Below are 63,291 nucleotides of genomic sequence, written 5' to 3'. Positions count from 1 at the left end.
GGCTCTGTGGCTTCTGAACGAATTCCTTCAACAAAATCAATGTTATTGACGTGATAAAATTCCCGCAAGAAACCAAACTTGGCTCGTTGTTCACACTTTTGCCTTGTTCGTGAAACATCATTGATTTTGGCATGACCAGCTAGTATGATATTGTGGCTAGTCATTGCTACATTTTGCTTCACAGTTTTTGAAAGCACAAACTCGTCTAATTGTCCCTTGTTGACTAGCCTCTGTATTTTTCCTTTGAGGGATCTGCACTCTCCTATTTCATGGCCGAAATCATTGTGGAAGTGACACCAAAGATTTTTGTCACATGTAGACTTAGTGTTTTCAAGCAAGGGTAGCGGAGGAAAAAGTAAGTTGCGTCCCTTGATCTTTTCATATATCGCATCGTACTTGACATTTAATGGAGTGAGCTGTATTTCCTCACGAATTGTGTTAACCTTGTTGTATTCTGACTTCTGTTGTGGCCCTTTCGATATGTTTTGCTTCTATTTGCCTTTACCTTCGTTTGAGTCTTTACTCCGAAAGTCTTTGTCTCTTAAGACTTTTGATCTAATATCTTCCTCCACGTTAATGAACTGCTGCGTTCATGCAAACAAATCGGATTTTGATTGTGGGTGGTCCCGTACAAGGGAGTTGTAAATTCCGTTTTTATCAAAATGGACTCCTTCCTTGAATGCATGAATGATCATTACGTTAGGGACATCGGTGACCTCTGCTTGCACTTGGCGAAAACGAATTACGAACTTTGCCAATGTTTCATCCTTTTGATGTTGGTGTTGAGCAAGATGTTGACATTCTTAGGGCATGTCCAATTATGCTTAAACCAATCTGTGAACTGGTTTGCTAATTCCTGAAATGACTCGATAGATTGAGCTAGCAAGCTGGAAAGCCAACGTAGAGCTTCTCCTTTTAACGTAGACGGAAAAAGTTTGCACAGGAGGGGGTCATCTTTGCACCATAGAATTAACCTGCTTTTAAACTCCATAATATAATCGTTCGGGTCTCCTCCTGCTTCGTTGAACATAGGAAGGTCGGGTTGTTTGAATCCTTTCTGATGCTTTGCATTTTGTATCTTCAGGGAAAATCTTCCGACAACATCTTCATTCACTGCAATGTCTTTCCATCGTGCTTCAGTGACACCCACATTGGTCATTGTTTTCTTGATGATGTCTTTGATTTGTTGTTCCGTGAATGGTGCACATATGGCTTCTAGATTTACGACTTGAGGAGTAACTTCACTACGTTGCATCTCATGGTGTTGTCGCCCCCAGTTGTTGCTTGCTTCTAAATTTGGCTGGTTCCTTGGGCTGCGAGACCTATGCCGATAAAACGGGCTAGGTTGTCGAACTGGGGAGCCATTTCTTTGGTGTCGCCATATTCTGGGCTGACCGTCGTTAACATGTCTGTATCGGTTTGCTGCATTCAAGCCATGTCTAAGGTCATGTTGCAATTCATCTCTGAGGTCCTGATCTTGGCGTCCAACATTGCGTCTTATGGTGGATGTTGTCCACCTTTCTAATGCGCTATGATCAACATTCAATGATCTTGTCATGTTACGACCACTTCTACGCCTAGTGTTGTTGGTATTTCAAGATTTGGATCATCTTTTTGAATGGGATGAATGTCTTCTTGACCTTGAGTGATGATGCTCAGGGACAGGCTTCAATGGACGGGATGTACCATAATTAAATTGTAGTCGGTTGGATACACTCAGATTTTCACCGGATTTGGGAACTCTTGCTAGTGTGGAAGATGCAACATCGGCGTAATCCCTTTGTACTTGCTTTCTTTTGTCCAGTTGCTTCTGCAAGTAGTTGTTATGCTCATTCTCTCTTTTGAACCTCTGACGCAGTACTTCTAACGGCACGTCTTCATCTCCTATCTCCATATTTTTCGGATCTACTTCGTTTGTATTTGTAACATCTAGATCTTGAAGGTGAGTTATTTGAGCCTGAGATGGCGGCGTCTAGATCTAGGTTGTCGTGGCACTTGGAGTTGAAAAGGCTGATCTTGCAGATCTGTTGCAGCAGGTTGTTCTATCACCTCTTGATTGATTAGTACTTCCTGAATTTTCGTCTTGTTGTTGTTGTTGCTATGTTCTTGCATTCTTGTTCACCTGAGACCTTGTAGTTTTTGCCATTAATGGTGCTTGGAAGAAGGAACGTGGAAGAGGGCCTGTCAATAAGGACCACGGACGGCGCCAATTATGTTTGGGTAGAAACTCGCCCAAACACACCAATAGTTTCGTAAGGGAGGTTGTTGCAATGAATTGTTGAGACTAGCTATACCTTCAATGGCTGCCTACGTATCCAAATCGTTCTCTGGAATCAAGTCTCTCAAATGAACGTAGTTCTTTGTTTGAAATGATTGTTGGGTATTTATAGGAATCTTATTGCTTAAAATACTTTTTCTTATTTGATGACATATTTCCCTCTTTGTATGAAATCTTTCCAAAAGCTTCATATGGAAAAAGTCCCTTGACATATCTCCAGACCTGCTATATATAACTTGGGTGCCATATTAGTGGACAGTGTCATTGCTCCAGTAGAGGGCATGCCCGAATGCCACACTAGTAGGCAAGCGGGACTGCCACAGTAGCGGGCAAGCAAGCCCGCCTCACTAGTAGGCAAGTGATGCCACAGTAGCGGGCAAGCAAGTACGCCTCACTAGTAGGCAAGCGGGACTACCATGGTAGTGGGCAAGCAAGCACGCCTCATTAGTAGGCGGCTCTTATAGTAGTACCCAATAATGATCGTTCGTAGGGGTACAAGTACACTGGTACATACAACTTGAATCAGCAACGCCAAAGCCCAAATGTTCAGCTGGCTTTTTCCTTGTGATGAGATTATCCAGCAGCAGAACCAATTCACACCTTTTTTGGTTTTTGCTGTGAGCACTGTGATTGTATCAAAGGGTATGATAAGAATAATAAGATACAAGACATAAGACCAGAGAAAAGGTGAAAACAATAAAAATTAAAAATTAAAACATAAAACATAAAAGATAAGAAAAAAATAACCTAGAGATGATTCTGCAGTAGCTGGCCTAATTCACCGACACACACAAACTCTTGTTTCCTTAACGGATTCACAGACAACTTGAAAATAAGCTTTTACAAACAGTGAATCAGTCACACAGTATGTATCAAAGGTAAGAATATATCTCAAATACAAGGTTCTCTTCATCTTCAAATTTATGCCTCCCTGCCAAATGCTAATTTATATAGTTTTCAATAAGATTGCAATTCATTTCACTACACACACTTCCTCTCCTCCGTTCTTGAAGGCAAAAAGTAGGATGTGAGAATTGATATCGTAAGACATGTCAAGAACAATACACGGTTCATCTATGGCATAAGCAAATGACATGGATTCATTAGCCTCCCAACAGTAAATCCAGTGACAAGCCTACCTGACAAGTCATCATTAGTATTGACATTTAAATTTATTAAATCATCAAGATGGATGTCAGCATGAACGCAGAAAAAATCATGATAATTTCAGTATCTCATGTAGAGAGGTTTCGTACATGAAGCCATCAAAAGTTGATGTAAGCTACCAGCTGCATGGGTCTATTACTTGCAATGAAACTCATTTTCGAACGTGGAGATGCAGCAGAAGAAATATTATTAAGAAGCTATTTAGAGTCTTTTTAAAAAAAACATCAAAATCTAAGGGATACATACGAGCAAAAGTCATTGGGGAAAACACTTAAAAAGATAAATGCGAACAGGGACACCCACCTTTATAAAGTAATCAAAGAAGATAACATAGAGGGTGGAGGAAGAACCCGCCCTGTTTGAGGATCTACGGAACTATATGTAACCTTCACTGATAAATTAATCAAGAATTACGGCCCGTCACTATGAGGACTTTTTTATTACTAGAATCAATTTATAGAAAGAGATGACATGCAAAAGAAGTTGGGATCCTTTGATGAGGAACAACTTAATTCTCCAACAACATAAACAATTCCCCATCCAGTGTATGAACTAGTTAGATTCCCTAATAAATTAATCCAAGGAGCATCTTAATTCTCCAATAACATACAAGAATTCTTCAGTTTCAAAAACAGTACACACAAATCCAATGACTGAATGGAAATGAGAAAGTGAGTTTGATTAAGATCTTTAATATAGATTGCTACGGCTAGAAAGAACCACAACAGTTTCCGCTATATCCAGTCAGAATGTGGGGCACGGATGACTCAGTTTAAAGGATTACCTTGTAAAACACAGCAACTCAACAATATAATCATATATATGGTAGCAATTTATAATAGAGGATGGTAGTAGGAATGTAGAAAGCTATCTTCCTCGTCTTGGGGGTGGATGCAGCGCAACTACAGGGTCACCATTCAATAACAGTTACTATTGCTGCCACCAAGTGAACCCTCCTAAGCTGCATCCAGTATGTCGTCTACATTCATCCTTTAACAAATTATGCATGACTCACAAATAACAGTGTGACTTGTTTTTCCCTTTGAACCTAGTTCTTGGGATCTCCAGTCTCTAGGTATGGTTACTATCACACGTGTTTTTCAACGGGCGTAAGTCCCATACCTTTGGACTTTGGAAGTATTCCAAACTTTCTCTCTTGCCAAGGCTTTGATCAAAGGATCTGCAAGATTATCACCGGACCTCACAAACTTTCTACATGCTCTTTTCAGGAATAATATAATTGTTGGATGTGTTACTGATTAAAATCAGATGTAGGCCGGGTATGGTGTACTAGAGGATCCTTTGGGGCGGGGGACGGGAAAAAAGAAGAAGAGAATCCATGTTATATATAGCAACATCAGCATGAGAGAGAGTTATTAGCTAAGCAATGCACGCATAAAAGTAGGCAAACTTGTGGAAAATTACATCATGTTCTGGCAATTCAGAATAAGGGATATTATTAAGAACATTCGAGACATTTGTGTTTCGAAGATTGGGAAGTACGTTCCAGTCTATTAGAAAAAGAAAAGCTAAGCCTTAAACTACAAAAGCAGACCGCAATAATTTAGCAATGGGACAATTATTTTCACAATTGCAAGTAGAATGGCAATCTGTGGGTAAATAGGCAGCAGAACTTAAGATGCAAAGGTTTCCACTTATAAAAACATTCAGCAACTTTGAGGGAGATGAACAGAAAATTTCCATGTACCTGGTAAATCATCATGCTTCTTCAACTACCATCTTCCTAATAAATCCTGCCCCTGCAGCCCAAAGATCCACAGTAGCAATTCTTTTTCTTGATATTTCCATTGGAGTCATAAACTTGATCCAACTGTATTTTGTAATGGTATGTCAGCTCCTGCAAAGGAGGAATATTCTCAGCAGCAAACAACATTATGTGCGGCATTCTCTTGTCATCATTATCGTAAAGGACATTTTGTGCATATAGGTTAGGTGAACAACTGTGGTTTATGAATCTCCCCACGTTCCCATATTGTGCTGCATCAATTGTGAAGCCAGAAACATCCTCCTCATCTTCGCATGAAGAGTTGGAATTTAAATCAGAGGGCATTAGCTTTGAGAGTTCAGTGGAAACGGCATGGTCACTGTAGTTAATTCCAATATCAAACAAATACTCATCGCGGCCAATTCTCTGTTCAGCTTCACTATCTTGGAGCAACTCCCTGTATACTCGCAAATGAAGCTTCCTGAAGAGATGGAAATTAAGGATCTGACACCCCATCCCCTAGACTCAGTCTTGAAAAGCTCTAGCTGAAACTTGATACCATGTTGGCTGACTCTATTATAGCATGATGGAGGGCACTTGCATCTAGGACCACACTCATAAACAAGGGGCTTTGTTTCCACGAGCGCCCCATTATAATTGAATGGAATTTGCCCTCCATTTCTAATGGTACACAAGCATTTCGTTGAACTTAAGCATCCATCAATACAATCACATCCCCGAGGCGGAATAGGGTCATAATGCAGAGGATGTATCACGTGTCTTATGTATTTAAATTTAGGGGGCTTCTCAGCATCTATTCTGTTGACAGCACCAATGGGCATCTTCTCCTTCCCTTGAGAGATATCTTTTGCACAACCCTCACGTTCTCTTGTTCTTTTTGATTTTTTCAATTCTTTTATAGCAAGCTCGGGCTGCCCCACTATTCTTCTCAGACGAAACATAAAGACCTGGTTACCGTAACACCCTTGTCGTTTCCAGTAAGACTTCACCAAATACAGTCCATCATAGACTAAAGTTCCAGCCTTATTCATCCTTGCATCCAATGAATCATTGCCCTTAAATCCACGGATAACTCTGACAGGTGTTCCTTCGACCATACTGTTTGTTAATGCAAGATTTCCTCTAATGAGCATTTGATCAGCAGGCATCTTATCTCCAAATTCTGGAGTTCCTCCTTGACCAGAATATACCAAGACATCAGAACTGTCCATGTAATCATCATAACCTCCAGAGGACACGATACTTGTAGCCACTATCTTACCATCTCTTTGCATATATTCTATACCATTCTGATAGTGGTGATGTAGCCCAATTATAGCGAGCTCCACTCTGTAATGGAACTCATCACCAACCTCCACCCCGGGGACTCTCCCTAAGATCTTGCCTGTGTTGACACATTTGTTCTTCTCTCTTAGTAATGTTGCAGAAACAAGATCAATCCGCTGCCTTGGGCCATTTTTCACTTTGGGCTTTGCTTCGACACCATGCATGAGCTTCCTGAATACCATTTGGAACAGACGAAGAGTTTCCCCAACCTTGATACGGGCAAGATCAGCCTGGTTGCTCTTATCAGTAACACCCCAATTGAATGCGGTCGAGCTTGAAGCCATGTTTCTTGATCTTTGAATGAGAGCACTATCATCATGTTCAGAAAGATAATCAATGACCTCATTATTCCGCTTTCTAATAATAACTTTGGACGTTTTCTGAGCCTCAAATTCACACTTCTCAGCTATGCTTTTCATTGTTTCATGGGTACGAAAAATAGGAGTTTTAACGATCTCTTTTCCCTTTGGTTTATTCACAGCACACCTTTCACATACTGACTTCCCAAACACATTTCTCCTGATACTGTTCATATTGCTGAGATTTGCAGGCTTCATTCTCATTTTCTCATCATTGTTGCTGAAGTAAGAGGACTTGGCATACGACGGAGACAGTGTGTTTTCATGCAACCGCTTGAAACTGATTTTCGCAAAATCCTTTTGCTTTGGCTGACTATCAAACTGGTCTAACCTGCTTTTTCCACTAGATTTTTCACCAACACTCCTATCTTGGTAACACTCAACTAGTTCTTGATATTCATCCACGGGGTTAAGCAGAGCTCTCCTCCCACAACCTGCTGGGAAATCTCGACGCGCCGATCTGCTTTGTCGAGGATATTCTCTATGCAGGCTCTGTTCTACATTTTCAGGAGGAAATGATGCTTGAGGTCGATCTGAATCGTCAATCTGTACAAATGCGTCTGGTAAAACAGAATCCACTGGCAACTGCAACCCGAAACAGCTAGGCAGCCCTTTTCCTTCAGGATGGTCAATGTTATTGAGATAACCTTTGGACGCGTACACAGTAGAATCCCTCTTCGAACCAGGAAAATAGGTATCATTCAAGTTGTTGGACAATCCTAAATATTTAGGCTCATAGTTTCCTGAATGATTTACCATAAGTTCCACAGCTTTCTTCAACTCGGATGCTTCACGTTCTCCCATCTGATCTAAAAACTTCAGTGACATCACAGTTTCAGATGTTGAAGTGTTTGGCGATTGGAGTGACTCATCTGAAACTAGACTTCTAGCTACTTCAAGAACTTCAGACCGTATTAACCTTCCTGACTGCTGTGCAGAGTCGGGTTTAAAAACTGAACCAACGGTACCGCCTTCTCTGCTCAGTATTGCATCAACTTGTCGAGCTAACTGTCCGAAGGCTTCTGGAAATTGCTTAGCAGAATCAACTTTTAACAATGCACTATCAATCTTAACCTTCATTTCATAATCTGAGCCACCCGAACAACTTTCTTCGCTCACATTAACCTTGGGGGAATTTTGTCCAAAACCTCCTGTGAACCCATTAGCAGAGTCAACTTCTAGAATTTCACCTTCTTCGATATCAAACTGATCGACTGAACTATCACCAACACCTTTATCGCACAGCTCCGCATTTAGCTGTGGGGAATATTCTTGACCAGCTTCTGGGAATTGCTTAGCACAATCAGATTCTACAAATGCATTTTCAACCTTAACATTCATTTCATAATCTGAACCAACTGTAACGCCTTCTCCACTCAGCTTCGCAACTCGTCCGAAACCTTCTTGGAATTGCATAGCAGAATCAACTTCTACAAGTGCACTCTTTGCCTTAACCTTCATTTCATAATCTAAACGAATAACAACACTTTCTTCGCTGGCATTAACCTTCGGAGAATATTGTCCAGAACATTCGGGGAACCTATTAGCAGAGTCCACTTCCACAATTTCACCCTCTTCAATATCCTGTTTATCATCTAAACCATAGTGAACACCATCTTCCACTTCTACAATCTCACCCTCTTCAACATCCAATCTATCAACTGTACCATTCTCAACACCATCTTCACTCATCTGTGCATTAACTTGTTGACCATATTCTCGATGACCTTCCAAGAACAGATCAGCGGAATCAACTTCTACGATTTCACCTTCTTCAACATCCAACTTATCAACACCACCTTCGTTCACTATTTCATCAACCAGGACATTACGGCGAAAAATTTGTTGTGTAGTATCCCTCCTCTTCTTAAACATCATTAAAGAAACATTATCCCCACTAACATTCTCAAAATGCCGCTTCTTACTAGCCGAATTTCCCCAAAAGCCATCCATATTTTTGTTCTGAAACAGTAGCTTGCTTAATCCTCGGAAGCACAGCTGTAAACACTGCCACCAAAAAGTCAGTCAGGTTTTCCTTTTCTGGCATTTCAATTCACTCGACAAGAGTAACAAATCTATCAAAAAAAAAAGACAGTCCCAACAAACAGTATTCAGACCCAACAATTAAATAAAAGAAAAACAGCAATTAGTCCAAAAAAAACCACACACACACTCACGCGCGCGCGATCAAAATTAATCACTAAATTAAAATCTATGTCAGCAGAACACAAGTAGAAAATAGAAACTGAATGAATACCTCATTATGCCATTATATATATATATATATATAAAAAAAAACACACACACACTCTTCAACACATCAAACAAGCAATGAAATCAAACATAAGGTGAAGCATACAACACAAAATGAAAAAATGAAATAAAAATCTAGTTTTTAAACCCTAACTAAAACCTTACAGCAATGTCAAGAAGCCCACACCTTAAAACCCCAAAGAAACAAACAAAATGTTTATTAACCAACCATAAGTTGAGGAAGTTCTTGAAATGTAATATAAGAAGTTTTTTTTCTTTTCTGTATGAGAGAGAGAGAGATGAATAATGTTGAAAAAAGAGGACAAGGGAAATGAAAGTCGAAGTAGTTGGAAGGGATTAAGGACGTGAGATGCTCTGTTTTTTAGTGAACAGAGTGTAGCATGGAAAGAGAGTGGGAAAATTATTACACAGCACTGGTACTATTCTTGGAATGTAAGTTATATATTTTCGGATACGTACTGCAAAGGCGTTTACGCGCCCTTGTCTTATTACTGTTTTGAGTAAATTTATATTTTCAACCGTTACTTTTCATTTTCTTTCTTTTTCTCAAGTCGTTGACAGCTGAGGGTGCGCTCCACGAAAGAAAGAGTTTATTATGGTGCATACATTTTAAGAAGTTGATGGCTTAAGGGATAAGAAACTCACTAGGAATTTGGTGACTTCTAGGTTTAGAGTCAAATTGCTGATTAGTTACGAAACTCAAAAAAAAAAAAAAGTTTGTTGTGGGGCCTACAAAAAATTGTGATTTAAAAAAATAATAATTTATCTATCCTAACTTTTCACATCTTTATAGGCTCCATGATAAATTTATTAACTTTTATAAACAATAAAGAAATTATTAGAGCCCACACACAAGATATCACCTAAGTTATGACGTAATATGTTTGGAATCAAGTGACATCACCAATAAACCAAATGCATTGATGATGGGCCCCACTAAAAATTTATTAATTTTATGAATAATAAATAAATTATTGTGGAGCCCAACATAAAGGATCACCTAGTTATTATGATGTGAAAGATTAGAAATAAAGTAATATCACAAATAAACCAAGTGCATTTAGTGTGATCAATACTAATACCTAACCATTCACATCATATCATTAATTATAGGCTCCACTATAAATTTATTGACTTTATGAATAATAAATAAATTATTGTGGAGCCCACATAAAAGATCGCCTAATTATTATGATGTGAAAGATTAGGAATCAAGTAACATCACAAATAAACCAAGTGCATTTAGTATGATCAATACTAATACCTAATCATTCACATCATATCATTAATTATAGGCTCCACTAGAAATTTATTAACTTTATGAATAATAGATAAATTATTGTAGAGCCCACATAAAAGATCACCTAATTATTATGATGTGAAAGATTAGGAATTAAGTAACATCACAAATAAACCAAGTGCATTTAGTGTGATCAATACTAATACCTAACCATTCACATCATATCATTAATTATAGGCTCCACTAGAAATTTATTGACTTTATAAACAATAAATAAATTATTGTGGAGCCCACATAAAGAATCACTTAATTATTATGATGTGAAATATTAGGAATCAAATAACATCACAAATAAACCAAGTGCATTTATTGTGATCAATCCAAATTCCTAACCATTCACATCATTATTTGTTGGCTCCACTAGAAATTTATTGTGGAGCCCACACAAAGGACCTCCTAGTTACTATGATGTGAAAGATTAGGAATCAAGTAACATCACGAAGAAACCAAGTGCATTTATTGTGATCAATCCTACTTGTTTCCTAACCATTCACATTATTTATTGTGGACTCTACTAGAAAATTTTGTGACTTTGAGGTTAAGAAATCAATTCCTTGAATCTAGGCCAAGAAACTCACACAAAGAATCACCCCAGCCATTACTAGGTGAAAGGGTAGGATTCCATCAATAATGGCGATCAATTCTAACATTTCACTTCTTTTGGGCTCCAGAAGAAATTGATGACTTCTAAGCAGAGAGATGACCTTACCGTGGAACCAAATTTGTAGGAGATTAAATCTTCCAATCATCTACCATGCTAGTATCATCCAATTTACTGTAATTATGAAAGTTTTATCAGAAAATCACCTTAAAAATGCAAACAAGATATTTTATTGTTTATTCTCATTCCATTCCAATTGAAGAAAAAAATGGGTTAGATGTAAGTCATATATATATATATATATATATATATATATATATATATATATATATATATATTATTTATTTATTTATTTATTTATTTTTTATTTTTATTTTTTTAAATTTATTTTTTATACAAGTCTTTTATTTTATTTTTAGTGAACTTTTCATACAAGTCTTGGTACTTGAATAACAATTTAACACATGGACGACGTATTGTATTTTGGAACATTAACTCAATCAGACATAGAAACAGAAAATGAAGTCAATTTCACAATATCTTATTCTAGCTTCCACTTCTTAGCTTCACAAGAGTAAAAGCAGCTTATGAACGGATTGCAAATGGGTAAAATAAGCATTAAGAACATTTGCTCATAACTTTAATCTTCTAGGATATAGCATACTAGGTATATAGCCCGTGCCTACGACACTGTTTTTAATTAGGCCCAAAAACCCCAAATCCACCGACCGATAAAAGCCCAGCCCATGTACCAATGTTATTAACCAAGAAAAAGAGAGAAAACTTTGAGTACTTGGTTGACAGTTTACAGAGAAAGGTAACTGGATGGAAAGCCAAGTTGTTATCACATGCAGTTAGAACTACCATGGTGCAAGAAATGGGACAAGTTGTGCCCATTTATGCTATGAGAACATATATGTTACCAAACAAGATTACTGACAAGTTGGATCAATTGAATAGAAATTTTTGGTGGCATGGTGACGTAGAATCACGGTCGTATCATACCTTAAACTAGGAGAAATTATGCAAAGCCAAATGTAATGGAGGGTTAGGATTCAGGAAGTCAAAATAAATGAATATGGCGATGTTATCTAAGCATGTTTGGAGGTTGTTACATAATGAAAACACAGTCTGGTTAAATACTTTCAAAAGTATATACAAGTGGAATGGGTTAGAAGATTGTCACACCCCGAATTTCGACAGAATTCGGAAAAAACATTATTTGTCCCCGACTCTTCGATCTCCGAGGTGTGACGCACTCTCCACTTCCAAAAACCCATAAACAGTTTAAATAATGCGGATAATTAAAAACCAATAAAAATTTCAATTAAACAAATGTCCTCTTCATTACAAAAATTTACAACTAAGATTAGGTTACAAATCTCTTTTCAATAACTCCTTATTTAAAATTTCAAATGAAAGTACAATTACATTGTCTAGACTGAAAATCTATATCACCTTAAGGGAAAACAAAATACATCCTGAAATGCAATGCTAACGCAAACCACACGCAGCAGCCAACCTTCTTCAACACTAAACCTGTCAAAACTTATCAACTATGTTCATTGAATGAACACACCCGATAAGCAAACATGCAAATCGGGTCAGCATTATAAACAATGCTGGTGTGAGTAGTCCTAAAATACAACATATAATATACATATATATATATATACACAATCCATACGGCAGTTAGTTCCTCCACCGAGGCGCCTTAACTTTCAACGACTAATACAACATCCTTAAGTACAATAATCTAGGCAGGTAGTTCCTCCACTGAGGCGCCTTAACTTCCCACTAACCATACAACCAACTATACGCATCATAAATAAGGCATGTAGTTCCTCCATCGAGGCGCCTTAGGTTATAACTAAACAAATAACCAACCAAACATATTACCATAAATAGATTATTTCAGGCTTTCTTTGCGTGTCCCTAAAATCACGTCGTATTTATGTCTTACCTAGTTTCCCTGGCTACCACAATCACTACCCAACGCCGAACATGTACATCCACATGCCTCCCCTTACATAATGAACCACTCCGTGCGTAACCACCCGAAAAATGATGCCGCGACACCGTAAATCCTCACACGGAAGCAATTATGTAAGTAATGCCACTATTCGCATAAAATATCGCACATCATCGCTTATATTTTGCTTGAACGGAATAATCAATCCACTATTCGCCACGATTGCCCAACACATGGGTCAATCAACATCTCATATATATACAACGTAACATCTTATATATCAACATCTTATATATCAAGCCATTATTCGGCTATTATTGCCCAACACATGGGTCAATCAACATCTCATATATATACAACATCTTATATATCAACATCTTATATATCAAGCCACTATTCGGGCTTTCTGATTGCCCAACACATGGGTCAATCAACATCTCATATATATACAACATCTTATATATCAAATACGCCCACACAGGGCAGATCACATGAGTTGTGGTAGTCAGGTTCTAGGATTTTCGTTACGTAATTTATTCAGGTGTCATACATTTATGACTCATAAACTATATCACGTGCAGGTCAATTACCTTATTGCACTAAGCCACAATATTTAGAAATATCTCGATTATATCTAATAACCAAATCTTATTCTTTCACGTGCCAGTATATTATTGCACTACGCCACAAACCCGTGGGAAAATATCTACACATATTATACTACCTCATAGTAGCATCTCACACATAAAATAATAAAGCTTTTAACATCTATGTCTCCAAAACTATTGCATTCAATATATATATCCCAACATATTACATAGTGTCACAATATCAACGTCAAATCTTAATTAGATAATGACAAACAACGTTATATAATGTTCGACAACATTTTATTATTACAATAGCCCATAAAATCAAATATGAGAAAAACTGGAAAAAGTAAACATTCCACGGTCAACAGTCAAAGTCAAAGTCAACACATCACGGTCAAGGTCAAAGTCAACATGTCATGGTCAAAGTCAACATGCCATGGTCAAAGTCAAAGTCAAAGTCAAAGTCAAAGTCAAACTGTTGTTTCTATGTTCAACAGGTTTATAGTCATAGCCATGGTTCATGGCTAAGGTCAAAGTGCATGGCTCACAGGCTCGTGACTAAGGTAATGGTTCGGACCCAACTGGCCAAGCCCAAACCTTAGAACCCCAAAGTCTAAAACCAACTTATTAATTCTACCCGACCCAAATGGGATCTATATTAAATTATATGGACTGGCCCAAGCAATATTAGAAACTGGCCCAAAAACTTATACTGAACTGGCCCAAAACATAACTGAGTTCGGCCCGAAAATGTTAAATTGAACTGGTCCATAAATCGGAAAATTGAAATGAATCTGGTCCAACCCAAAAACTGATATGGTCCGGCCCAACCAAACTAAACCAAAGTGGTCCAATCTTAATTGAACTGGTCCATACAAAACAAAGGCTAAAAAGAATTGGTCCACACAAAACTAAAAAGAAATGCCCAACCAAAACGTGTGGTCCTACCAAACTAAAACTTAATCAAACCGATCCAAAATAGTTTAACCTAACATGGACCGCCCAAGCAAACCACATAACCTCGGGCCCAAATACACCAACCCAGCCCAAGCCCAAATCGTCAACAGGTCATCTTCTTCTTCCTTCTTCTCCTCCACCACCCACCAAGTCACGGCCACCACCACTATTCCAAACTTTATCAAATCGGTTTTACACTAAATCCAAAACCAAACAACATTTGTTAACACAAAACCCCAAATCCTACAATCCAACCCTCACCCAAAACTAGATCCGAGACAAAAAAAGCCACCATTAAAGCTTGTTTCAAGCTTCCAACCGCCACCATTTTCAGCCCCTCACACACACTACCCTAGCCATCACCCACAATCCCTTCCAAGCCGAATTAATTCCAACCCATGAAAACTGCAAAAGTTCAACTCCAAGATATCGAGAATGGCGATGAACCATTGGCCGCCGTTCAAGCTTTCTCCAAGCTCCAACAGCACCTCCGTCCAGCCCCGACATCACTCAACCAATACACCAACACCCAATCCTAAACAGTTCAACTAAAATAATAACTGGCGGTTTTCTCCAGCCGCCATTAACACCTTTACAGAGCATCAGTAAAGCTCGAACAGCCCTCAATCCCCTCTACAACCAACCTTAAATACTACACCCCCGACATCCCAGTCATGCATACACTCAGAGGAGCCGCCATTGACGCTCTCTTGAGTTCAACAGTATTACAGTTCGACAGTTTAACCAATCTATAAAAACAGAAACCTATACACTAATATACGAAAACTGTAAATCCGGTGATATAGCAAAATAGCTACTCACCTGTATGAACAGCTCCTACGAATTTCTCCGAGTCCGAGCCGTCGCGCTCCACCCTCCGAAATCCAGATTTCATCTCTGCCTCCATTTTCATTATTTTATTCTTCTCCGAACCCTATTTTCCAGAACAATGTGTTTATATACTTGGGTCCGAAACCCAAGCCCAACACCGACTCGGGCCCAAAACCAGGCCCACGTATCCCGATCCAATCCGACGAATTTTGAAAATAAATAAATAATTAATTAATTAAATAGATAAAAACGTATTTTAAAAATACGGGCGTTACAAAGATGCTTTGAAGAGAAGTTACATGCCATGTTCTTACTTTTGGAGAGGCATAAAACATACCTTAGCTGCTATCAAACATGGTTTTATATGGAAATTGGGGGATGGTTCTCAGATTCCAATATACACCCAACCTTGGTTAACTTTTTTAAACAAACCCATGTACCTAAAACACAATGTAACCCCTCTTTACAATACCAACACAAGTCTAACACATGTTAACCAACTCATAGACCATGAAACCTAGAGTTGGAGTCAAACTAGGTTAGGAAAGTTGTTTCCTACACTTGTTATCAGTTGCATTAACCAAGTGGTCATAAACCCTAATATTGTTGATAAAATCATTTGGTATGGCACTAAACTTGGCGTTTTGACAGTCAAGTCTGCTTATAAACATTTGACTAATGAATTGTGCATGAGCAAGTCTTCAAATGCAAATCATCAAGTCATGACAGATTTGTGGAAAACCAAACTTGAGGCAGGCATACAATTGTTTGTTTGGAAAGTATATTTTGGAGGGCTGCCTATAGGGGAAGTGCTTCATCGATATAAGTTTAAAGGAGACTTGCTAGAAAGAAATATAGACAAATGAACATATGTTTCTTAATTGTGAGTGGACCAAGTGTTTATGGTTTGGGTTTGACTTAGATTTGAGAATGCATGAACATGGAGGTAAGGGTTTGAAGGATTGGTTGAGAAAAGCAATTGTTTGGGACAGTACACTTGAAGATGAAAACAAAAACTTTGCCGGCACATATTTTTGTTATCATGATGTATGAAATATGGCTCAGTAGGAATAAACTAAGGGTTAAGAAGCAGCAACCAAGCATGGAGAACATCTACAGACAAGTGAGACAGAGAACAAATAACAATTTGAAAGCTTTTAAGAAGTACCAAGAGGATGCTAGCATGACTATGCATGTTGACTCAAATCCCATAGACCTTAATATAATGATGACTAGAGTAGGATTTGATTACTATACATCTTGGAATCAAATTAGTTTTGATGGTGCCTTTAACAAGATAAGAAATAGAGGTGCTGCATGTTGGAGTTATCCCTCACATGAGGAGAGAAAACAGAGCTGGAGAGAAACGGGCGAATTTGGAAATGTCGAATGTCGTCGGATGAAGCGCGACTTCACTCGAGTTCCAGATAGAATAGAGGCGACCAGCGCACATAGAGAGGCGACCCGCTCGATCTCGATCACATTATTCAGCGCTCAAAGAAGGCGCTTCGCGCTTCGAGTCTAATTTCCTTGGGCCTTTCTTCTGATTCCGCGAAATTTGGTTTTGGAGATAAAACCAAAATCAAGGTTTTGGAAAACCTAACCTAACAAGTCGGGAAGGATTGGAATCGGACTAAAACAAAGAGAGAGAAACCTTCTGAGATACAACCACAGCAAAGAGATAAAGTGATCTAGTAAGGTGAGAATTGAAAGGAGAGATTGTAATCTTCCTTCCCACTTTTATTAAGAACCGGCTCTTGTGGAAGTAGGCATCATTGGCGAACCACGGTAAATCTTTGTGTTGTGGTTTGCTTTTTGCTTTACATTATTATTTGTTGTTGATAGTTGTTTAGCGAGTTGGGCATGTTAGTATAGGTTGTAGTTGATATTTAGAATTTGTACGGAGTTGAATTGTGTTCAAATACAAGTTATCCGCAGTAGTGGGGAATCGATTGGTATTGATATAATCCCCAACAAGTGGTATCGAGCCTTGGTTAGAATAGCCTAGGGTGTTATCCGAATCTTGGTCGAGGAAAGGTGTTTGGCAAAATTCACGAGAGAATATTTGAGGTTAAATAACTTGTAGAAATGGACCATTCCGTGAACACTTCGTATGATGAGTCCGAATAGGAAGAACTACACCATCCGGAAAGCCAAGATGGAAGACTTGCTATCTTGCAAGGACTTGGCACTTCCCATTGAGAATGAGGGAGTAAAACCGAGAAAAGGCCATGAAATTTGAGTGGAAAAAGCTTGACGAAAAGCGATTGGATACATTCGACGGTGGATTGGCGAGCGGTGTCTTTCACCATGTGGCCCAAGAGACTACGACCTTGGTCTATGGAAGAAACTTCGAAGACCTTTATGAGAGGAAGTCGGTGGAAACAAAGTGCTAGTCGTTAAGAAGTTTGCGGAACCGAAGTACCAAGAAGGTTCTTCATATGCGAAAGCATCTTAATGAAGTCTGAGAATATCATCAATCGGATGCATTTGATGAAGATCAATTTGGGAGGCGAAGTTGAGGCTTTGTTTCTATTAGGCTCTACCCCCGAAAAGTTGGGAGACATTAGCGGTTTCTCTACATGGAAGCGACCAAGGATGGAATTGTTACCATGGAGATGGCTACCACGTCTTTGTTGAATGAGGAGACTAGAAGGAGTGCAAGAAGCGGCTCTTCTCACTCGAGATCCTTTTCCGCGAGAAAATGGGGAGAGGTCAAAACGAGAAAACCATCTCGTTCTAGAGGTGATGGCGAAAGTAAATCTAGGGGTGAAGCTAGAACTCCTAAAAGCGAGAGAGGCAATGTTACTATTGTGCCCAAAAGGCCACTTCAGATATGAGTCGCGAGAACAATCGAAGAGGGATGAGAAGAATAACCGTGTACATGAAGACATGGTGCGGAGGAGCGAAAACACAGTGAGATACTACGCACTAGTCGGCGACCTAGTGGGAATTGTGTCGGTTGTGGTGTGTCTTTGTCTTAGTACCTCATGTCGATCTGAGTGGGTGATAGATCTGAGGAGCATCCTATCCGTCACACGCGCGGGGGATTCTTCACTACCTACGGTTGTGGTGAATATGGTGAAGTGAAGATGGGATGGAGTAACGTGGCGTCTCGAAGATTATAGGCATTAGAGATGTTCATATAGAAACCAATGTCGGCTACACCTTGACACTCGAGGATGTAAGACATGTCCCCGACATATCTGGTTAAGCTAATTTAAATTTGGGAAATTAGATGGCGATGGCTTTGTAAACTCGTTTGGTAGCGGGGTATGGAAACCCGGCGGAGGTTCCATTGTAGCGTGAGGAGGAAAGAAAACTTGCTCTCTTTACAAAACACGCAGGCTAGTTTGTGTAAAGCGGCGAATCTGTGAAAAGAAGAAAACTTCATCCGAACTGTGGCACAAGAGGCGTCACATGGGCATAAAAGGGATGGAAGTTCTTGCTAAAGCAAAAGGCCTTGCCCGGACATTAAAGGTACACATTTAAATACATGTACTCATCTGTTTGGTAGGAAAGCAACCGCAGGTGTCTTTCCAAAGATTCCCGTCTCACGAAAGGACAACGTCGTTGAGCTAGTGCACCGCAGGACTTATGTGGTCCTATGAGAGTGAAGTCCCACCGGGAGCTTACTTCTTGACATTCATTGATGATCGTCAAGAAAGATATGGGCCTATAGTCACGAAGACCAAGGATGAAGTACTTGGCGTGTTTGAAAATTCCACAAACATGGTGGAAAGAGGACTGGGAAGTTGTTGAAATGTATTCGCTTTCGGATAATGGGGGTGAGTACATTGGGCCATTTGAAGAGTATTGCGAGTCATGGGATTCGTCATGAAGCGGACCGTTCCCAAGACACGCCAACAGAATGGAATAGCGAGGAGAGAATGAACCGTACCATTGTAGAGAGGATGAGATGCATGCTATCTCCGCTCTAAGCTACCTAAAACTCTTGGGTAGAAGCAATGCGTGCAGCCGTGCATGTGATCAACATGTCGCCGCAAAAAGCCTCGAATAGTGATTATCCGGAGAGTATGGTCGGTGAGATGTTGATTATGGATACTTGAGGGTATTTGGGTGCGGGGCGCATTTGTGCATATTCCGGGATGAGAGATCCAAGCTTGATGACAAAGCCAAAAGGTGCATTTTTCTCGGTTATGGAGATGAAAAGTTTGGTTACAAACTCTATGATCCGATTAACAAGAAGGTAATCCGAAGTCGAGATGTTGTGTTCTTAGAAGACCAAACCATAGCAGACTTTGAGGAGGGTGAGAAGCCTGAGGCTTTCACCAATGATCTTGTTGATTGAACCGAAGTTCCCTGTGGAGCGTCGAGAAGGCATTGAGAATCACGAGAGAACCATGAGTTTGAAGCTCATGATGAGAATCTATTGCTCATGATGGGATAGAACCTATTGGTATAGAAGATGCGGATGAGATGCATGAACCACCACCGAGAGCAAGCGGAAGTGCAACCTCACGAGGCACCCGGCCGGATGGGGCAAGGAGGTCTGACAGAGGGAGAATAGCTTCAACCAGGTATCCACCACATACGTACGTGCTACTATCGGATGGTGGAGAACCTATGTACTATCAAGAGGCACTTGAAGGTACAGACAAGGAAAAGTGGTTGAAGGCCATGCATGACGAGATGGATTCTTTGCATAAGAATCACACTTATGAGTTAGTTGAGAAACCCACAGGGAGAAAAGTTCTCAAGAATAAGTGGATATACAAAGTCAAGCATGAGGAGAACAATCCTCACCCAAGGCACAAAGCTTCGCCTTGTTGTGAAGGGATTCGGTCAAAGGAAAGGGATTGACTTTGATGAGATTTTCTCTCCGTGTAGTGAAGATGACTTCTATCCGGGGGTATTGGGTATGGCCGCAAGTATGAACCTAGAGGTTGAAGCAGACTAGATGTTAAGGCGACTTTTCTTCATGGAGACCTTGAAGAAGATGTCTACATGGACCCGCCGAGGGTTTGAGGTCAAAGGCAAGGAGCACCTAGTATGCAAGCTGATAAAAGAGCTTGTATGGGTTGAAAGCAAGCAGAGACATTGGTACATAAAGTTTGACTCCTTTATGGCGAAGCAAGGATACAAGAAGTCTGCTTCATCATTTGCGCGTTTGTTGAGATTTCGGATAGGGGATTTCATTGTCTTATTGCTGTATGTGGATGATATGTTGATAGTTGGCTCAAACATCAACAAGATATCAAAGCTGAAGAAAGACTTGAGTAAGTCCCTTGAGATGAAGGATTTGGGTCAAGCAAAGCAGATACTTGGGATCACGGATCACTTTCGTGACGAAAAAGAGTGGGAAGTTGTGGCTTTCTCAAGAAAGCTACATTGAGAAGGTGTTGAAGAGATTCAACATGGATCAAAGCCGAAGCCGATCGGTTAATCCGCTTGGTGGCCCGTTCAGCATGACCAAAGAGATGTGTCATAAGGGTGAGCATGAGCGAGTCGGATGGAAAAGATTCCTTATGCATCCGCGATTAAGGCGGTTTGATGTATGCCATGGTGTGTACTAGACCGGATATTGCTTTCGCCGTTGGGGTTGTAAGCAGATTTCTGTCAAATCCGGGTAAAGAACATTGGGAAGGTGTTAAGTGGATATTGAGATATCTCAAAGGCACTTCCAAATCATGTTTGTGCTTTGGTGGAAGTAAGCCCTTACTTGAAGGCTACACTCGATCGAACATGGCGGTGATGTTGACTCGATGAAGTCCACCTCCGGTTATCTGGTTACTTTTGCAGGGGGAGCAGTTTCTTGGCAATCTAAGTTGCAAAAGTGTGTTGCCCTCTCCACTACAGAAGCCGAGTATATTGCAGCCACTGAGTGTTGCAAAGAGTTGCTATGGATGAAGAGGTTCTTCGACGAACTAGGGCTAAAGCAGAAACAGTTTATAGTTCTATGTGACAGTCAGAGCGTCATCCACTTGAGCAAGAATCCGAGTTTTCATTCTAGGTCCAAGCACATACACGTGCGTTATCATTGGATTAGAGAAGTACTCGAGGACAAGCATTTGTGTATCGAGAAGATCCATACCGACAAGAACGGGTCGGATATGATGACCAAAGTCTTACCGAAAGGTAAGTTTGATGTTGTTGTGCTATTGCGGAATGGCGACACACTCCTCCTCGCTGATTTGGAAATTGTATGGAGGAAGCCCCTCACCGTTGGGAGGGAGATTGTTGGAGTTATCCCTCACATGAGGAGAGAAAACAGAGCTAGAGAGAAACGGGCGAATTCGGCGTTGGAAATGTCGAGGCCAGCCAGCTCGCCGGATGAAGCGACTTCGGCTCGAGTTCGATAGAATAGGGCGACCAGCTCATAGAGGGGCGACCAGCTTCGATCTCGATACATTGGCCTTTCAGCGCTCAAAGAAGGGCCTTCTTCGGGTCTAATTTCGTGGGCCTTTGCTTCTGATGCATTGAAATTTGGTTTTGGAGATAAAACCAAAATCAAGGTTTTGGAAAACCTAACCTAACAAGTCGGAAGGATTGGAATCGGACTAAAACAAAGAGAGAGAACCTTTACGGAGATACAACCACAGAAAGAGATAAAGTGATCTAGTAAGGAGAGACCGAAAGGAGAGATTGTAATCTTCCTTCCCACTTTATTAAGAACTGGCTCTTGTGGAAGTAGGCATCATTGGCCGAACCACGGTAAATCTTTGTGTTGTGGTTTGCTTTACTGCTTTACATTATTATTTGTTGTTGATAGTTATTTAGCGAGTTGGGCATGTTAGTATAGGTTGTAGTTGATATTTAGAATTTGTACGGAGTTGAATTGTGTTCAAATACAAATTATCTGTGTAGTGGGGGAATCGATTGGTATTGATATAATCCCCAACACTGCAGCAGCTGTTTGTCGGAATGCAAATGGTCAATTGGTGGGATTATTGTACAGGAAGTTCAACGCAAGGAGTCCAATAGAAACAGAATGCCGTGGAGCTGAGTTAGTTGGTATTTTGATGGGAAGATTAAAGCTTGAGCAAGCATTGATTTTGGGAGATTGCAAAGAGCTTATGATGATGCTGAGAAGAAATGGAGCAGGTGCTGATTGGGAGCTCTCGGATTTCATTTCTAAAGTCTCTAGTATGTTTAATCAGTTGATTATAAATAATGATTGTAATGTTTTGTTTTTCTTGTTTCAAAGAGATAACAACATAGAAGCTCATGTATTAGCTAAGTGGGCATTGAAATATGCCACTATTTGGTCTCTTGACTCTGTAAATCCTTTGTCAGTTGCTTAAGATGAATGTGATGGGTTATTATCGGGGAAAAAAAACACAGCCCATAAGGTAGCTATTGTTGACTAAATCAACAGTGATTTAGTACTCTTGTGCACAAATAATAAATTGTACATACCTCACACTGCTATTTCTTAGAGCATCTTTAATGGTGAGACCTCTTGAATACCAAACACCAAATTCTTAAAAATTTGATAAAACCCATCTTTAATGGTGAGACCTCTTGAATACCAAACCAAAAAAACACCAAACCAAACACCAAATCGGCTCCAATTTGGTGTTTGCTTTGGTATTGTATAAAATGTACGTCGCGGTGTTTCACGTGACTTTTCAAACACCGCGTGGGCAAAAATACCTTCTCATTTCTGGACAAAAACAAGCCTCTATTGTGGGTTTTTTTGTCGCAGTGTTCCGAAAGCAATGGCTATGTTGGGCTTTATTTGGCGCGGTTTTGGAAACACCGTGACGTACATTTAGTGCTCACTCTTTAATGTTTCCACTCCAATACCGCGACGTACATTTAGTGCTCACTCTTTGATGTTTCCACTGAAATTGTTTGGTGTTTATTTGGTTTGGTAAAAAAAAATTGGTGTCTCTCATCATTAAAGATGCTCTTATATAGCAATAGCAATATAACATATGTAAGTGTCGAAACCTCCCGAAATTGTGAAAACTCAACTTTTTAAATTGTGAAAACTCATATTTTTTTGTTATTGTCTCAATTAATGTTTGGGATTTAATTGGTTTTCAGAAACTGTATTTTCTACAAACTATTTAATAAAATACAAACAGAACCAAATCAGGTATGTTTTTTTTTGCTAAATACCACCAAATCAGGTCTTCCAGGCCTAAAGCTATATAGAAATTCGAATGCTATATAGAAAAATTCAAATGCTATCACTAGTTCATCACTGTTCTACCGTGCACAGTCCTAAACAGATCTCGAACAAAGAATAGTCCTTTCGGGTCTATGAAGTTATTGCCAGCAAGGACAAAAACAAAAGAAACTAGTAATAACGGTTCTTGGTCTCTGTCTCCCAAGGATCAAACTAAAACCAACTTATCTTAGTGATGGATATTCAGATGCAGGTTAAAAAATGCGAGAAAGATGGATAATACACCCGTGTTGCACATTGCACTAATACGAAGCAAGTTTAGACTTGGGAAGAATGCAAATCCTGTGATGACTTCAATTGTATCCAAGTAGGCAAGTACTACTAAATGTTCATGAGAACAGAAATCCTTTACCAAGAATTAAACAAGAAGGTGAAAATGAAATAAAAACCCCTTATATACACAGGAACGTTCATACACCCCTTATATACACAGGAACGTTCTAAAAACCTCTTCCTTTGCTATATTAAAGAGGAAACTATTCCTTCTTAGCATATTGCTTCTACTGCACAAGGATAACCGAGATTGCATCTTCTGGGACTAAGATAACATGGATTGCGGATATGATGACGGAGGCAGCTTCAGTTTGCAAGGTAAGTCAGCTGTGCATAGTTGGATGTCCAGTCGAGCATCCACTTGAACATGTCCAAGCCGAATAAAGAAGCAGATGAACTGTGCAAAAAAGTAAACTCTTCTTCTGTAATGAACTTGTTTAGATTCTAGATACCAAGAGCAGCATTTAGAACACCAAATTTACTTGGCTATATCAGCAATATTTAAGAAGTCTGACAGTCATCAAGGCTACCCTCACTGTTTATGCTTAGAGTTCACTACCAGTAAGTTAGTCGCATTTGGCAGGGCTTAATTCTTAAAGAGCCTCTTATCATGATTTCATAGTCCCGAGCTGTAAAATTCCCACGACTTGCTTAAACCATGTATATTGCAGTAAAAAAAAAAAGAAATATGAAAAGCTTCAAATTTACAGCTTCTAAGCACTTTTTAGAAAGCAATTTTGACAGGTTAGAGTACAAAACAAGGGAATGATAACTGTGTAGTAAGCTAAACATTATTATTAGAATATTTATGAAAGCCTCATTTGCTACGACAATTAGGTATTACAATAGGCAGACTGAAAATGCAGAGGTTTCCACCTACAAACACATTCAGCAATTTAAAGGGAGGAGAGCACAAATTTTCAACTTACCTGAAAAATCAAAATGCTTCTTCAAGTACCATCTTCCTAATACATCCTGCCCGTGCATCCCGAAGATCCACAGTAGCATTCCTTTTTCTTGATATTTCCATCAGAGTCATAAACTTGATCCAACTGCATATTGTAATGGTATGTCAGCTCCTGCAAAGGGGGAATATTCTCAGCAGCAAACAGCATTATGTGAGGCATTCTCTTGTCAGCATGATCGAAAAGGACATTTTGTGCATATAGATTAGGTGAACAACTGTGGTTTATGAATCTCCCCACGTTCCCATATTGTGCTGCATCAATTGTAAAGCTAGAAACATCCTCCTCATCATCGCATGAAGAGTTGGAATTTAAGTCGGCGGGTATTAGCTTTGAGAGTTCAGTGGAAATGGCATGGTCACTATAGTTAATTCCAATATCAAACAAATACTCATCGCGGCCAATTCTCTGTTCAGCTTCATTATCTTGGAGCAACTCCCCTGTATACTCACATATAAAGCTTCCTGAAGAGATGGAAGTTAAGGATCTGACACCCCAGCCTGTAGACTCCATCTTGAAAAGTTGTAGCTGAAACTTAATGCCATGTTGACTCACTCTATTATAGCATGACGGAGGGCACTTGCATGTAGGGCCACACTCGTAAACGAGGGGATTTGTTACCACAATAGCCCCATCATAATTGAACGGGATTTGCCCTCCATTCTTTATGGCACACAAGCATTTTGTTGAACTTAAGCATCCGTCAATGCAATCACATCCACGGTTGGGCATTGGGTTATAACGCAGAGGATGTATCATATGTCTTATGTATTTAAATTCAGGGGGTACCTCATCATCTATTCTGTTGACAGCACCAATGGGCATCTTCTCTTCTCCTTGAGAAATATCAATTGCATTACTTGTTCTTTCTAATTCCTTCAGCTCTTTTATTGCAAGTGCCGGCTGCCCCACGTCTCTTCTTAGTTGAAACATAAAGACCTTGTTACCATGACGCCCTCGTCTTTCCCAATACTTTTCTACAAAATAAAGCCCATCATATATTAAAGGGTTCATCCTTGCGTCCAATGAACTACTGCCCTTAAATCTACGGATAACTCTGACTGGGGTTCTTTCATCCATGCTGTTCTTTAATGCAAGATTTCCTCTAACAAGCTTTTGATCATCAGGCAATTTAACTCCGTATCTTGGAGTCTGTCCTTGACCGGAATATACCAAGACATCAGAACTCTTCATGTAATCACCATAAACTCCAGAATCCACAATACTTGTTGCCACTTCTTTATGATTATAACAGACAGAATTTATACCACTCTGATAGGAGTGATGTAACCCAATCATAGCAAGCTCCACTCTGAAATGGAACTCATCGCCAACCTCCGCCCCTGGGACCTTCCCTAAGATCTTGATATTGTTGATAAATTTGTTCTTCTTTTTCAGTAATTTTGCAGATTCTAGATCAATCCGCAAGTATTTTTGTTTGGGCTTTGCTTCAGCATCCCGCTTGAGTTTCCTATATACCATTTGGAACAGGCGGAGAGTTTTCCTAACCTTGTTACGGGCAACAGCAGCCTCAGCGCTGTTATCAGTAACACCCAAATTCAATGGTATCGAGCTTGAAGCCATTTTTCTTGGCCTTTGAACCAAAGCACTATCATCTTCTTCATCAAGTTCAGAACAATAATCCTCAACCCCATTACTTCGCTTTCTAAACGTAACTTTGGAAGAATTAAGGGCCACAAATCCTCGCTTCTTAGGTATGTTTTTCATTGTCTCCTTGGTAGGAGCAATTGGAGCTTTAGCGATTCGGGCCACAAATCCTCGCTTCTTAGGTTTGTTTTTCATTGTCTCCTTGGTAGGAGCAATTGGAGCTTTAGTGATTCGTTTTCCCTGCTTCCATGGGCATTTCGGTGCAGCCATTAGACCCAGTACAACCGCTCTTCCATTACTAGACTTTTCACTAACCCTCCTAGCTTGGCAACACTCAACTACTTTTAGATAATCATCCGAGGAATCAAGCAGAGCTCGCCTCCCACAACCTCCTGGGAAATCTCGACATGCCAATCTGTTTCTACGAAGAAATCTTTTATGCATGCTCTCTTCTACATCTTCAAGAGGAAATGATGGTTGTGGCTTATCTGAATCCATAGGGTGTACAAATTGGCCTTGTACAACAGAGTCCACTGGCAACTGCAACCCCAAACGACTAGGCAGCCCTTGTTCCTCAGGCTGGACAACATTATTGAGACAGCATTTGGAGTCCGGCACATCAGAATCCCTCATCGAGTCAAGTAATTCAGTATTATTCAAGTTCTTTGACAAATCTGAAGTTTTAGGCTCAAAGTCTCCTGAAAGCTTTACCATATGCTCCACAGCTTTCTTCAACTCGGATGCTTCAGGATCTTCCACCCGACCTAAGAATATCAATGAATTTATCGTTTCAGATATAGCATTGTTTAGGGATTGGAGTGATTCATCTGCAACCAGACTTCTAGCTACTTCAAGAACTCCAGACCATCTTGACCTTCTTTCATGTTTTGCGGTGTCAGGTTTATTAAGTTCACTCTCTGCCTTAACCTTCATATCAGTGTCAGAACCTTCATTAACAAAGTCCCTGCTCAGCTTCGCGACAACCTGTGGGGCAAACTGTCCGCAACCATCTTGGAATTGCACAGCAGAATCAACTTCTACAAGTGCACTCCCGACGTTAACCTTCATTTCATAATCTGAATCAGGGGTAACACTTTCTTCGCTAGCATTAACCTTCGGGGAATATTGTCTGGAACCTTCGGGGAACCAATTAGCAGAGTCAACTTTCATAATTTCACCCTGTTCAATGTCCGAATTATAAACTGAACCATTCTCAACACCATTGTCCACCTCTACAATTTCACCCTCTTCAATATCGGATTTATCAACTGAACCATTCTCATCATAGTAGTCCACTTCTACAATTTCACCCTCTTCAACATCCGGTTTATCGACTGAACCGTTTTCTACTTCAACCATTTCACCCTCTTCGACATCCAGTTTATCGACTGAACAATCACCAACACCATTGTCTCTCAACGGAGCATTAGCTCGTGCGGCATATTCTCGGTGATCTTCTAAACACTGATCAGCAGAGTCAACTTCTATGATTTCATCCTCTTCAACATCCGAGTTATCAAGACCACTTTCGGCCATTATTTCATCCCCCAGGGCATTTCGTCCACAACGCCATGGAAAATTTTGTATCACAGGAAGCCTCCTCATCTTACACTAATTTAATGAAACAACATCCCCATTAACATTCTCAAAATTTCGCTTCGTCAACTTCTCCCCACTATTAGAACCTTCAACATGAATCAAACTTAGCCAAGACCGATAAAACATAAATAAAAATAAAAGATCAATCAGTCCCAACAAATGAAAGACATCACACGCACACACACACACACACACAGATTATAAGCATTTCTTTTACAAAACCCTAAGCAAAAAATGGTGAAACTAAGTAAATACCTCATCATAACATTAAATGAACAGTGTACAACAACAAAAGAACGAAATCAAATTTTAATATAACATGCATATTATAATATCTAAAACAACCCTCAGTATAATTTCGACAAAACAGAAAAAAAAAAAAAAAAAAAAAGTTAAATATATTATAACTAAAATGCAAACAAATACATCAATATAAACAAAATGGAAAACGAAATGGGAAAAAAGATACCTAAACTTGAGGGAGGTTCAGAGTAGTGTGGAAGCAAAGTTGAAGAAATGTTAATATGGACAGAGAAAGAGCGTGATGAATGAGTGAGTGAGGACTGAGGAGAGTAGTTGGAAGGAATATGAAGTAGTTGTTGAACGCATGGATTATTTAAAGGCATGGAATGCAACTGAAACGACGTGAACGTTTTTGTTGTGAAACAGAGTAGTGGGAAAGAAAGCGGTTTGCGCGCAATTAGTGCTACACTACTTAAGTAACTATTATTTTGCAAGCCACTAGTTTTTCCTTTTATTGTACAAAGTTTTCTTTTCATATTTTATTTCTTGGCATTCTAACGGTGAGCGGATCGTTTGTTTTCCCCAATCCCCATTAATTTTTGAATATAATGGTGGACAAGATATCTAAAGAACAAAGAACAAGAAGTTGTAGAGGGTTGTGATTGATGTACTATTTTGAAAATATATGATTTCGCCCCCTCTAGTTGGATAATAGTCTAGCACTCTAGCAGCAATAAAGATTATGTGAACTTGTAACAGTGTACTTCCAAATATGAAATCTCACAAAACAAAGAGTCCAGAGATTTAATTTTTATCTCCCCTAGTAAACACATAAAGTACATATTTAAATTTAAGAAAGTTGTTAACTTAACTGTTGCTAGGCGACCTACTTTTTTAACGACTCACTATTTTGGATTAAAAAAAAAAAACTCAAAAGCCCTACCAATAATTTTTTGGGTTTTAATACCCTTACCCATTGTTTTTATCCGCGTAAGCATAAGTGTTTTTTTTATAGAAAATCTTTAGAATCTAAACTTTTGACTCTAGACCAGGCTGCGCACCTATTATTTTTTAATATAATTTATTCTCTTTTTCATCCTTCCAAGATAATTACCTATAGATAAAATAACTACTTAAATAAGATTGAATAAGATAACTACCTGTAGATAAGATAACTACTAGATTTTGGGTTTGAATAGAATTTAGATTTATAAAGAATATTTTAATATAATTTATTTTCTTTTTCACCCTTCCAAGATAACTACCAGAATAAGATTGAATAAGATAACTATCTGTAGATAAGATAACTACCAAAACAAGAAGAATGGATTTTGGGTTTGAATAGAATTTAGATTTATAAAGAGTAAAACTAGTATGCGGAGGAGAGAGAGAGTGGTGTATTGAATCTAGGCTACTCATAACAGCAAAAAGTACTGGTATATTGCTCCACAAAGTATTATCCAAGGGCCTAGAAGCCTGCACACGAGTAAATAACTTAAATATATGTTTTAAAATGTTGAGTTTCAAAATAACTTAAATACATTTAAAATTTATGAATTTTTTAAGAGATTATGAGAGAGAAAATCTTGTTGTTTCACATATTGTAGAAGTAATTGCAAATAATTAAATAGGATATTTTTGTCAATTGCTTCTAAAAGTGGTTAAATATGTATCAAATTTTGGTTTTAGTCAAATTTGGGTGTAAAAACTAAAAATATTATGCTTCTATCTTAGGAGTTCAAAAAATTCTTAACATACTCCCTTAAACTAATTTTCTATTTGGATAATATTGGTTTGCATTGAAATACACGCAGCCGCCAGAGTTAAATATGTCTGTGTACCATTACTAGTCATGAACTTATAAAAAAAACTTAAGAAAAAGGCTCCACTATAGATTTTTTATGAGTTTGTACGATTTTTTAAAAAACAGACAGACATATTTGGGTTACCTCCAAGGGTGTGTTTGGCAACCAAGAATTTAGGATGGAATTCATAATGTATTTCCAAAAATTAAGAATCACCCTGTTTGGCAACTATTTCTGCACTAAAACGAAAACCTCAAATCCCAAAATCAATGAATTGTTAGTTTCTATAGGAGTTCTAAATAGAGATTCTACGACGCATGCCACCCCGACCTATATATATTGTTTCACTATCTCACTTATTTTTCACCAATTCACTCATTTTTCTCTCATCTTTCTTATTTCATTAAATGGATCACCAATTCACTAATCTTTCTCTCGCCAATTCACAAAATATGGAGCGTCATCCTCGCCCAAGACGTAATTGGGAATTCATCCTTGCTGAAGATGAATTATATATTGTGTTGAGCACATATGGTTGCACTTAATGGAGCGTAATATTGGCGAGTTATTTGGGTAGAAAGTTGAGATTTCTATATATTCAGGATTTTTAATTACTTGAAATTGTCCGTTTTGGAATTATATTTTCAATTCCAATTCCATAGAAAAACTTCCAACATACCCCAAAAGTAATCATAATGCTTCAATTATAAAACAATATAAATTTGTTTAACCATTCAACAATTGAGTTGAACAATAAAAGGCAGGTGCCAACTAGCAAAATCGGTAAAATCTTTGGGTGATAATATCAGAGGTTCGGAGTTTAAACCCGCCAGCATCAAATAATTACTAATCTCATTTAAAATAGACTTACCAATAATAATAACAAAAAGTTGAACAATAAAAGATATAGAGTTTCATACCTTTGTTCTTGCGTAACAAATAAAAAGATGAAGAATATAATTGAAAATATAATATATAATCCAAAGAAACTATCGTGTTGATAAAGTGTTGAAATAACTTAAACTAAAATACTAAAGAAAAAAGAGGGAAGAAATTTTAATTGATTAGGAACCAAAGATACACGCACTTTATATAGATATGTTACTTCCACACGAAGTAACCTCCTTACGCTAAAATGGAAACAGTATGAAGAGGTGCCTCTTTTCTCGACCCAAGGACTAGTTGAAACCCTAACTGCTTATATATCTCTAGGGCTCAGTGTAGGCCCGTGCCCTTGCAACATATACCGGTGCCTCTTTTCTCCACACAATGAGGTGAAACCCTAATTGATTATATATCTTTACATATGAAACCCTAATGGGCCCATGGTAGACTGCCTTTGCAACATAGTCATACACATCATAATATATTTTGAAGCAAATCTTACTAATTTTCTTCCTATATTTTTTCTATAAAAGAGGAGGAACCAAAGTCCTTGTTATTCCTTTATAATTCTTCAATAATTTTGCTATAATATGCAGATAGAAATAGAATAATAAGTGTAATCATTATTCCACTCCTTATGGACGGATTTAGTTTGTCCAACTTCGCATAAGCTATTAACTTCACAAGAGCGAAAGCAGCTTACGAAGGTGACATTGCTAATGTGGCTATAATGAGATCTATTATTATTATTATTATAGAGGAAGATCTGATCACAATTTTACACTCGTCTCGAACAAAGAATTTTGGTTAGGGACTTACGGGTCCATGAAATTATTATCAGCAAGGACAAAAACAGAAAGAAACTGGCGATGACAATCCCGATGCAGGTATAGAAGACGAGATAAATGAGCAATCCCCCTTCGTTGCACAAATATGAAGCATGTTTAGGCTTAGCAGGAATGCAAATCCTGTGATGATTCCATATATCCAGGTAGTATATTTACAGGAGAATAGAATTCGTTAATCAAGAAGATAAGGATGTGACAAATGGGAGAAAAACCCCTTGTATACATAAACTTTTTATATACAGTGCATAAATATTTTCCTTCTGCCATATTGAATAGGAAACTGTCCCTCCTACTGCAGAAAGGCTACCAAGCTTGCATCTTCTGGGACTATGATAACATGTACTGGGACAAATGACATAGGGAGCTTCAGTTTGCAATGTACATCAGTTGAGCATAGTTGGATGCCCAGTTTGAAGCATCCTCTTGAACATATCCATGCCGAATGAAGAATCTGATGAACTGTGCAACATAGTAAACTCATTCTTTAGTGATGAGCTTGCTTAGTTTCTAGATGCCAAAAATAGTATCAGGAATACCACATTTACTGTGCCAAGAGGTTGGAAGAAAGAAAAAAATAACCAACCTTGGGATGGTGATTTCATACGGAAACGAGACCCCCTCGAGGTTTGGCACAGGAGGAATGTGATCCTTTTTCTCATTAACAAATTTTATAATCTGAAACAAGACTTCCCGTAATGATGTTTCCAATGCTGCACGACGAGCGCTTCTATCCTCCAAAGCAATCTCTGGGATCAAGAACATTGTACATTAAATAGAAGCCACATCAAAGAGAGGTGCAATTTGGAACATAATTAAAAACTTAATTAAACATAAGACATTTCCTAGTACGGAATGTACCTCCTGGGTCTACTACAACTTTGGAATGATGAGACTTGCTAGAATGTACTTTCGGATGCTGTGCTACATTCAAGTTGACATACCACTGCTCCCAATACAAGCGCTCAATTTTGTTACTAAACCAGGTGGCCTGCTTGTTTTTCACCTCATAAAAGGCCAAACATATCTGCATCAATTATGCCAAAGTTATTTATAAAAGGTAGAAGCAGATAAGTTTTAGAAAAAAATTCAATGCTGAGCAGAGAAAAGATAATGAAATCCTAAAACCCAGTATTGACAACAATCCAAGGATGGAGCACAGATGTTTGATACATAATGAAAAATTACTTATGTGGTCTGTACGAAGCCCCGAACCACAATTTGAATGGCCATAACTAGCACTTCCATGATATCAACAAAATTGAAAAAAACTATGGTGCTTTGAATTTATAAATCAATGTTACCACATGTTCGAGTGCAATTCTAGAGGTTCAAGAGTCTTGGATACTTTCAGAAGTACTTGCAACTTCAAAACTAGAGGTAGCACTTATGAAAAGCACGTATTAGGAGAGATATGAGAACAGACATAAGAGTACTAAGAAAACACTGCACTGGCTTGATAAGAAAGTCTCAAGGGTTTGCAGATCATACAAGTAAATGGGTAACAGAGGACACACCTGACTTTTCTTGTTTGGATGTTTCTCCACCCAACCAATAAACTGATCAATTTTCTCCTCTATTTTCTTATCAAGTTCAACATCTCCACATTGCACCTACGTGATAAAAATCAGTGGTTAAGATTGCTAATAAAAGGAAAAGACATTCATTATCTCAGGTAGCAGTATAGCACCATGATTTTCAATTTATTCCAACAATAAGAGCATTGTTTCTCAGTTTCAGCTCAAAATGGACTAAAAACCAAGAAAATGAAATTAGGTACTATGAATACAAGTTTGGCAGGCTCAGACATCCCTATTTTAATCAACAAAGCAATAACGAAGCAAAAGGGAAAACAACAATGGATGACTGCATGGTGGACAAATTAACCTGGCGCACAACACAAAAGGATCAGAGTTGACGATCAATTTCCTACATTTCTCAAGGTTGTTATTCGGAAGAATCCTCTACAGTGCCGCACACCAAGTGCAGGAGGTTATATACTTCTATGCAAGGGACCTTAGATTTCTATTTGACCTCAAAGAAAAGTGGAAGACCGAGATGGTTTTAGTACAGGGAAGACCAGGAGCTAAAAAGAGGGAGATCCAAGTTCATCTAGAAAAGTAGGAGAAGTTACTTGACCAATATTTAAGTCTATATACAAAGCCCTAATCCCTGAAAACAAACCCATTTCCTCGAGGCAATTGTCGTATGATGTATAGCTCTCTATAAGATGTAAAATTGGAAAGGTAGGATGATATATGATATATTCTATTAATCTACGACATGACGAAATAAAAAAAGAAACACATCCAAACAGGACAGAACACTCACGTCTCAGAGGGACTTTGTCTCTTCCTATGTTTTTCCATTGCAAGTTTCCACGCAGGAGTGCAGGACAGAACACAAACAATTTTCGTGTGTACCTATTTATGGATGACATACTAATAGTCACCTATTCCATATGACTCTGTGTTGTTCATAATGATGTTTCAGACAAGAGTATCTTATGACTTGGGTTATCTGTAACTGCTCCAAACATGAACCTTTCTGAGTAGAACAGAAATCTGTTACGGAATACCACTACACCTAATAGCATTTAATCATATCATCATGAAAACAGACCACTTGTACAAGGTTATTATAGTTCTTGTAACGGACCACTCGAGAACACCCAACAAATAAAAATAAAAATCTAACACATTCCGCCCAAAATATTCCTAAACAAGCATATAAATACATTAAAAAAAAGTTATAGCTTACAATAACAACATGTACGAATTACTTCCAGGGAATCTAAATCACTCACATAAGTAATTTCAAAAAGTTCAGAGTCAACATCTTTGGGCCGCACAAGGCCTAAAGCCCTATGAAACACAATCGTGTGTAATATACCTGCCATCCAATTTCACCATTCATGGTTAAAAAGCAATTTAAAACTATACAACATAAAGTAAATTTAGTCTTACAGCGGAGTACTTCACGTATCTCGAAGTGCTCAACTTCCTACAATGCAAAACATGATGATGATAAGAAATTAGTTCAATTCTGGTAATAGAAGACAAAGTTAGATAAGTTAGTTACCAGTTCTTTGAGATGACAGACTTCGCAGTTCATGGTTATAGAAAGAGTTGGGACTTGGGAGTATTAGAATCCAAGTAATGAATGATTGATTAGTTATTATATTAGTTTATTACTCAACTCATCTGTTTGATAAAAAATTTCAAGACTTCAGACTTTTTGGAGAGTCCGATGTGTCATAACTCATAATAATTTACTAATGGGCTGTATGGGCCTCCAGGACTGTCAGAGGCAATTCATTCAGACTTGAAATGTGAGCTAGTTGAAAGCATTGTCACCAATTTGGGGTGCGTTTAAAATCCGAGATATTGGCAATGCGTCTGGTTCCAATTTAGAATCCGGGTTTTTCAAAAAAATCCCGTTTTAAACTTAAAAAACGTTTAAAACCCGAGATTTTGAAAATCTCCCGTTTAAAACTTTTTTTTTTTTTTTTTAAAATCTAAAAGAAAACACGAAAAAGAAAAAGGGGTTTTGAAGTTTACCTTTTTGAAGAGTGGGCGTTAGATTGACTTATTGAAACAATTCTATTTTGCTTTGGACTATTAATAATTAATTAGAAAATTTAAAGTTATTAACTTATTTGTAGAACTTGATTATGCCATTATGGTTGGTAATTAGTAGTATCTTATTTAGAGTCGTGTTTTGGTATTGAATTTAAAACTTATAGTATTTGAATGAGTAATGATAATTTGATACTTTCATGTATTTGAATTTTCTCTCATTTGTATTGTTTTTATTTTTATTTTATGTGTCAATTCTTTTTTCCACTCTTATAAAAAAAAATCAAATTCTTTATCTATTATATTCTTTATCATCGGTTTTTACTGTTTCTTTTACGTATTATACGTTTTTAAACCCGTTTTTATTCCCCGCGTTTTTTTCCGTTTTTTTCTCGAGACGTTCCGTTTAAAACACGAACTAAGTTTTTTTCAAATACACCGTTTTAAACCCGTACCGTATTTGGTGACTTGAAAGTGTTTTTGCACTTTGTACTCAGCTAGGAGATGTTTTGCGTATGTAGCTCTAATTATTGACGAAGTAGTTCTTAGAGCATCTTTAGGATAGACACTTTTCTTGCATCAAACACCAAATTTTTGAAAATTTGGTGTTTTTTTCAATTTCAGGAGAGTCACATGTTGATGAAAACACCAAAAAAACACCAAACCAAACACCAAATCGGCTAATATTTGGTTCCAGCTTTGGTGTTGTACCAAATCTCTCACGCGTTTTAACAAAACCGCATGGGCTTGGGCTGCTAATTGGGCTTCTATGGCGCGGTTTTTCCAAAACCGCGTGCTCTCAATGAAGAAACGGGCAAAAAACTGCTATATCTTTCTAACACTATAAATTGAAACACTCACACAATAGTTTTACACTTATTTTTTTTCTCTACTCTCTACTCTCTACTCTATACTCTTAAAACAACAATGGCTACAACAATGGTTAGTGAATAACCAAAAGCAAAATCTATAGGGGCTTCATGGATACAAGATTTGCTCTCACCAATAGTTAGTTAGTCAAGATGGTGTAATATAAAATGATGAACAAAAGTCAAACGATTTTTGGAGTAGGATTCTAAATGCATTTTTGCTCTTAGTTTTTTATTAGAGACTAGCAAAGATGTATGGACCATCGAATGTATGTGCACAATGTCAACGAATTTTTTTAAAAAAAAAATTGATTTGGAGGCACTACAAGCCTCTTCTAAATAGCAAAACCAATCCTCACATTGTTTGTCCATTACTTTATGCAACCTCCTAAACAACTCAATAACTTCTAATTATAAAAAACCAATTATATCAGAAAGTTTGGCATGGAGGATATCACAACCTTTGAAATCATGACGGATGTAACCCGTTTTTCAACAATTCGGTTGGACATTGTATTTTGTTTTCTGAAGTGAATATAATTTCGTTAGAACTCTAATCCCAAACGAAGTGAAGTCTTGGCTCAAATAAAAGCCAAAACCAGTGTCGGCTCGTCCATTAGGCAAGTTAGGCGGCTGCCTAAGGCCTCTCATTTGGAAAGGCCTCATTATTACTAAACTAGCCTTATAGTTTCACCAAAGATATTTTATCAAACCAAAGATATAAAAGTCATTCGATGCAACTAATTAACTAAAGGGAAATTATAGAGTCTTATGCGACTTTATAACACAAGCCAATATATGACTGCCACATGGATCTAGATAAAAGGCAACCGGGTAGATGGAAAGAAGTCGGATAGTCTCCTCTCTAAGGAAAGAAATAAAAAAAGCTCTCTCCTTGTTCGTCTTCTCATTTTTTTGCGTGCTTATCCTTTGTTAGATCCTTCTTCTACTTTGGGCATTTAGGATATGAAAAACAGTTGGCGAGCATCAATTTTGATTTCAAAGGCAGTAAGATGGTGTTGGAGGGAGGAAATTATTGAAACTGGACTGAAAATATGCATCTTGAGGAATTTTTGTCACGTGTAATTGTTGGTGGTATTCTAAATCAAGTAGGACTGTTCTAAACAATTTTGAGATATTTATTTTCGGAGCATTTTGTATGAACATCATTCAATTTATTGAGAAGAAAGTTTGCTTTGCAACGTTTGGATGATCATACACAATGTAAAACATGTAAGTTTCTCAGTCCTCACCGCTATTGTTTATTAAGATTTCTGGAAGTATACAAGGTTTTGGCGGCATTTGAAATGCTCAATATTTGCTACAGTCGTAATGTTTCACGCTTTCCTTTTATTTTCCGCCCCTTTTGTTGAAAAATATTATTTTAACCTTGTTTTCATATAATACCGACTGAGTTTGTCAATAGGTTGTACTAATCCATGTGGCTTATCCTGATTTGTTGTGTTACACTATCAGCCTAACACGTTGTGTTACCCTAGAAGGACTCTTAACTAAATTCTTTCTTTTCTCTCACTAAATTTTGGAGAGTATTAATTATGATAAGTACACATTCAAAAAGTTCATTAAAGATTATCATTAATCTAGCGGTCACAAATGAGTCATGAACTTATTTCTTTGTAAGTGTCCTCATTTAACCAACCTTTCTTTATTGAAAAAAACTATAAAAAAAGAAATAAATAATAGATATGAATAAATAACTTTCTACGAATCAAGAGTCCAACAATCTGTCTTCGTCTTCTCTCCATATTCTCGAGAAGGTAAGGTTTCAAAAAATAAAAAAAAATCTTTCATGGCTCCTGCCATGACAAAACTTGGAGATTTTCTTTCCAATTTACTGTATGTATAAAAGCTATAAAATGGGGATTACTTAATTCAGTAGATAATATGGGTTTTTACTACACTTTTATTTGACTTTTAATAACTTACACTATATTTTATTTTCCTCCATTAAAGACCCCATATTTTGTCTTTGCCTGAGGCCTCACTTTACCTTGAGCCGGCCCTGGCCAAAACAGAACGAATTTCACATTTTTATTGGGTCTGTTCAATTTTTGGGCAGCTAAATAGTTTTTCGAGACAGTTAAATAGGACACTTTCTCTCTTATGCTCTAAGATCAAACAATTAGAATGAATGTATGAAACAGAATTAAGGACAAAGATGAGTTTAATCTATCTTTATTGATTTTTGATAACAGTTTACAATTCAGTTTTTTTCTCTCTCCTCTTTGTAATAATTTTTTTTGATAATGAATGAATGAATCCCTCTTCTACTCTTTCGGTCTTTATATAGTGTTCTGATTTAGTTTAGACCCAATCGATCTTTAACATGTGTTTTTTGTCTTTTTCTTCTTTTCCGCTCAATCCCTGCAAATGTTTAAATGTTTAAATGTTTAAACATTGACCCAAATTTTGAAATATCTTGTGTCGTTGACAACAAACAGTTGCATTGTCCACAAATTTATTCTTAAGCGAAAACCCACAAACAGTTGCCTTGTCTGTTTGCTTCATCATAAAACACACACTCTCTCTCTAAACATTATCACAAATTCTGCTTTCCTATCGGCTCCCACCGTTTATGCAACTGGCATTTGGATGGCATAAATATCGATCTACAATATATCGTGGCATTTTAAGTGGCATATACGATAGAACAGCTCAAAGGACACAATTTGTTGAATATACCAGGAGTAATCCACGGTCTCATTTTCGTTGACAAACAGAAGAAAAAAAGAGGATGATCCTCAATCACAACCTTATCACACTCTCTCTCCTCCTCATATCCTCTCAAATCCTCCTCTCTTCAGCATTCAACCTTTCCACAATCTTTATTTCATCAAACTCCTTCCCCACCGACCCTCCACCTCCTCATTTCTTACATGTAAGTCCCCCAATTCTCTGTTTCTTTATATCTTAATTTCATTTCAAGACCCTGATACTTATTTGTTTTTAATTTCAGGACATATTGAAATCAATTGCATTGAAGAAAAAGTGGAAACTAGAAGATATAAGGATCAGTAAAATAACAAATTCTCAAACTAGGACTTCACAGAAATACGAGTTTAGGATACGAATTGGGAAGAGTGATTTACTGTTTAGATTTTCAGAAGAGTTGAATAATTCATGGAGAATGTTAAAGAAAAATGGTGAGTTTGGTAGTTTACTTAGTGGGATTAGTTCTAAAGCTGTGTTGGGTAAGTTTGAATTGAATGGACCGTTTGAATTACGCGTCGGTGGTGATGATGAGCTCAATTTAACTTTACCGGTATGTTTAACTGACTATTTTTTTTATTTATTGTTTATTGCGTTACATTTTGCACTTGTTTAGTGATGCAATCGATTAGTGATATATGCCATTGTTGATCAATTAAACGTTGGTGAGGTTTGGTAGTTATGGTGTTGAACTTATCTAGAATACTTAGTATTTTTAAGGCAAACTCATTTCAGCGTGCTATTTTAATTGGGATACAATATATATGTGCTGAGTCAAATCATCAATGCTTGTAAACCATAAGTCTTTCGATTCGGGAATGAACGAGGACAAACCGGACGAACTATGGGCTGTGTTCTTGTGAGGAAGATCTGCCAACCATGGGTTATCATTCTTTGATCCTGAAGTAGGACATGGGGACACAATTAATAAATAAAGAAAGCTATTACTATTCTTTAGTTACACAACTAATTTTGGGCACAAAACCTTCCTTACAAATTTATAAATATTAAATTGGAATATATCATAGAGTTGTTGTAACTATGTTAATAAATTATTTTAAAGTCTTCTAGGGTATAGAAGAAACCCTAGTTTAGTTTGAGATGGTATGCAGAGTGTCCATGCGTCCGACACGACTGTTTGTGTGTCTAACACGGATCTTTTAAAAAATATGAAGTGTCTATGTTACTTAATTTCTGTTTAGCAATCACATGAAATCAAGATATGAAAATGATAAAAACAAAAAAACAAAAAAAAAATAAAAAAAAAATAAAAATGGAAAATTGTAGATCTATGAGATGTTTATCCAACTTAGCCGGTCATCAATCAAAAGGCTTTTAAATTGAAGAGAAACATGTAAAAGATAATGATTTCATCTCTTAAGCATGTCATACTTTAAAATGCATACTTTAAGTATGTCATCTCTTAGCCGGTCATCAATCAAAAGGCTTTTAAATTGAAGAGAAACATGTAAAAGATAACGATTCCTGGTTTTTTCTTATCTTTTTTCATAGAGTTTCCCTTTTTGTAATCTTACTTTGTGCTTTAAACGAGAAGAGAAAAATAGGGAAAACTGTAATGTTTCAACTTCAAATTTTACTTGAATAAAATGGCAAATGTATATGTACCTGAATGCTCTTTCTGCAGTCGAACACCACACATTCTGGTTTAAAACGGTTGATTGTCGGTGAAGGCATTACAGTAACAGTTGAAGGTGCTCGAGAAATCTCATTATTTCATTTGTCTGATTTTGGTTTACCAATTCATAGAAGCAGGGGAAATAGTGAAGACAGAAATCACTATTGGCCGTCACGGGAGTACTCATGCATGCCATTACCTCCTATACACATTTTAGGATCAGCGTCACTACTTACTTACAGGACTCGTAACCGTAATGCTTATATAGAGACAAGATTTCTGTCCGCTGGTATACTTCAATTGTTGCCAGAAAAGTGTTACAGTGGACCTTCTTACAAGAAACGGGCATGTTCCATAAACAACATAAGTGAGAGGTTAGATCTTTTAGAAAAACTTATGAAGAGCATTCTGGGTGACAGACTCCGCCAAAATGGAAAACAAGGCTTTCTCAGAGCAAAAATTACAGCATCATCTGTTGTCCGGTTCGAATTGGAGCTGGAAAGAGATATATGGGATGATGACTTGTACTGGGGTACTTTGGCAGAATGGAGATCAAAGCCCACAGCTGAACGAATTCAATTTGAGGTAGTGGCAAGGATGGAAGGAGAGAGGTTGATGCCTCTGGTGGTTAAGAAGGTGAAGCCGTTAATTTCAGCTCATTCCACAACGTGGAGTACTCTAATGTCCAATATGTCCTTTACAAAGTTCCCATCTTTCGTTGTACCTCCCGAGGTTCTCACATTAGATGTGTAGTGGTAAGAAAGAAATGTTTACACATTCTATTTATTTTTGGGAGCATTCAGGGGGTCAGCCAAGATAACATGTCATATGGTGTTATTTGTATCAATTTCCTTGGCTAAGTGAACGGGAGAAGCAATTGTTTATAGGAAAAGATAAGCGTTCACTTATCTGTAAAATTGCATTCATGATAGAGACTTCTGTGTAAATAAAAGATTCACTCAGATTTCTGGGACCAACGGGTATTTGTAAAATGAACTGTGGCAATTTAGAAACTCTAGAGAATAGTAGTTGTAAAATGAATACTTACCTAGATACTGCTTCAGCTATCTTTTATTTATTTTGTTTGCAGAATTTACCTTTTTCTGTCTTTTTTCTTTTACATCCTGCAAGACCACTGTCAGTTTCTCCATTCATATTTTGATGATATAATCTAGGTATATGTAATATACATGTGATGCATAGTGGTCTTTTTTTGGTAACTGATGCATAATGGTCCGACTATTCTGAAAAAAATTGTTTCCCCGAGTATATGCATACAAGCTGCTATCCCTGCTGATCCTGGTTTACTGTGGTGTGGTTTAGTTGATGGGGGTGGACACAAATACAAACCTGGAGAACAAGGGAAATTGATAGGGAGAATAGTTATCGAAAAAAAAAAGATAGGGAGAATAAGTTCGTAAGGCAGGATGCTCAGGTGGTCATGACCTGAGTGCCGCCAAACCAATAGCATAATGGAATATAAATTAAGCATGCCTTTTAGCTTCTGTCATATGAAACAGAGACTTGCTGTTTTGTGCATGTAGCGACCCTCGTTTGGGCCTTCTCAAAACGAGTGAGCATGAACATTTTCAATTGTTAGAGGATAATCTCGGTATATATAATTGACAAATTTTGGTAAATATGAAGGCGAGGGGTTCGTCGTCAGACTCAGAGAAGAATGCCGAAAAGGACCAAATCCAGTAGAAACGTAGCTGCCATTTCAATACTTAGAGAACTTTTATCCTTATTGTGGTTGTCGATAAACCTGCTCCATCCTAAAATCACCCTTTGTTTAGTTCAAATTCAAAGTAGACAGCCGTAATCTCCTTACACCCTCGAATATCCTATGAGTAAAAGAACAAACGATAGCACTGTGACTGTGCCAGATGCGCAATCAGCAAAGCTTTGGGCAATTTACTAGCTAGATAGGATACGGGGGATGTTAATCTTAGCATTACTGAAGTAAAACTGAAAAGTATCTTGCTATAGATCACTCCCAAAGTATGATTGGATTTCTGTCCCGTTATTCGGATAAGGTATCTATAATTAAATCTGAATTATTGAGCACATAGAGGACAAGTTAAATCGGCATCAATTATTATACAATTCACACCAAGAACAATAGCGTTTAGTATTTATTGCAAGATTGGTTGAGGCATGTAGAAGCATAACAACTAACACAGCCTCTAGGTTGTTCCAAAGGTCATCAACAATAAGGTATATACATTTCAAGGAGAGACATGGGAACAAGAAGAAAATTGTACACAAGAAGAGAAGCTCTTGTATAAAGAAAAGTTTGGGTTACAAGTGGCCGAGTATTACTCTTATCATTCTTATGTAAGTGATGGTGATTCACAGACTTGAGATTTGCATGAAACTATTGAGTTTGGCCATAGATTTCATCATTGCGTTTGCCGAAGCAGTGAGGATTGTTCTTAGGCGTGATGCATTCAGCATATTATCACCAATTCAGACCCATTCCTCTTTCCATCTCCCTCTTTTTGGTTTTCTGCCCTGAATTCAGGGAACAGTCATCGGATGGTTGTTTCTCTTTTAGTGTCAAACGTTGTGTTTATAGAGTTTCTTTTTAACTAATGTAATTGGAAGAGGTATTCAATTAACTTTTGCATTAATAAGTCAGTATTCCAATGCATTATTCATGTTAGTCCTTATCCTTAGATATATGTTATAGCTATACTCTCTTGACTTTATTTTTTGAACCTTCACAGTCTCCAATATTTGTTAAACACTTGGACTAATTCCAAAAAAATAAAAGGAAAAATCTGACAAATAAGAAATTGACACTAAGGAAAATCAGACAAATAAGGGATTGACAGCTTCTTTGTTGGACATTTATTATCTTTTTCTTGGATCAGTTTAGCTTCTAGGTTTATGACTCATTGTTTGGTCTTGGTGTGGAACGGAATGACCAAGACATTGATAGAGCAACCAAATTTAGTACAAATGAACGCTACAATATGGGTTGTATAATAAATTTGTATTTTGTGTTAGATTTACCTTTGAAATCCAACCTTTTCCAAATGGATTTTATAGGGCCAACCAACTCGGGCTCAAAAAATAGGAACCAAACATTGGGCCAAACTAGATGTATAGATGGGTTGCTATTGAGTTGACTCCAAATCCAACCCATCACACGGAAGTTTTAACCATCCACTTGAGTTTCATCTCAGATGTAATTTGAGCTAAAAGCCAAAATAAAGCTCGATTTCATCCAACATAGTATGAAGCACATGAATATAACACTTAAACACAGGTTGGTAACTTGATATAGATTGAGAGAAATCAATAACAAAATCCGTCAGCCAAAAACAACCAAGTGATAAAACCTATGTACGTAAATTATGCAAGCTTTGAGGGGCTTCAACCACTTGGTGGATGATTATACTTAATATTTAATAGATATATATATTATAGCTATACCCTTTTGGCTCTATTTTTTAGAGCCTTCAAAGATACTCTAATATTTTCACAACACGTACTTAAACTAATTACAAAATTTAGGAAAAACCTTGCGTTGTAAGGAAAGCTTCTCCCTATTACCAAGTTCTCTTTAACCTCACCAAGAGGAGTCAATATACTTCCATCATTATTTAATACCGAAAAAGTAAAATAAATAAATAAACAAAATTTAGCAAGTTTGGTTAAGATATCAGATCAGATTGTATACAGCTCGAGCTTCTTCATGTGTTTGTGTCTTCGGAGAACTTGATAGATGGTGAAGCTTTCCATTATCAAATTATCTATGGGACTATGATTATTGTTTGTAATTGCAAATTTTGGATGGTTATCTTCTTCTCCGACGTTGTGACACTTCAAATCAAACTACGCTTATGGGAGCAGTAGAGTGACTTTCACTTCTTACGTGCTTTAAAGTTACAAGTTATTAAAAGAGGTAGTGGAACTTGAAATTGTAAATGTGTTACTAACTCTTAAGATGTTTTGATGATTCTGGCTGATAGTTTATATATCAATCTCAATTTTTATCCAATGTCATTTTTTGGTAGCAACTTTCAATCAACTTGCTTAGAGAGCTGATGCTTAATCACAATTTGGATCGTTACATATTCTTGAACTCTTTTATTAAATGGATAGTTGGATGCATTATAGATCAGTTAGGTAATTATGTAGAATCTGTAAAATACTTAGCAGTAAATAATCACTAGAGAAAAAAATATTGTGGTAGTAAACACTCTCAAAACATATATGTAGGTTTATGTTTTAGGAAATTGGTCTACAAGGGACACGCAGACCACAAATGAGATGTAGGACCAAAAGAAATATAGGCTATGGATAAGGGTATAGGTAGGGTTTGTTAGACGCTAACATGTGACCAATTCTCAATTTCTATTTTCATATGCACTACTATATTTAGAGTATAGACTCCATATAGTTCAGTATAATAGGAAATGGAAAGAGGCAAAAAGAAAAAGGAAATTAGTTGACTTGAGGCGAGTTTTAAGTATGGGGTAAGATGTATGTTGTATACTTATATTAAACTTTTAAACATGATGTAGGTGAATGAAAAATCCAACAAAATCAAGATAACACAAAGAAGAAGTTATTACTACTTATTTCGTTCATAGGGGATTCATTAAGAAAGATGTCACGGTTACTAAGACTGGCAACAGAGTAAATCTCAATGCAAAGTTACTTGAGAAGGAGGGACAAGAAGCAATTTTTTATCTATGTGCACTGTATTACTATTGCGCATTCAAAACCCAAAATGAAATTGGGATTTCCCTTGCTTTAGAGTTGACTCCACTATTTTACCGTACCAATATTTGAGTTGCATTCTAACGTAAACTCATGATCCATGTACTCTGTCTTAATTGGTCTAGATTTTACCAAGAGCATTCAAAATTCACCATTGCTATTTGATGGATTTATTATCTACTTTGAGGAAAAGATTCAACTATGTATATTGTAAGAATTATTCATTTTAACCATTAAATAAAAAATATCTAATGCAGTCAATTCTTAGTTATATTCATAGCAATCAATTACAATTTTTTTTTTAAACAAATGCAGTTAGAATTCTCTGATGATCCCACACAGTGAATCATGTACATATAGCAAACCTCAATGAATAATTAATGTAAAATCGAAAACTAAATGCAAATGCATCAAACTAACCTCAAAGAATAATTAGCGGAAATCAGAAACTGGATGCAAGTGCATCGAACTAACCACAATGAATAATTAACTGGAAATTGGAAATTGAAAACTGGATGCAAATGAATTGAACTAACCTCAAATAATAATTAACGGGAAATCGAAAACTGGATGCAATTGCATTGAACTAACCACAAATAATAATTAATAGAAAATTGGAAACTGGATGAAAATGAATCAAACTAACCTCAAAGAATAATTAACGGAAAATCAGAAGCTCGATACAACAGCATTGAACTAACCTCAAAGAATAATTAACGGGAAATCAGAAACTAGATGCAAATGTATTAAACTAGCCTAAAATAATAATGAACGGGAAATCGGAAATTGGATGCAATTGCATGCAAATGCATTGAACTAGCCTAAATTCCCTTAAAGAATAATTAACATGAAATCGAAAACAGTTTGCAATTGCATTACTGAACTATTCCGAAATAATAATTAACACGAAATCGGAAGTTGTATGCAACTGCATTAAACTAACCTCAAATTATAATTAACGGAAAATCAGAAACTGGATGCAACATCAAACTAACCTAAAAAATAATTAGCAAAAAATTGGAAACTTGAATAAACTGCAATGAACTAACCTCAAATAATAATTAATGAAAAATCGAAAAGTAGACGGATGCAAATGCATCGAACTAACTTCAAAGAATAATTAACTAGAAGCCGAAAACATGATGCAAATGTAATGAACCAACCTCAAAGAATAATTAATGGGAAACTGAAAACATGATGCAAATGCATTGAACCAACCTCAAAAAATAATTAACGGGAAATCAAAAACTGCATAGAACTAGCCTCAGAGAATAATTAACAGGAAATCAGAATTTGGACACAAATGCATTAAACCAACCTGAAAGAATAATTAATGGGAAATCGAAAATTAGATGCTAATGCATTGAACTAACCTAAAAAAATATTTAATGGGAAATCGGAAACTGAATGCAAATGCTTTGAACTAACCTAAAAAAATAATTAACATAAAATAAAAAACTGGACGCAACTGCATGGAAGTAACCTCAAAGAATAATTAACAAGAAATCGGAAACTAGATGCAAATGTATCGAACTAACTTCAAAAAATGATTAACGGGAAATCGGAAACTTAACCTCAGAGAATAATTAACGAGAAATAACAAACTAAATACAAATACATCGAACTAACCTCAAAGAATTATTAATTGGAAAATTAGAAACTGGAGGCAAATGCATTGAACTAACCTTAAAAAAAAAATGGGAAATCGAAAATCGGATGCAAACTGCATTGAAGTAACCCCATAGAATAATGAAAAATCAGAAATTGGATGCAAATACGTTAAACTAACCTTAACAAATCGGAAACTTGATGCAAATGCATCGAGCTAACCTCAAAGAATAATTAACGGGAAATTAGCAACTGGAGGCAAATGCATTTAACTAATATTAAATAATAATTAACAGGAAATCGGAAACGTGATACAAATGCAAATGCATTGAACTAACCTTAAAAAATAATGAATGGAAAATCGGAAACTTGATACAAATGCACTAAGCTAACCTCAAAGAATAATTAACGAGAAGTTTGAAACTGGATGCAAATGCATGCATTGATCTAATCTCAAAGAATAATTAATGGGAAATCAAAAACTAAATTCAACTACATTGAACTGACCTTAAAGAAGAACTAACGGGAAATTGAAAATTGAATGCAAATGCATCGAATTAATGTAAAAGAATAATTAAAAAAAATCGGCACCGGGATGCAAAACATTAAACTAGCCTCAGAGAATAATTATTGGGAAATCAGAAACTAGATGCAACTACATTGAACTAAGCTCAAAAAAATAATTAACGGAAAATAGGACACTAGATGCAAATGCATGAAATTAACCTCAAAGAATAATTAACGAGAAATCAAAAACTGGATGCAATAGTATTAAACTATCCTCAAATACTAATTAACAGGAAATAAAAAACTAGATACAAATGCATTGAACTAAACTCAAAGACTAATTAATGGAAAATCGGAAACTGGATGCAAATGCATTGAAGTAACATTAAAAAATAGTTAACAGAAAATCGGTAACTAGATGCAACTGTATAAAAATAACATCAACGAATAGTTAACAGGAAATTGGAAACTAAATGCAACTGGATCGAACAAACCTTAAAAAATAATTAACGAGAAATCATAACTCTCAAAGAATAATTAATGAGAAATGGGAAACTGGATACAACTGCATTGAACTAGCCTAAAAAATAATTAATGGGAGAAATAGGAAATCAGATGCAACTGCATTGAACTAACCTCATAAAATAATTAATGAAAAATCAGAAATTGGATGTAAATGCATTGAACTAACCTCAAAGAATAATTAATAGGAAATCGGAAACTAGAACTAATCTCAAAGAATAATTAACGAAAAATCGGAAACTGGATGTAAATGTATTGAATAACTATCCTTAAAGAATAATTAACTAATGGGAAATCAAAAACTTGATAATCTTTGATGACCTTATATAATGTATCATATATAATTACTTTTATGTCATGTTTGCAAGGACATTACATAATGATCAATAAAAGTTGGTATTACATACCACTTTGGATAATTAATATGAAATCAGAAACTAATTGTATGCAAATACATTGAACTAACCTCAAAGAATAATTCACGGGAATTCAAAAACTGTATGCAATTGCATTGAAATAACCTAAATAATATTTAATGGTAAATCGGAAACTGGATGCAAATGCATTAAACTAATCTCAAATAATAATTAACGGAAAATCGAAAACTAGATGCAACTGCATTGAACTAAACTCAAATAATAATTAACTCAAAATTATATGCAAATCGTAAATAACCGCTTCAACACAACGAGAGAAATGGTAAAGAACGACTAAGAAAAGAGGAATTTGATGTTGGGGAGATGAAACCGAACCAAATAATGGCCCTTTCGCACTGCAAGATCTATTCTCTAGGGATCAAGTTTCCAACTAAAAAATAGTTTGATATTTATATAGGGCAGAGTAGAGAGTCCTTGTAGCTCAAGTAATCTTGTATCTTGAAAATTGTGATAGAATAACTCGTCAACCGATAACTATCTCTTTGATAAGAAATGAATCCGGACATAAATCAACGATATTGGTGGCAAATAAGGTTCACCTTTTTTAGACACATGAGTTAATGGGCCCCATTGACATTGATCCATGATATTTGCGAATTGGGCTTTAGCCCCGTTGGTCATAATAAAATAAAGGCCCTTACTAATGGGCGTTTGCCATGTGGGGTCAAAACAAATAAAACAACTTCAAAACATAATTGTATTATATGTAGTGAGAATGTCTCGACAAATATAGTTTTGCAATTAAAGTGGTGTTTATCATCTCTCTTTTTGTATAATGGGAATGTCTTTCTATTCAAGTAGCTTCAATATCTTTTTGGCTTTATGTGGGCATTCTCAAACTGTGGGGTTTTTATTCATGTTGCAAGAAATTTAGATGATTGATCAATATAATATTCATATCTCATTGCTTTGCATAATGTTAATATTTTTTAGAATAATTTAATATAACGACACCCGTTTATAGGATGGGTTCGAAAGCTAGTATATATATTATAGCTATACTCTCTTGGCTCTATTTTTTGGAGCCTTTATAGAGACTCCAACTTTTGTAAAACATTTTGCCTAATTATGGGGAAATAGGAGAGAGAATTGGAAGTTTACGTATACTAAAAAAAACCAAACATTATTATTGAAAAAAGGGGTTTTTTTTACTTAACCCCTAAAAGTAGACCCCCCTTTTGAGATAACCCCCCATTTTGAAAATATTACTGATTACCCCCCATTTCAGAGTTAATTTTCCATATTGACAATTTTGCTCTTATGTCAAATTTGTAAAAACCCCCCATTTTTAACATACATTTTTGAAAAATTTGAAAATTCAAAAAACAAAAAAAACTCAAAACTCAAAAAAAAATCTGGAAAATTGAAAAAAAAAAAAAAAAACAAAAACTCAAAAACAAATTAAAAAATATTCGATAAAAAAGGAAAATTAAAAAAAATCCAAAATTTTCCAAAAATTGAAAAAACAAATCGGAAAAAATTCGAAATTTGTTTTGGAAAAATAAAATAACATCGAAAAATACGTAAAAATAATAAAACAACTCAAAAAATAGGAAAACAAATGAATTTTATTATTTTTTTCAAAATTTGTGAGTTGTTTTATTATTTGTTTCAAATTTTTATGCATTTTTCAATTTTATTTTAAATTTTTTCAAAAAAAATTCGAATTTCTTTTTCAATTTTTGGATTTTTTTTTGAATTTTCCTTTTATAGAATATTTTTTAATTTGTTTCCAAGTTTTTTTTTTTTTTTTTTTTTTTTTTTTTTGAATTTTGAATTTTGAATTTTGAAAATTTTCAAAGACGTATGTTAAAAATGGGGGTTTTTACAAATTTGGCATAAGGACAAAATTATCAATATGGAAAATTAACTCTGAAATGGGGGATAATCAGTAATGATTTCCAAAATGGGGGGTTATCTCAAAAGGGGGGTCTACTTTTGGGGGGTTAAGTAAAAAAACCCCCAAAAAAAATGAGATATATATTATGAGGACGTCTAGTGTGCGCAGGGTGCATGGGTGCGCTGGCATAATAGACATTAATTGCAGTACTTTTTGGTGCAATACACCCTCACTTCTGCCTGATGAGTGTCCTAGATTCTCTCTCACACTCTCTCTCCTGCGCATACTAGCTTTTCTCATATATTATAGCTATACCCTCTTGGCTCTATTTTTTGGAGCCTCATAGAGACTCCAACTTTTGTGAAATACTTTGCATGATTATAGGAAAATATGGAGAGAAAATTGGAAGTTTACATATACTCAAAAAAAAAAAACCAAACATTATTACCAAAAAAAAAAGAGGAGATATATATTATAGTTATACCCTCTTGGCTCTATGTTTTGGAGCCTTCATAAAGACTCCAACTTTTGTAAAACACTTTGCGTGATTATGGGAAAATATGAGAGAAAATTGGAAGTTTACGTATACTCCCATAAAAACAAACATTGTTACTGAAAATAAATGAGATATATATTATAGCTATACCCTCTTGGCTCTATTTTTAGGAGCTTTGGAGCCTTCATAAAGACTCCAACTTTTGTAAAACACTTTGCGTGATTATGGGAAAATATGAGAGAAAATTGGAAGTTTACGTATACTCCCATAAAAACAAACATTGTTACTGAAAATAAATGAGATATATATTATAGCTATACCCTCTTGGCTCTATTTTTAGGAGCAGAGAAAATTGGAAATTGACGTATACTCCCAAAAAAACCAAACATTATTATTGAAAAAAAGAAGATATATATTATAGCTATACCCTATTGGCTCTATTTTTTGGAGCGTTCATAGAGACTCTAACTTTTGTAAAACATTTTGCCTGATTATGGGAAAATATGAGAGAAAATTGGAAGTTTACGTATACTCCCAAAAAACACCAAACATTATAACCGGAAAATAAAGGAGATATATATTATTGATATACCCTCTTGGCTCTATTTTTTAGAGCTTTTATAGAGACTCCAACTTTTGTAAAACACTTTGCCTAATTACGGGAAAATGGGAGTGAAAATTGAAAGTTTACGTATACTCCAAAAAAAACCAAACATTATTGCCGAAAAAAAAATATATATATTATAGTTATACTCTCTTGGCTCTATTTTTTGGAGCTTCCATAGAGACTCCAACTTTTGTTGCCTAATTACAGGAAAATAGGTGAGAAAATTGGAAGTTTACATATACTCCATGATAAACGCTGATTTATTCGAACGTTTATTGATTTCGGTTACTTATTTTCTTAAGTCCGAGGTCCACAGTCCAAAGTCCGAAGTCCAAAGACCCAAGTCCAAAGTCCAAAGTCCAAGTCCAAATAGTCGTTTTAGTCAAGTTACCTTTACTCATGTGGGTTTGGTAGGATAGGTCGAGTAAATGGATCGTCCAAACCTTAGGGCTCGGATAGGTTCACAACTGGAATTACAACTTTTGGTGAGTAGGATTTTTAGGTTTCTTTTTAGTTGGTTTTAATTAAAATAACGGTAATGCAGATAATGTAAATTACTACGGGCGATTATATGTAGGTAAACAAAAATAGAGAAACAGGGGAGAGAGTTAATCATGCTCATGCAAGAATAATTTTTCAACAGTTTTATTACCAAATCACTACATCTCTAGTTCGTCTCGTTTTGGAGACGACGCGCCGAAAGATTGATCCCTAGTGCATGCCCACATCTCTAGGTCGATTTCACTAGCATAAGGAGTTTCAATAATACCTCATCTCTCGTATATTATTTCAGCTCCGGCTTGATTTCACATCACCGACGACCGAGAGTCCCGACACTAGAGTCGCTACAGACATTTTGTCTGGAGCATCGGCGAGCATCAACTTTGAACTTTGAACAGTCTCACCATCATTTTGGGACCGGATGTCAATTCTATGCCTAATTCCTAAGTAGTGATTCTAGAATATTAACGAGTCAATCCGGATTTTCACACGAGCGGCATAACCCTCCCCCTGAGGGGGGGGGGGGGATTAGCTCATGGTCATAGAAGGAATAATAAAACTTGCTGTATACATTAACTAAATAAATGCAGGACATGAATTAAACTAGAAAAGAAATGATCATTATTAAGGGTAAAATAACTTACGATTTTTAAAATTTCTTTGGAATGGAAATGACGAATCGTAAGTATTGAAGAAAAATCTAACGAGGGGAAGCTAAAGCATTAATATCTTTGAAGGGGTAATAATGAAGGCGACCCCTCATATATATATAGGCCGGAGACTAAAGACCCATTTAATTGAGTTTTGTTCGGTAGCTAATTGAATAATTCAAAACTTTGAGAATCAAAGTTTTGTTTTGATCTGTTTTAATTTTTTGTCTTTTGTTTGATTTAAGGTTTTGTTTGTTAGCTCATTTCAATTCAAACCACCGGTTTGAATTGAGTGCGATATCTTCTCTCTTGCCGTGTGGTACCAATTTGAAACCATTCTTTGCCACCGCCTATCTTCGACTTCGTCATGCCTTTTAGGCCCGCAGAGTGGGTCCACTTAGTGTGTCCAGTGGCGGCGCCGATATTGGCATTTTTACGACTTTTTGTCCTTGCGCAGAGTTCGTCACCCGGGTTGCTATGGCAGCTTCACTAGCCAACGCCGGCATCTAGATTTATCCGATTTGAGCTTCGGAAGTTTGCTACTTCTTTATATGTGGACCCGTTCCGCACTGGTTCTGTTCTTTTGGAAACTTCGGCTCTAGTCAAGCTTTGTTGGGCTTCACGGGGGTTGAGTGGGAAACTTCAATTATTCCCGTATTCCCGTACTTCGATGCATGTTTTATCACTATAATTATTTTAATTGTGGAATCCTGCAAAAGTACGAAAATATAATTATTACATGATTATTAAACACATAATCGACCAAAATGCTATGTCTCTCGGGGTTTAATATTACAGTTTTGGGTGCTTATCACACCACCCCCAAACATCACTTTGCTTGTCCTCAAGCAAAGAAGAGACATTAAAATGATAAGTGGTAAAAAATGTGTTGTCCTAAGCTAAATCTCATTTCAGCAGTGCGGTTGCATTGACCAGATGCAACAAGGGCCTTGAACCACTAGGAATTCCCTAGTGGGACGAGTTATAGCCTCGTGAGAGTTTTCGAGAAGATACTCACAAACTTCATTTATACTACAACGACTTCGAATAACAAAGGCTTGTTTCCTTAATTAATCTAAAGGTATCTAGACATCTTACTAGCGGGGGAAACAAGGATTTTATTCTTTCAAAATCAAGTTAATATACATACAATAATTGAAACATCTACGTGCATTTGAGCATGCATGCGATAATCTAATAATGAAATGTACGAGCATGGCGTTTTGGATCCTTTGGATAACGCCCCTTAATTAGGTTCTCATAGGTATGTGTCGAAACATAATTTCTCTCTTATTTTTCCACTCAAGCTTTGCTATCTCCAAGATTGTCGCGGTGGGCACACGTTTCCTCACATACTCAATGACAGTTAGAGGAGCCGAGGGTCGAGAAGTCACAACTACTACTTATTATCACACTATCCTATTCCTAATTGAGCTAGAGGTCTTTATTAGGTGTTATGGGGCTTAGGTGGTAGTGTAGAAGAAAAAATGGAATGGAAAGTTCAAAATGATAAGTATGAGAGAATAAAGTCTTGAGATATTTATACTAGAGAATCCTTATTTTCTTTCCCGCTTCTAACATGGGTTTCCATACTTGGATTTTTCAAGCTTTTGTATTCCCTTTTGATTTGATTTTTTTTGGGGGAATTCTAACCTTGACATTTCTTTTGATTTTTGGAAATATATTTCTATTTTGTTCTTTTTCTTTTCTTCTGAAATAGTTAACTGATTTTGATTTGTGACAAGGTTTTTCTCTTTATTTTTCTGCACTTCATCCTATTTTTCATACTCATCATCTAGGTAGGCTTATTTATTTGTGGTTACTAGATGGGTAATGATTTTTTTGGTGAAGTAGAAAGTATTAATGAAAGGTTCAAATTAGCTTAACTAGCGGTAAATTTTTTTTTATGTGTGAATTTTGGCTATATCGATCCAAAGAAGGCCTAAATTCTCTAGGATTTGGGTAGTGATCAAGTAAGTAGGCGTGTGAACTTCTCTATTCGAAGAACTACTCCTCGTGTCATTACTCATATATCATACATTTTGAGGCTTTTTGTTTAGATTCTTACGGATATGAAAACTAAGTTGTCTAACCGTGGGTCCCGAAACTTCTATCACTGTGTACATTAAATGATAGTCGGTGTGCATGAATGCTCATGAAAAGATGTAAAACTATTACATGCATTATTAAATTAAGTTTCTAAGAACAAGTCCTAATTTTGATGCTAGGGGAGATTTCTAAATATTTTCATCATAGAAAGGAAACGAGAATTTGTCACTAAATACGTTTATTTAGACATTAAGTAAACTATATACAACTATGCATGCCTAATTTTTGCAAAAGGTTCTCACCACCCCAAACAAATGGGGACATCGTGTCCTCAAAGTGTTAAGAGAAAGAAAGAGTATACCTAAGAGGCTTTGAGCAAAAATAAAGTCGACATCTTCCACAGAATTTATTGTAACACACTATATATTATACATCATAAAAGTAGAAGCACACCGTTTGTTAGAGTAGCACACTGTTAGGTTATTTATTTATTTCACATCAAAACATAAAACAAATATGTACATGCATCAACTCACATTGCCCCAACCTTGAACTGGGGATAGTCCCTCCTTGCCTCGTCCCCTCAGAGAAATGCCATTCCTTCGCGATCCCGCCAATCTATCATAGCTTTCCGGACTTCACTCCACTTCCTCTTCTTTGCATTGTCTAGATGAGCTATCATTTTATCATCGTTAGGGAAAGAAACGAACTTTCTTAAGATACCTTGCGCATGGTCCATGTCCAAAATCGCAAAGAACGAATTATCTTGTTTGTTGGACACATAGAGTCGACCTTTACCCAAATCGAAAAGGTGGCTCGCAAACTTCGTGGAAGTACGTCCTCACTATCTTGCATGTTGTAACTGGCAGGGTGATATAGTGTTGTCAAAAAGACCGAGCCTTCTTAAGATTCTCAATTACTAGTTTTGTAATGTCGAAGGTGGTATGTTGCTGGGCCAATGCATGGAATGTCTTACACATGCCTTGACTTTGATCTGATGGAAAAATGCCAATCCCCATGATGTTCGAAGAATAAATAACATGGTAGTTCCAACATTCATGGTCATACTGGCTAGTGGAATAGTGAATTCCGGCCATCGGCCAGCTTCGGCACGTTCTTTGACGTGGGCAAGGCCATCGCCATACCGTGCAGCAAAATCTTCCCTAGAGTAGTCATTAAGGTCATTCTCTATCATGTATTGAATGGGGAGATCCGGGTCAAGAGGAGGAAGGTCTAGAGCCATAGCCACCGTTGGCTCATAAAAAGCGTGTCGGGTGTTACCAATACGTGAGTGTAAAACCATTCAAAGGGAAACCCTAGACAACCGGGTAGATCTTCCATGTTATCATAAAAATAAGTTACCAAACCTGGGGAGTATATGTGCCGCTCGGGAGTTCCAACCAGAATGAGAGAGTTCCAACCAAAAAATAAGAGTGATGTAGTCTCCGCCTCGAAAAGATGTCCATATGCCGGAGAATGTCCATATGCCTGAATGGAAATGAATGGAAAGATTGTTCGAATCATCTTTGGAGCTTCCATTGTGTGAAAAAAAATGTGACCTCGTTTTTAGACAAGGATAAACAAATATTAGAGTATGATGAGAATAATTAAGTAAAAACAAATTACCATACGAAAATTAAAAACTAAAAAGAAAATGATAAATAATATAAAATTGCAAAATTGCAAAATTTAAATGGTTTCATTGGCCCAAGTAACGGCGAGGATCCTTTTGTGGGAGGGATCCGTTTATAAGATTTTCTATGCCGTCAATCCGTGCAACAGCCTATTGCAACATTTTACTTTCTTGTCGTAAATCTCGGCGTGGTTCTCCATTATGAGAGTGTGATTTGCCAAGAATTGGTTGTGGTCGCGTTAAGAATTGTGCTTGTTCCTCTTCGTTTATTGTCCACAGTCCCCAAATTCAAGAAGGCCGGGTGATAATAATGTTCGACGACGTTTGAATAATGTCATCAGTCCTTGTTGAATTAAAAGCGAAGCCCTTCCATGGGATTAAATACGTTGCATGATGCATTTTCAAGAAAAACTGTTTGGAATGGAACAATCTTCGTTGGTTCCTCGACCGACATGGTTCTTTGCAACGCCGGGTTCCATAATCCGTTCCTACATACTGAGTGAATGGTAAGAATGTTAGCTGTTCGAAGAGGTGTATGAGGAGAAGTACTAGAAAAATCCCAATGTATCATGATAAGTGTCATAATGGTTGGTAAAGGAGCTGCCTTTTTCCTGGCACGTGCGATCGCATTCCAAAGAAATTTAATAATGCAAAAATCATTGCAGTTACTCTGCAAGACCCAGAGTAAATGGAGGAGGGGTTTGGTTATTTCAGAAGTTTTAGACGTGCCTAGGACATTATGAGCTACCCATTGGATCACATATAATTGGTTCTTTTGTAAAGATCTCTGATAAACAATACTGTTTTTCCGGTTGTATTCGCCGTGAAGGATAGTTGCAAACATCAGATGCCGGATATTATCGAAAGGTGAATCTTGCAGGTGTACTCCTTGGTTTGTAATAGGAATTTGAAGTACCTCAGAGATGATTTCCATAGTCAATTCATGTTCGCATCCGTTAGCACGGACAAAGAATTGTCCGTTTTGGAAATAACCGCTTTTATAAAATAACAAGACCAATTCTCTGGAATAAAATGCTTGCTTATGGTGTAAAAGAGGGTACCATCCTTGACGTAATATTTCAGGTAAAAAAAAAGGATGAAAAGACCATTTTGGAAATTTTCCATAAAATTTTGCTCAGTGCACGAAACTTCGAGTGAGGGCCATTAAAGATGGAGTGGTGGAAAATTATTTTTGAACAAGGGAAGTTAAATTTTTGAGGTGCCTATCCTTGTTATAAATAGGCACCCATCCGAAATGTAAAAGATACGTTTCGAGGTGTCACAGGGTAGTTAGACCACGTGTATCTTCTAAGATATGCGCAAAAGTGGATGTAGTGTGGATGAGAAGAATGGGGCATGTGACAAGGAGTAGAAGGACAAGGAAAATGTAGATATACTATCACAATAAGATGTAAGAACGTACAACGGTATGGAAACACAACATAATAATACGATGACTTAACTACAAACCTAAATGTTAGATAGAACTATATGCCACATTAACAACATGACTATAATAAAACAATCGAGCATGAAGACTTGAGTAGCATATTCAATCTGCTGCTGCTCAAACTTTTCTAGTGCATCCATGAATCTTGAGTTTGGAGTGATCTAAAAACGTTTTTTTAGAATAAGAAGTGTAGAGGGAAGAATATGAAATGAGTGAATATGGAAGAAGAGTTGAACTTATTTATAGAAAGAAAATTGCCGTTTTCTGACCGTTTTTTAGATGTGGTTCATGACCGTTTTTTTTTGTTTTTTTAGATGTGGTTCATGACCGTTTTCTGACTGTCTTTGATGCGTTTTCATTATCGGTTTCTGAACGTTTTATAAAACGTTAGTTTACGTTAAAATTTGTTGTTTAAGTATGACATTTAAAATATATATTTATATATATATAATTTATTATTACCAATATATGTTCCTATCTATATACTATAATATTAGATATAGCTAATATATCAAGATAGAAATATTTAGGAACCATCTACTATTAAGCTGGAAAATGCAAACACGTAAATAAACTATCTGATATAAATATTATACAAGACCGGAAAAATAAATCTAGCTACCGATGATCCTCAAAAGTCTTTGTGCTTGTAAATCCTCGGGGGTCCGCGAAGAAGAACCGGGAATCCCGCGACGTCGCGGCAAAGACGAGCTCCCGTGGAGGCTAACCGCTCCCCGATATCACCAAGAGTATCCATCACCGAAAGCCGAAACTTTGATGCCGCTCGCCATGATCATTCATTGAACCGGTTCCGGCGAGTAAGTATATTGTCTTGAAATGCAGTCATGGAAGCTCTCATTTCCTGGCTTGAATTAAGCCCATGCCGTCATTCATTGACTTTCGTGGCGAGTGGTCATATCGTCCTTAACTCGCCCAAGGTATGTCTCATCGATACCGGCGAGTGTACATGTCTCTCGGACCACATTGTTCACAAAGACGTAGGGCCTCTATGGGTTGGGTGATCTTACTCATGGCGATCTCATCAAAGTATGGTGGGTGAGAGGATCCTACGCTAAGCGTGTTTCGGCAGCCCTAGGTGTTGTGGGTTCCCAAGGGTCCCGTATGCATTTCTTGAAGACAAGCATATTCTCATATTGTGGTATAGGGAGTAGTGGGGTGGCGCATTTAAAACCCGATTAATCATAACTTCATGCGTTACTAGAACGGCAAATGACCTAAGAGTGGCATGTGTGATAATATCAAAAAGAAAGGTAACGATGCAGAAGTTACCCTTTCGCTCCTGGACGATCTAGAGAAGGTGGAGGAAGGTCTTGTTGATGTCCGAAGGCTTCGAGGTGCCAATGACGTTCAGTCCCAGCCATTAAGTCACCGCCAAATGGGTTCCGCGCGACCGAAATTTACCGATACATGCATTTCCCGTCGATGTTGTACTCTCCCTCGATTAGCGTGTCGAGCATTAGGTCGTAAGTCCGTGGGTACACGGACTGCTGCTGAGTCAGTACGTGGTCGACAAGTGGAATGCCCGTGATCCCGGAGAGCAACACAGGTGTGACTTCGTGGCGCACACCCTCGACGGTGACCCAAAAATGGTCGCCATTAAAGCTCCCATTGTCATAGAATTTCATCGCCAAATCCTTGGAATAAAGCCCTCCATTGGCATATAACAAACTCTCCCATCCTCTAGAGTGAATTTCGTGATCAAAGAATGGAGCAAACATCCCGTTTTCAAATAAATTCCCAAAAAAATTTTCAACACAAATCCGCCTGTTTCCGGCCATTTCTGGTCTCTTGGAGAGGATGGCTATTGATTACCGATGAGGGAAGAATTGGGATGTTCCGGAAGGAAAACTTGATCGGAGGTGTGTGGTCTCTCGCGAGACCTAGTTTTTAGTGTGGGCCTCTGCGGCGAGACTAAAACGAGGGGGGTCCGGTTTTTAGGAAGAAGAGTGATGTAAATGTGACGCGTGTTATTGGTTTTTTTGGGTTTAAATGGACCGAGAAATCGATATTTTGGTTGGGCCAAAAAATTTCCCGAAGCCCAAATCAAGCCTAATGCCCGATTTAAACCTAAAAAAAATCAAAATACTTACCCACGACTCATTTGGACTCCGAATTGGACGAATGAGATACCGAAACGATCGGCACAAAAAATGCTATCCAATGTATGAGTCATTCTTGAAAGTTACAATTTTTTATTTTTTTTTAACGAGAAGGAGAGTGTTTTATTTATAAACAAATGTTTTATTTACATACAAGAAAGATATACGTGAAAAACACTGGATGTCTAGGGGAGTCACCATCTTAAATCATAGACAATTGTCATGTCGGCTCGAGTTTAACCCAATCCAAAATCCCGGTTGGCTGGCTTCACCTCTATGTATTATGGGGTTAGGGGCAGGACTGTACCATCCTAGACCGTGCGCGCTACGATCTAATAAAATTGCCCTTATTACATACGGCTATCCTCAAACTGCCCCAAGGGACTCAAAGTAACCAATTCTAGGGTTGGTCTGGTGGAATCCATTGCCCGTTTGTGTTCCAAGTATGCAACATCTGAGTTTTTACACGAATCCCATGTGCAAAACTTAATGCAAAGGGAAAAGGCAACAATATAAACATATTTACAAGGTGAGTCTTTTAACTTCAGATCCTCAAGACGAGTCGAGTCTTTTAACGTCAGATTCTCAAGACGAATCCCAACCTGTGGGAGAAACGGCGCGGCGACGAAGATTATCCTCGCAATTGCCGGTGTTAGACAAGTATACCTTAAACTAGCTAGTATCGGATAGGAAGTCGGGGCCTAGACGTATGGGGTGTTTGGTAATGCATACACCAGCCCATCCTTCACAAGCCGCGTCGTTTACGAGCAAAAGAACTACGACCATTCCCTATTCGTGGACGGATGAGTGAGACTTACACCAAATGATTAGCTGAAGTTCGCGAGGTAGAGAGTAGAAAAGGGAAGAGAAGGAAGGAGGTGAAATTTTAGGTACCCATCGTTTACCGAAAAGCACGTTTGCTTGTAATATTACAGTTTTGGGTGCTTATCACTCCAAAGAAAACCAAACATTATTACGAAAAAAAATGAGACAAATATTGGAAAAAAACTGTTTGGAAAAACGCTATCACATATTTTTTCTCACGTTTTTATTTTCCTTCATTCTAAACACTCAAATGTAATAAAAAAAAATAAAATTATACTTGCATATTCTATAAAATATATTTGCTCAACAACTTGATTCTCCAACTATTCATGAGATGTGATTCTTACCAACTGTTTAATGTTGCTACCATGGTATGGTCAAGACACATTAATGGAAACACAATATTTTTTCAAATCCCACGGTATGGTCAAGGCACATTAATGGAAACACAATATTTTTTCAAATCCCGCGGTGTAGCACTTTAGATCTCTCATCTCTCTAAAAGCCTAAGCCTAAATAGCATTTTAGATATGTCTAAAAGCCTAAAGACTAATGTGTTTCCATTTTCAATGTGATTAAATATTGTAAACCATAAAAAAGCCTAACGGAAAACCTTTTAATTTAGATTTATGTTTTTATCGTAACATAGATAATTTTGTCTCTTTGATGATATATACCATATAGCGAATCATGTTTAATTTAATTTTTTTATTATTTTTTTTAATGTCATGTTTGCAAGGACACTACATAAAATCAAGTGGTATTACACACATCCATAGATAATTAAGGGGAAATCGGAAACTTGATATAAATATTGAACTAACCTCAAACAATTATTAACGTGCAATCGGAAACTGGTTTGGATGCAAATGCATTTACCAAACCACAAAGAATAATTAACGAGAAATCAGAAACAAGATGCAAGTGCATTGAACTAACCTCAACGAATAATTAACGATAAATCGAAAACTCAATGCAAATACATCGAAACAAACTAACCTTAAAGAATAATTAATGCGAAATCAAAGCTGGATACAAATCCATTGAACTAACCTCAAAGAATAATTAATAGGAAATCAGAAACATGATGCAACTGCACTGAACTAACCTCAGAAAATAATAAATTGTGGGAAATCGGCAACAGGATACAAATGCATTGAACTACCCTAAAAAAATAATTAACAGGAAATCGAAAACTGGATGCAATTGCATTCAACTAACCTTAGAATAATTAACAAAAATTGAAAATTGGTCGCAATTGCATTTAACTAACGTCATAAATTAATTAAGTAAAAATCGAAAATTAAGAGCAAATGCATTAAACTAACCTCAAAGAATAATTAACAGAAAATCGGGAATTGAATGCAACTAAATCGAGCTAACCTCAAAGAATAATTAATTGGAAATCGGAATCTAGATGCAACTATATGAAACTAACATAAGAGATCGAATAATTTACATGAAATCGAAAATGGATGCAACTCCGTGAAACTAATTAACCTAAAAGAAAAATTAACGGGAAGTAAAAAATTGGATGCAAATGCATTAAACTTACCTAAAAAATAATTAACGGGGAATCACAAAATGAAACAATCGAATCTAGAAGGAAATGTATTGAACCAACCTCAAAGAATAAGAATGAAAAATCGAAAAATGGATACAATTGCATTGAACTAACCTCAAAGAATAATTAACGGAAAATCGAAAACTGGATGCAAATGCATAGAACTAGACTCAAAGAATAATTAACCCGAAATCAACAACTGGATGCAACTGTATCGAAATAACCTCATAGTATAATTAACGAGATATCGAAACTAGACGCAACGACATTGAACTAACCTCAAAGAATAATTAACGGGAAATCGGAAACTGGATACAATTACATGAAAGTAATATCAAAAAATAATTAACGGGAAATTGGGAACTGGATGCAAATGCATTGAACTAACCTAAAAAAAAAAAAAAATGGACTCGGAAACTGGATGCAACTACATGTAACTAACCTCAAAGAATAATTAAAGGGAAATCATAAATTAGATGCAAATGCATTGAATTAACCTCAGAGAATAATTAACGGGAAATAGGAAACATGATGCAAATGTATAAAACTAGCCTCAAAGAATAATTAAAGTGAAATCATAAACTGGACACAAATGCATTGATCGAACTAATCTCAAAGAATAATTAACGAAAAATCAGAAACAAAATGCAAATGCATGGAACTAACCTCATAGAATATTTAATGGGAAATAAACAATTGGATGCAACTATGTTGAGCTAACCTCATAGAATAAACAAGAACTCAAAAACTGTTGAACTAACCGTACCTCAAAGAATAAATAACGGGAAATCAAAAACTACATGTAAATGTATGGAACTAGCCTCAAAGAATAACTAACGCAAAATTAATAATTAGATACAACTGCATCATATCAAACTAACCTCATAATATAATTAACGAGAAATCGAAAACTAGATACAACAACATTGAACTAACCTCAAAGAATTATTAATAGGAAATCAGAATTTGGATGCAATTGCAAGGAACTAACCCCAAATAATAATTAACATGAAATCGGAAACTGGATGCAACTATATGGAACTAACCTCAAAGAATAATTAATGGAAAATTGAAAATGGATGCAAATACATCGAAATAACCTCAAAGAATAATTAACGTGAAATTAAAAATTGGAAACTGCATAGATTT

At 36.8% G+C, this 63,291-nt stretch overlaps 4 protein-coding genes and 1 long non-coding RNA gene across 6 annotated transcripts; 1 reads left to right on the top strand and 4 right to left on the bottom strand.

Moving 5' to 3' along the window:
- Positions 1-2,963: 2,963 nt before the first annotated feature.
- LOC147501579 (uncharacterized) lies at positions 2,964-9,543 on the bottom strand. The gene is given in 4 exon segments (XM_086606624.1): positions 2,964-3,417; positions 5,154-5,626; positions 5,629-8,884; positions 9,296-9,543. Coding segments are annotated over 2 exon segments (3,639 nt in total). The 5' UTR covers positions 8,831-8,884; positions 9,296-9,543; the 3' UTR covers positions 2,964-3,417; positions 5,154-5,189.
- Positions 9,544-12,437: 2,894 nt separating this feature from the next.
- LOC147501578 (uncharacterized) lies at positions 12,438-15,493 on the bottom strand. Its single transcript, XR_015219834.1, has 2 exons — positions 15,397-15,493; positions 12,438-12,608 (listed from the first exon to the last, which is right to left on the bottom strand). It is a non-coding gene; the product is annotated as an uncharacterized LOC147501578 (long non-coding RNA).
- Positions 15,494-23,830: 8,337 nt separating this feature from the next.
- On the bottom strand, positions 23,831-28,754 carry LOC147501577 (uncharacterized). Of its 2 annotated transcripts, none has more exons than XM_086606622.1 (3): positions 28,478-28,754; positions 24,766-28,094; positions 23,831-24,233 (listed from the first exon to the last, which is right to left on the bottom strand). In XM_086606622.1, exon 2 carries the CDS (start codon positions 28,012-28,014, stop codon positions 24,802-24,804), a length of 3,213 nt encoding a protein of 1,070 aa, XP_086462748.1. In that variant the 5' UTR covers positions 28,015-28,094; positions 28,478-28,754; the 3' UTR covers positions 23,831-24,233; positions 24,766-24,801. The 2 variants fall into 2 exon arrangements, with proteins under 2 accessions (XP_086462748.1, XP_086462749.1); XM_086606623.1 differs by having other exon boundaries at positions 24,011-24,465.
- A 3,110-nt stretch (positions 28,755-31,864) lies between these two features.
- LOC147501576 (meiotically up-regulated protein) lies at positions 31,865-35,011 on the bottom strand. The gene is made up of 7 exons (XM_086606621.1): positions 34,868-35,011; positions 34,753-34,789; positions 34,593-34,678; positions 33,304-33,399; positions 32,648-32,813; positions 32,373-32,535; positions 31,865-32,248 (listed from the first exon to the last, which is right to left on the bottom strand). Exons 1-7 carry the CDS (start codon positions 34,898-34,900, stop codon positions 32,173-32,175), a joined length of 657 nt encoding a protein of 218 aa, XP_086462747.1. The 5' UTR covers positions 34,901-35,011; the 3' UTR covers positions 31,865-32,172.
- Positions 35,012-38,886: 3,875 nt separating this feature from the next.
- LOC147501575 (signal peptidase I) lies at positions 38,887-41,691 on the top strand. Its single transcript, XM_086606620.1, has 3 exons — positions 38,887-39,132; positions 39,211-39,516; positions 40,609-41,691. The coding sequence occupies exons 1-3, from the start codon at positions 38,989-38,991 to the stop codon at positions 41,350-41,352; spliced, it is 1,194 nt and encodes a 397-aa protein (XP_086462746.1). The 5' UTR covers positions 38,887-38,988; the 3' UTR covers positions 41,353-41,691.
- Positions 41,692-63,291: the final 21,600 nt, after the last annotated feature.

The sequence above is a fragment of the Coptis chinensis genome, chromosome 4, assembly GCF_015680905.1.
Source record: "Coptis chinensis isolate HL-2020 chromosome 4, ASM1568090v1, whole genome shotgun sequence".
In the NCBI taxonomy this organism is placed as follows: Eukaryota; Viridiplantae; Streptophyta; class Magnoliopsida; order Ranunculales; family Ranunculaceae; genus Coptis; species Coptis chinensis.
This window is presented reverse-complemented; position numbering and strand designations above follow the sequence as displayed.

Excerpts from the sequence above, each read along its gene's own strand:
- LOC147501576 (XM_086606621.1), bottom strand. The coding sequence starts at position 34,900 with ATGAACTGCGAAGTCTGTCATCTCAAAGAACTG. Across the intron at positions 34,679-34,752 it reads GATACGTGAAGTACTCCGCT|GTATATTACACACGATTGTG; the intron begins GTAAGACTAAAT and ends ATTGGATGGCAG. Across the intron at positions 32,814-33,303 it reads ATCCAAACAAGAAAAGTCAG|ATATGTTTGGCCTTTTATGA; the intron begins GTGTGTCCTCTG and ends TAATTGATGCAG.
- LOC147501575 (XM_086606620.1), top strand. The coding sequence starts at position 38,989 with ATGATCCTCAATCACAACCTTATCACACTCTCTCTCCTCCTCATATCC. Across the intron at positions 39,133-39,210 it reads CACCTCCTCATTTCTTACAT|GACATATTGAAATCAATTGC; the intron begins GTAAGTCCCCCA and ends TTTTAATTTCAG. Across the intron at positions 39,517-40,608 it reads AGCTCAATTTAACTTTACCG|TCGAACACCACACATTCTGG; the intron begins GTATGTTTAACT and ends CTCTTTCTGCAG.
- LOC147501577 (XM_086606622.1), bottom strand. The coding sequence starts at position 28,014 with ATGAGGAGGCTTCCTGTGATACAAAATTTTCCATGGCGTTGTGGACGA.